The sequence below is a fragment of the Corapipo altera genome, unplaced genomic scaffold, assembly GCF_003945725.1.
Source record: "Corapipo altera isolate COAL_440 unplaced genomic scaffold, ASM394572v1 44, whole genome shotgun sequence".
In the NCBI taxonomy this organism is placed as follows: domain Eukaryota; kingdom Metazoa; phylum Chordata; class Aves; order Passeriformes; family Pipridae; genus Corapipo; species Corapipo altera.
The window spans coordinates 3,946,905-4,018,993 of record NW_020884880.1 but is presented as its reverse complement, the minus strand read 5'-3'; the positions used below and the strand labels follow the sequence as shown (position 1 = coordinate 4,018,993).

General features: G+C 39.6%; 1 protein-coding gene and 1 long non-coding RNA gene across 6 annotated transcripts; both read right to left on the bottom strand.

The window, feature by feature from the left end:
- Positions 1 to 11,644: 11,644 nt before the first annotated feature.
- LOC113945233 lies at positions 11,645 to 35,133 on the bottom strand. The gene is made up of 3 exons (XR_003527006.1): positions 34,279 to 35,133; positions 24,756 to 24,762; positions 11,645 to 11,654 (listed from the first exon to the last, which is right to left on the bottom strand). It is a non-coding gene; the product is annotated as an uncharacterized LOC113945233 (long non-coding RNA).
- A 246-nt stretch (positions 35,134 to 35,379) lies between these two features.
- SDHAF3 (succinate dehydrogenase complex assembly factor 3) lies at positions 35,380 to 67,811 on the bottom strand. 5 transcript variants are annotated; one of them, XR_003527002.1, is made up of 4 exons: positions 58,785 to 58,851; positions 56,840 to 57,055; positions 47,485 to 47,612; positions 36,053 to 36,163 (listed from the first exon to the last, which is right to left on the bottom strand). XR_003527002.1 is itself a non-coding variant. In XM_027639203.1 (2 exons), exons 1-2 carry the CDS (start codon positions 67,790 to 67,792, stop codon positions 35,960 to 35,962), a joined length of 372 nt encoding a protein of 123 aa, XP_027495004.1. In that variant the 5' UTR covers positions 67,793 to 67,811; the 3' UTR covers positions 35,380 to 35,959. The 5 variants fall into 5 exon arrangements, 1 of the variants encoding a protein (XP_027495004.1); XR_003527004.1 differs by lacking the exons at positions 56,840 to 57,055; positions 58,785 to 58,851 and adding an exon at positions 67,385 to 67,522; XR_003527003.1 differs by lacking the exon at positions 56,840 to 57,055 and having other exon boundaries at positions 58,785 to 58,850.
- Between the last annotated feature and the right edge of the window lie 4,278 nt (positions 67,812 to 72,089).

Here is a 72,089-nt window from a genome sequence, read left to right as displayed (position 1 = left end):
TCACCACAGAAGGTGGTTTTTAAAGTAAAGTTCTTATAGCCTTATTTATTAGAGGATTATTCTTCTTTTTCTAAACCCATGGCATATTTTACAAAATAAAACATTCCTATACACAGTGTGGAATATAAATACCCTATGTGAGTTTAAATTTGGTAATTCAAGCTCTCTCTTTTTCCCTTGGAAGTTATGTGGCTGTGAAAGCTCTAGAATATATACCATGGATAGAAATGTAAATATTCTTCTGCAGAAAATATCTTCTCCTTCATTCCAGTGTTCGATAGCCAAAATTACAGACCTAAAGATGCCTAGGAATACTTTTTCTATAAGCCAAAGTGAAATTTATATTATTAAATTACTTAAAACACAAAGCATTAGAAAGCTGGATGTACATATGTAAGAAGTTCAGCAGATGAACTACCTTGCTTGAGAAGCTTGAAAATATGAAGAATTGCAGTTTTATAGTCTGATGATACTTCAGAATGACTGCCTTCCCAGAAACAGAAAACAGATTTATACTTGTAAAGACTGTGGAATCATCTCATTAACAACTTACTCCCCAAGACACTATCTCAAAGCAACAGTAAATATACAGAAATACTGTTTTCTTTCATCACTGGCTGTGGCCAGCTGTGTAGGATTTCTGGACAGAATTGCTACCACACTAGACTTGATGACAAAAATGTGTCAACAAAATAAAACTTCCTGGCAGTAAAAGCTCAACAATAAAAAAAGTAAAAGTAACAATAAAAATCATTATCTCAACAAGTGATATCCTTATAAAAAAAGAGAAAAGGTACACTGATAACTTCAAGGACAATATGGAAGATACTATAGAACTGGTGTGCTGGCATATCCAAGTGATTATATACCTGGTTCACATATTTTTGTTGTGTATTCCTTGTATGTTACAAGAATACTGGTTGACTAAATTGTCTAGCAAAGAGAACAAAGCACTAATAGTATCCACAGAGACAGTGGTCATTTCCCTCTGTTTGGGGTCTATGCCCTCAGCTTGTTTCCTCCTCTGGATCCTTCTGAAAGCCATGGTAAAACTATCCTGCGTTGTCATGCTTGCAGAATTGCAATTGAATTTCCACACTGACATTCAAAAATACAGCCATGAGCCACAGCTTCATGCTGTATGTGGCAAGTATGAAGGAGTAGAATTTGGACGCAGAAGTGTAAAACCTACAGGCATTCACACTATGTTATACATATGTTATACAAAGAAGCACAGTGCACAAACAATAGCAGAGTTTCATATTTGAAATAAAGACAAAGGACTCACACTCCTGGGCAAACTGAAGTAACATGGAAAGCAGTTGTTCAGGATCATAATCCCTCTTCTAGTCAAGGATTGCCTGGCTCTTCTGACACACAAACAGTGGGCTACATACCGTTCCACAGGCACTCACCTCATGTCTCTCAATGTGATAACAGCAGAAGTCACTTGAGACCAGACATTCTGCTGTGACAGGGACATTCTGCTGTGACATGATGTACAGTCCCCAGCTTGACTTAAAAAGAGCTTTGTCACTGTGCCCTGTATGGTCCAACCCTCTCTGGTGGGCAAAGACTTTCTCTAAACCTCTGTGAGAGTTTTTGTCATGAAAAATATTGTCCCCCCCCCAAAGCATTCAGTTTAGACATGAAATCGGATCTTCAGATCAGACAAGTGCAATTGGATTATTCCGTCTTCTTTCTCCTCCTTTTTAATTTTTTTTGTTTTGGATGTTTTGTTTTTTTAAACACCAACAGGTATATTTGAGGATTTATTTAAAGATATTATTCTCTCTGGAGAAATCTTTCTATTGCTGCCACCAAGAACTGAGCCAACTGCTGTCCTCTAATTCAAAGCTGACATCCATTTACTGAGCAGTGTATGAGATGAGGAAGTTGAGAGATAAATGAGAATGTTTGCTAACTTATGTTATTAAGGAGATTCCATTAGAATGTAGTAGATTCCATCTAGACTTTGCATCTTTTCCTTCAGGGACATCAATTAAATTCTTCTGAAATCCAAAGAATCATACTTCAAGTCAGGAGACGTTTAAATGTGAAAAATATTTCCTGCCAAGAGAAACCACAGGCAATGAACAATACAAATTGTCACAGCACATCACAAATAAATCCTTTGGAAAATTCCTCTGTGTTGCTTTCGCCTGGATCAAAACTACATACTAGGTATAGAAATTATTGAGGAATTTTCGCTTTTTAATAAAATACTACAGCATTTGGTAAAAAACCAGATATACCTATCAGACTTCTGATAATGTGAAGGTAGTTGAAATGCACAGGTAATGCATGTTGGCAAAAGTGAGCAAAACCAGCAATACATATTTGGATGTTAGGGAGGTAAAGTGAAAGAGGACACAATGATGTTCTTTAGATTAATAAGAACGACCCGGTTTTGCCCTTTGGGAAAGTAATTCAGCATCTAGTCTAGCATCTAGATTTGTCTGGCTTTGCTTCCCAGTTCTGTTCAGGAATTGCTGTGACAAGCTGTGCAACCAGAGCACCAGTGCAACCAGAGCAAACTCACAGTGGAAACCTGAATGGAACTGGGAGCAACATCCAGACTGGTCAGCTCAAACCTGGCAGTTCAGTGAAATTAATTTAGTCCTCATTCTCCGAGAGTGCATTTACATTGATGAAGTGTGGGGGGTTTGTTGTTTTTTTTTTTTTTAATCAAGGGTTAGAATTTTTACATTCTATGCATTTTTTGCCCTGATACTGTATAGTACAATAGTCTCTATGGTTCACAATTTTTTCAGGGTATGCCTACTACATTCAAATTGAAGCAAGCTGTTTCACTAGTAAACTGCACTGGTAATGAGATTAGCTTCTTTCAGAATTCTTATCATTGTTCCCATTCTAAATGCCAAATTTTAATTTAGACAGCCAAAATTAATCAATTTGTATTTAACAATGTTCATTTTTCCATATTTAACTATGTTCTTTTTTCCTACCAAATTTTCAAAATGCTTTATCCCATGGAGTTTTTTGGATATTTCCTTTTTCACTGGGGACTAATGATGCCAAATAAACTGCGGTATTTCAAGCAGGTCCCATGGTTTCAGTATCTTGTGATCCTGTGTAGTTAAGAACACCACAAATTTTCAAAGACGGAAGAAGAGAACAAAAAATTTTTCAATATGATTTTTTTTAGCCTTTAAAAATAAATATTTCCTTGAATTGCTACCTTCATGTATTTATTTGAAAAACTGACATATATGAGTCACAGATGAGTACATGGCCCTATACCTAAGCTTGGCAGGAAGCCACAGAGCATGAGTTGCATGCTTAACCACACCTTCTTCTCTGAGAAGAAAGCCAGAAGGGACTTTTGGGAGTCACCTTGTTATTATTATTCTACATCAGAAAGTTCAGTGTTCTGACCCATCTGGGTAATTCCCACACCTGAACAGCCATCAGCTCCCAAAAGGCATCAGAATAATCACACTGAGGGATGCAATAAGCTGCAGTAACTTTGACGTGAGCACATGCTGTTGTTGTAGCATCCTCATGGATGAGGTCAGTCAGGATCTGCTTCCCCTTCCCCCCCCCAAGTGCTCACAATAAGGCTGTGGTGCTCCCACAGATGGGGAAATGAATTGCAGCAAACCAGCATTCAGCACAGGTTTCTTTGTGCCTGGCATTTTCCTGGCTGAACTTTGTTACAGGCTATTAAGGGATGGCACTGACCTGCAAAGATGAGATTTCACTGTGCTGTGAAACTCCTACCATAGACTGGTAATTGAAATTGCAGGCTTCTATGAAGGACTATTCATTGAGATTCATAGTTCCATTTAGAGGAGTGCCTTGCAAGAGAGAACTGTTGTCAAAAAATTACCCTTCCTCCCTTTCAGCTGCACCAATTTAGGGAATTCAGTGCCCTGGAAAGTTCTGAAGACGTGTAGCAGATAATAGGTACTTGAGTGGGTCCTGCTCAGACAAGAAGTCTGAAGGATCTCAGAAAGGAAGGACAGGAGTTACATATCAAACAATTAACTCTAAGAAAGTTTATTGTTCTCTTGTTGATTTGTGAAACATTTGCGAAAGTGAAAAACCAGGGGGTCCCATAGGCAGGCTGTGGGTGTCACCCATCTCATGGAAGTCATCCATCCATGACGACCCCTTTTCTTTGAGGAGATGAGAACTATTTGTTAGAGCAGCAGGTAAAACCCCAAAAGACCTTTGCAGCTCTCTGTAGCCCAGTGTTTACACCTATAAATCAGTCTCTACAACCAGTAATCCTCTGCTAGCCCAGAGTGAGATTGGACCACCCTGAGTGAAGAGCAAAATACACCAAGGCCAGAATTCAATATCCTTTCTCTGGGCCCCACCCAGCCAGCCACAGGAAACCAGTACAGAAACCAAAATCACTTCAAGACTCCTTCTCCCCTTTTTTCTCTGAGCTGGAATTTTTACACCTCCTTGTAGTCAGTTGACCCTGGCCAGATACCAGGTACCCACTAAAGCTGCTCTCTCACTCTCCCTCTGCAACTGGACACAGGAGAGAGAAAAAAAACAGCTAAGAATTCATGAGTAGAGATAAGAGCTGGGAGAGGTCACTTACTGATTACCTTCACGGGCAAAACAAGACTCAAAGTGGGGATAGTACTTAAATTTATTACTAACAGGATAAGAGCCAAAGAGTGAGAAATAAAACAGTCTTAAAAAAACATCTTCCTCTCCCCCCTCCTTCCTTCCATGTTCTCCCTTCTCCCCACCAGTGGTGCAGGGGGACAGGGAATGGGGGTTACAGTCAGTTGTTTCTGCTGCTGCTCAGGGAGAGGAGTCCTTGCCCTGCTCTCATGGGGTCCCTCCCACAGGAGACAGCCCTTCATGGACCTTTCCGGTGTGAGTCCTTCCCTCGGACAGCAGTTCTTCCCAAAGTGCTGTCCCATGGGTCACTTCTCCATGGGGTGCAGTCCTTCATAAATGAGCTGTACTGATGTGGGTCCCCCACAGGGGCCACAAGTCCTACCCGGGAAAAACCTCCTCCAGCATGGGTTTCCCTCTCCATGGGCTGCAGGTCTCTGGAAGGACCCTGCTCCGTCTTGGGCCTCCCAAGGGGTCACAGACTCCTTCATGCATCCCCCTGCTCCAGCATGGGCTCCTCCATGGGCTGCAGGTGGGTCTCTGCACCCCGATGGTCCTCCATGGGCTGCAGGGGCACAGCTGCTCCACCATGGGCTGCACCACAGGCTGCAGGGGTCTCAGCTCCAGCGTCTGGAGCACCTCCTGCCCCTCCTTCTGCACTGACCTTGGTGTCTACCTTGTTTTTCCCATGTTCTCACTCTGTTCTTCCCTGGCTGGAATTTCTTCTGTGCAACAATCTTCTTTTCTTAAATATGTTACCACAGAGACATTACTATCACTCCTGATTGGCTCAGCCTTGGCCAGTGGCAGGAAGCCCATCCTGGAGCCGGCTGGCATTGGCTCCACCAGGGGAAGCTTCTAGCAGCTTCTAACAGAAGCCACCTCTGTAGCCGCCCCCCCCCCCAGCCACAGAAACCCACTACACTCCAGCTACAGCCTGCTTGCATGGAGGTACTATGGCCTAGTGACCAAAGTTTGTCACTGAAGTAACAATTCTGGTCAGAAAAACAGGGAGCAGAAATAAATAATTGGAATGCTTCTATGTGTTTATTCCTTAAAAATGAAAGCACTCTACCATAACAACATCATTCCTTCCAAAATTCTTGTGGATTATAAGAGGAGACACAAACTTGCCCTGTAGCTCAGAGGGGTTTTCCCATTAGGCAAGCCTCATATATTTCCATAAATCTATATTACAGTAACTTCAGTAGTTTCAAGCCACAAGCAATGGTAGAAAAACTATGAGCATCTCTACTGTCATCAGCAACTTTACTGTTCTCTGCAGCTTCATTTCCCTTGGAGCTTCATTAAAAGGGGAATTTCCACTTTGAAGGCATTTTGTGAAAGTTTAGTGTACCTTTATGCTTTTTTTGTGGAAGAGAAACCTTAGAGCTTCAGCAGAATGTTTATAAACCTATCTATAACAGAAGGGAAAACATTTAAAGTGCAAAATTAAGGATCAAATAAAAAAGACAGTGAAAACTGAGCTAAACCCTGGTCCCACCAGAGTCCACAGCAGACCTGACTGGTTCTTTTCAGTCCAGTCATGCTCATCAGAACACCACATCAGAAATGTCAAACCTGATTATGTAATAAACACCTTATACAGTTTTGCGTTACCTTTTAAAACAGCGTGTGAATCTCTTTATGATTCCTTTAGCTCTTTTTCATTTCCTTTCTCCCTCATTGTTAATAATAAACTTTGATGCCGGGAATGTATGAAGTTATTTCCATAAGGCTACAAATGTCTCTAGTTCATAACCTTCATGATTCTCCGTTGCAAAACAGCAGCCTGTAGCCTGTGTTTTGCTTCTGCCTTCATGCTTTTCACAAACTGCTCCTCTTCTCTGCTCTCGTGAGACCTCGCCTGAAGTACTGCATCCAGGTCTGGGGCTGCCCAGACAAGAAAGATGTGGACCTGTTTGAACAAGTCCAGAGGAGGGTCACTAAGTTGATCACAGGGCTGGAGCACCTTGCCTAGAAAGGAGACTGAGGGAGCTGGGTTCAGCCTGGAGAAGCAAAGCCCTGGGGAGACTTTAGAGCAGCCATCCAGTACTTAAAGAGGGCTTATAAGAAAGCTGGAGAGAGACTTTTGACAAGGGCACATAGTGGCAGGACAGGAGGGAATGACCTTAAGCTGAAGGAGGGTAGATTTAGGTATTAGGAAGAAATTCTTTACTGCAAGGCTGATGAGGCACTGCAACAGGTTGCTCAGAGAGATTAGGAACTCCCCATCACTAGAGATGCTTAAGACCAGGCTGGATGGAGATCTGAGTAACCTGGTCTAGAGGAAGGTATTCCCAACCCGGCAAGGGAGTTAGAGCTAGATGATCTTTAAGGTCCCTTCCAACCCAAACCATTCTATGATTCTATGATTCCATAATTCTAAGATTCTATCAATATACTTCAGTGGTGTTTAAAGGTAATCAAACTACATTAAGTGGGAGTTTATCTGTTAGTTGATATCTTCATATAATTTTAGTGTATGGTAGGAAAACTGAAATCAATTTACCCACACACAATACAAGTATGCTTATTAGCTGTAATCACAGCTACTTATGAACACAAACTACATTAATGAATACTTATGGGAAATATCAAAGCCAAGCAATTTGCAGTTATGGAAACATCCTATTTTACAGTCAGGCTGTAGCAATTCATAGAACACTTTTCCATGCTGCATAGTAGAAGACAGAAGTTTATTAAATTGACATGCAATCACAAATTAACAATTTGGGGTTTCTGTCAGTCTATGTTCCTGTTGTCTACTCCAACAGTACTAATTTATCTCCCAACATCTTATGAGCCCATATCCCAGAAAACATTGATTTCTAGAGAGACTTACAGTCACAAATCTCAGCCTCTCATCCTTGGGGGGGGGACCATCAGAAGGTGCCTGTCCCTTCTCAAAGACCATGCTCAGAGCAGAGAAAACTGATTTGTATTAGATGCCCTACTTAGATGACAAAGTCAAGCAACAGGAATTCCACTCTGACATTTCCTCAGCCACTTTGTACCCACATTTTCCCTTCTTCACTCTCTAGATAATCATAACAAGCAATGTTGTGAATGAGGTACGGTTGTTTAAGTGACTAATTGAAGTATTTTTTACCAATTTCTTTGAATTGCAATCAAAAGTTAAAGCAAAAAAATCCTTTCTTCCACTAGGAATGAAAGTAACAACCCTTTAAAAAGTCTCACAAAATCTGTCTTAAACAATTTCCTTTACAGTTCACACTCTGAGGATCCCACCCTGTGTGCATTTATATATGGGGAAAGCTACATGCCTGACGAAAAAACACAAAGATTCTGGAAAAGATTGATTGTAGTTTGGAACGGATATCGTGATCAGACTGGGCATTGTATTGGACCCTCTTTTCTATCTCTGTTTTCTTGCTCTTTGTTCTCAGCATTTATTTTTTAATCAACTCATACAAATATGTATTTAGTGTCACTTTGTTGGGGCAGTTGTCTGAAAATAGAAACCTGGTCATGAATTTTGCTGAAAGCTGATCTACTTAAGCAAAGTATTTATCCCACACAATTTTCTTAAGCTTTTGTGAAAAAACAATACAAGTGAATTACAAAATCTATGCACTCTGAAGGCTTCCTAGCACTAATTTATAAGGAGCACACAACAGGTCTGTAGAGCATAAAAAATTCTTGAAGTTTTTGTTGTCACCAAACATTTTCTTAAAGGTCACACCCATGAGCAGTTTCAGCTCTGCATTTTGTTACGGGAGTTAGGTTCCTAGTGTAGCTGAAGATGCATCTTTTTTGCATTTAGCAGAGTACTCCAGTTCTGTCCTCTGCCTGCAGGGTTGTAGGTGTGCATCTTCTCCCAGGGTGCCCCTGCATGGCTGCAGGAGAAATGAGGAGATCCCAGATCCTCCTCTTAGTGTTTGTATAAATATCTCAGTGGTGAAAGAGACAATACATGGAATCAATTTCCATACATGATGCCCATTCTGGAGAACCTTTCCCCTGTCCTGACTCAAAACAACATTGTCTCAGGCCATTCTCTGGCCTTTCAGTGAGGCCTTTCACTGCAGCACTGGGCAATCAGGTGTATTCTGCTCAACCCAGGCAAGGACCAGGACTGACTGCTTTTCAGCCACTGTTTTATATGAAGGAAGGCTTTCCTGATGAGCCTTTCCTGAGCTTGGCCTGAAGTATTTCTTATTTTATCCTGTACTACTGGAATGCCAGTTGCATCAGTGCTATATGTCTTACCCTCAAGTTTTAGGCTGTTGCTCTCACTGAACTCATTCATACAAAGACTAAACTTATCACCTGCTGTCATGCTATTAGTGTTACTATTTTACTTTTTCTCTCTACTGCTCTATTACCTTGCAAGGTAATAATTATAGATACTTGTCCTTCTGTGAGTCCTGATCTAGAAGGGCTTTCTTACTGAAGACAGTCCCATTTTCATGGAGCTTCTTGTGCTTCACCAGAATAAAAGCTTTCTGTCCCAGATGGGAAAGAAAAGCGAAGTGCTTGAAGATCTGCTATAGAATTTGTTCAGACCTCAAAGTTTGCAATGCAAATCCCACAGATGGTAAATTAGGCCTTTCAATATAAGTGTTTCTTTTGTTAATTTTGAATGCAGTTGAATTTGCTGCTTTGAAAACTTTTAAAATAAATCTTCTGAAAAACCCAAGTTGATGCTTGGTCAGTGTCTAATGATCTGGAAAACTGCTGGTTCAGAACCAATTGCTTTATGCCAACTGGTGAAACAGGTGCTCAGCCATGCTGGTGAAAGAGATGTTAGTTTATAGCAGAGAGAAAGGATCTCCAAATGCATCTTTTACTTCTTTGAAATACATGAAATGTGAAATGTATATGTGAAGTACATTTGACTGTCACACTTCCCAGGATATGTACAAATGAGCTCACAGATCTCCCAGACTACTCCTTTCTGCTGATATTCAACCGATATAACACATTGGGATTGCTTTTTACTTTTAATTCTTAAATTGTACAAAGATGATGAGTTTTTTCACCTCACTTAAGTGGTTTTATCTAATTTTACTTTCACTGGATTTGCTCACATAGACCTGACATCTCAGGAAAGGGTGGGTGGGAAAGATCTGAATCTGTGGCAACGATAGTAGAGAAATCTGCACCTGATTTGAAGTAAGCAAGGGGGAGATGAATAAGGCATAAGCAGGTTCATACAGAACACTGAGATTCAGGATGGGCTGATTTTGCTCTATTTAACCACAAAATTCATATCTGACTCAAAGTACTTTTCCTCATCATCTTTATCCCTATTTATGCGTTATATTAATTCTAGTAATCATTCCATATGAGAAGGAGCAACAAAAAGACCATTTCAGAAACTGGAGTAATGAATACCAAGAATTCACTTGCTGTTAGAATAAATGTAAATTAGGGTATCAGAGTTGGGAGAACTGCTTCCAGCAAGAAACAAAATCACACATGAGTACCACAGTCACACTCAAGGAAGGTACCCAAGGATGGGTTGCAAACCATCCCTATTCAGATGTAAATGCATGTTTTACATGAAGCATGTATTTTAATCACATTTAATTAGGTGGGTCTTTATCTGAATGAGATCTTGCAGTTAGAAAATGCTAGTTGCAAACAACTAATATCCGTTATTGATGGATATCTTAGTGGATGCAACCTTATTGATATCAGATTAATTATATGCAATTAAAGATCTTCATATATAGCAGTGCCCTGTCCTTGTCTGTAAATCTTGCTTGGAGTTACTTAAAAGTTATCTCTCTGTAAAAGACTAAGATAATTATGGCATAAACCACCATTTCCATGGAAAATCTAAGTGGAAGAGGCTGGGTGCAGAAACATCAACAAAATATTTTATAACTAATACCTTTTTAAGTTATTTCTACTGTTTGACAGTAGAAAACATAACACTTGAAAAGTATCAAAAAGCATTATGTTAAAAGGATGCGTTCCATTTTCAGTAGCTACAGTTGTTCAGAAAATGGATAAAGAAATCATTTTAATATCTCTCCTTTACTCAAGAGTAACCTTTCATAAAAGGTTTATTATTTATTCCTTCAGACTTTATTAAATATACAGCATGGCTTGCATCCTGCAGGTTACTTACTACATCTCATGATTAGCGAGAAATGCAATTATCTTTCAAAAAAAATTGATAGAGACATACCATTTTTGGAGGATATAACCATTGTCATTGTGCTGGAAAACAAAATTAACCTCAGGTTCCTCAAAACAGAATTGCCCAGAGATAATCACCTTAAAAGCTGACTTGACCTCGCTTACCAACTTCAAACAAGTAGACAAATGTAGCTAAAACTGCCTAAGTACAGCTTGGGGCAGTGGGCATGAGTGGCTTCAGTATTTTTGGACTCTTATGCTACTAGAAAAAAAAATAATTAAAAAACCAGCAAAAACTGAGTAAGGTTGTCTAGATATTGCTTAAGGGATTGATATTTAAGACTGTAGGTAACTGACGAATCTCTCTAGAACACAGCAAGGCAGTTCTCGAGCCTCGGTATTCTGGTATTGGATGCCTGGCTCTGCACACCAGTTTTTCAAGGATCATTACATGCCTGCAACTGCTACAAGTAGTTTACTTACTAAGGATAAGCTTTTCATTCTTACATCAGTTATAAATTTCCTGAAATAACTGTTCTGTAAAACTTCAATTTAGTGAAGTCATTTATCAGTGGCAGACACGGTCCCTTGATATCACACTTTGCTATAAGCACATTCTACTGTGTACCTTTGTCTTGCAGCTTTATTTCATGCTATTGATTTTAGAGTAACCATGCCCCTTCTCTCCAGACCAAGATACACCGCAGTACCTGTCACTTACCTGTCTCTGCACCAGCCTGAATGCTCACTAGACTTCCCCCTTTTGCTCATTTATATACACAACTATAAAATCCAGTGTGGCAAGCCCAGAGCCTTGGTGTGTGAGGTCAAGGAGAGGAAGAGAAGCACAACAGCAGTGTCACAAGGACTCCGCAGACATCATATGTGAATCAGTCTGATCCTGCTTTCTGCCTAACCAGGAAGGAGACCTGTGCCTGCAACCTGAATTGCACACCCCTCTCAGGACCTCTGTAGTCACTTGTTATGACAATAACACATCCACACAAGTTGCTTGAGCCTGTTCCTGGCATAAAACAACCCCAAACTAGAGAGGTGAAAGTAACCTCTTCTCCATCCACTGGCATCCCAAAGGCTGGAATTTTGCCTGGAGTGTGTTTTTCTCCCAGGTTCTTTTACTGCCCTGTACTAAAGTACCTTCAACCAAAGCAGACTCAATAGTACATTTTACTCCTTCATTCCAGCGAACAGAAGCTGTCCTGAGCTGAGAATATGTCAAGCTTCTCAGTCCAGAACTCATCTTTCACCCACACAGTTGCATCACATGACAGAAGGCAGATCTATTACAAGGTATTCTCCAAAACAGACAGCAGGTCATCTTTGCAGGATGGTGCAGTCCCTTGCAGGCATGAAGGATCAGAGTGCACTCAGTGCTGCCTCACTGGGAGAGGTCCTGCCCTTGAACCCTACTGCTATCACCAGATCTATACCCCTTGGCTTTTTCATGTCTTGGCCTTCATGCCCTCCAGAGCTGCAAGAATTATTTTTCTTGAGATAACATTTCAATCTTTACCCCTCTTTTTCAAAAAAATCTCCAGGTTAGACGCGCTGCAAGCACTACAGTTTCTGTTTCTTAATGCTGTCTACACTACCCCTTATCCTCCACTTATTTCCCATCTTCTGGTGCAGACAGAGGCTGGGGATTTGTTTGAGAAATTCAGTGAGAGACGCAGAATTGTTTGCTGATCCCAAGCATCTGGTTCCCTGTGTACTTGAGCTTTTACCTGCTCCCAGTTTTGTGCACATAGTTTTGTCTCTTGTCCTCTTTGCTTGTGTTGAGCAAGGTCTTCATTGCCTCTGCTGTTCCATGCTTCTGTTGCCCCCTGGAGATACTTTCATCTATGAACCTTCACAGCATGTCACACCCAAAAAGCACAAATTCTTTCGAAATTTAGGCTTCAGATCCCTCAGCACCTAACTCTTCTGCAACACAGCTGAAAAAACCACAGTTGCAAGCTCCAGGAAGGGCCTCAACACCTCAGCGCATTTCCAAGTGGCACTGGGAGCCAGCTGGACAGGCGTTCTGCTCTCTGCAGCCCCAGCCGTCGCACACCCCAGCTGCACCAGTGCCAGCCCAGGCTGCTCCTTCACTTCCCAGTGCTTGTCGTAGATTGACAAGTCACTGCTGTCAAGATCAGTGACAATAAGAAAAGCAAAAATGACAGACTTTCAGACCTTAACATTACATGCTTGACTTTTGCATCCAAATCTTGACCTATTTTTCAGTGGCTGGACTGAGATTACAGTCAGTCCCTTGCTCTTTTCTTAGCCCTACTGTCTATCACATGCGTATATAATCACTTGATTACAGGCTATCTATAATAAGAACAAACTTCTGTGTTATAAACAAGAAAAGGAATGAAACGATATAATTTCTAGTATCTAAGGAATATTTGATTATTTATATAAGTGAAACTTGTAACCTTCCCCACCAGAAAAACCTGTCATACGATGCTTTTATGCAGCTGTGGGATAACAGTGTTGCTTATAAGATGTACTTACACATAACACATCTAGCATAAATGTTTGCTACCCTAAGATAACCTGTTAACAATTAGAGCATCAGATAGTGGCAGATGTACTAAAATTATCCAAACAGTATTTGCATTAAGAAAAGCTTGATAATACTTCTTTTGATCCTCCTGGTTTGCTGTCACCTCACCTTCCGCAGGTGGAATCCCTCTCTCGCCCCTCAAAGTTAGAATGAGTCTGGATTGGGCCTACTGCTCTCCTGTTATTTTCCTGATATCTTTCTTCTCCATCTTAGAGGTTTGCAACAAATGGTAATCCTCTCTCCCATCCTTAAAAGCACATTGAGCTAAGCTGACAACAAGATATTTTCAATTTGGATACAAAAAATGTCCACACATGAAGTTTTCCAGCAATAGCCGTGTGTAACTACACATTCGGAAGACTTCATCATAACTGCCACAGGAATACCTGGGATTAAGCTATTGGATTCTCATCTATTCTGATTCCATCTGACATGAAACACCATCCAATACATAAAAAGTGCAAAATTCCCACATACTGGGAAGAAGTCAGAAACAAGAAACAGCTTTGCACACTATTTAATGTCTTGTTCATAAAGGTATTCTAGACTTCCACACCAAGATGAAACAAAGTAAGTAAAAATATATTTATATATGAGACAATAGCTAAGCATTTGAATGCCATATTTTTTGTTATCTGATGGTGTAAGAAAAGTGCCCCATTTTTCAAATAGAATCATCAAATCATAGAATCACTGAGGTTGGAAAAGACCTTTAAGATCATCGAGTCCACCATTAAACCACATTCCTAAGTGCCACATCTATACATCTTTTAAGTATCCCCAGGGATGGTGACTCCACCACTTCCCTGGGCAGCCTGTTCCCGTGCTTGAAAACCCTTTCCATGAAGAAATTTTTCCTAGTATCCAATCTAAACCTCCCCTGGCACAGCATGAGGCCATTTCCTCTTATCTCTTGTTATTTGTGAGAAGAGATCAACCCCCACCACACTATAATCTCCTTTCAGATAGAGAACAATAAGGTCTCCCCTGAGCCTCCTTTTCTCCAGGCTGAAGAACCCCAGCTCCCTCAGCTGGTCCTCATAAGCCCTTTCACCAGATTTGTTGTCCTTTGGACACACGGTTACGGTATCTGGTCAAAAGTGATTCGTTTAGTTTAATTAGCCATGTAATCTATTAGCTAGAACCTGTAGTTTTATTTCTAGATTTATTTCTATTTGTACTTTTTGACATTTATATCTGGGATGCTGCTGTCCCTATGTAGTGCTAAACTACCTGTGAAATATTATTTCATGGATTGGTTAATTTGAAATTAAGTTCTATGTTTGTTTTTATGAACTGATAACACAATCCATCTCACTTGAAATGCTGTACTCAGCATGGAGGACACACTACTTGCTGCATGAGCACAGCTACTAGGAGTCAACCACCTGATTTTGTATAATTATCCGAATTGCAATTGCCTTGTGTCCCTTGGATAAGTTAAAACAGACTTGCCATAAAATATAATAATTAAAATCAGACATTAGAGATGTAGTCTGCAAGCATTTATGTCATCTGTCATTACCAGAAACAGTCAGGATTGGTAAAGCTTGTTAAACAACTCCAATATGTCCTGTACAATTTTTTAGAACACTGTCTGAAATGGAAAAAACACAAGTGAACAAGTTTTTGGTAATCTGATATCCAGCTATTTTGTTTGACCCTAAAATGAAATGGTTTGTTTAATACTCAAGAAGGACTACCTTAAATATAAGTCAATTAAATTATGGAATGAAAGACTGAATATGTTTTATTTATCTGAGAAATCACCAAAATTAATTAGACAAAGCAAGCTTTATATAATTGTTCCTTTAAAGGAGCTGCTGTGCAAGCAAATCATCAGAAAAGTAGATGGAGTCTTTTTTCTATAGGAAATTCAAATAGCACTGGGCAGTACTTTTTCCTTTCCACGCACCTTTATTTTCTTATGTGGGTGTTCAAAACACAGACATCAGTTCAAAACGAAAATCAGTCTATAGACCACAGCTAAATACAAGTCATAAACTGCTGCATTGCATCAGGGAACGTCTGTGCTGCAATGGGAAAATAAATGACTTTGAGCAGTAAAAGCTCCAGTGTGCAAGGGCTCCCCATGTCCCCTCCCAGGCACCATGCAGAGGAGCCGGATGAGCCACAGAAGCAGTGATGTGGTGACCTTGGAAATGGGGCTTCTTCCATCTCTCCAAGGTTCCCTCCCAGCTCTGGGCATCCACACTGGCGCTCCCAGCAGCTTTGCCGGCACACCTTTTGTCCTGGAACATGGACCCACAGCACTTCTCCATATGAGCTGAACTTCAAGGGTGAGGTTACACTGAGTAATCAAATGACGAAAGATAGATAAGGGAATGACAGGACAGGTATTTTGGCTTTTTCTTCCAAGGCCTTTGTGGGATTTACAGCTTGTTAAGAGAGGACATATGTTGATCGATATTGAAGAGCTACAGCTACTTAACTAGCAAATTTCCAGAGTTTCTGAAGCACAGGTTGAAAATCAAAGTGTTATGAGAGCAAGCATCCTTCAGAGCTGCTCTTCGACCAAGCATGAGTCAACACAGTGGTTTCAGTCATGAAAAAATATAACATTTATAAGAAACTGATTAACAAAACACACCATGTGCATTCATCTCTCTGAATAAACTCATCTGAAATCTAGGGAGGAAAGTAATAATTCCACATTTTTATACATCTTAGTATCCAACTGACACCAGGTTCCCTGTGGAGCAATCCAGCCCACCCAACCTGACAGATACTGGTACACAGTGGTTTAGAGCAGCAGTGAGAGTACTTCCCAAAAGAAATGAAATTGCAATGAATCACAATGATGAATAGCCTGGGGCAACAGCTCATCCTGTGAAGGACCATTCTAAAAAATGTTTTTCATTTCTGTCAATAAAATATTGTCCCGTCAGAAAGCACTGATGAATGAGTTATTGTGGATATGACCCATCTCTGCAGAAAGATGAATCTGCCTTTTCCCAGGGAACACAGCATGAGGCTTAGCAAGCCCATCCATGAACCCGAGCATTTCTGAAGCACTTTAATCCAGACAGGCATGCAGAGCAGCCTCTGGCTGGCACAGTTTTAGAAGAGCTGAGTCACCAGATCCCTGTGCAGTGTGCTCCCAGAGCCATCGGAACCATGAGGTGCAACAAAAATTTGCTCATATATGAAAAAACAATGGGAGCTTTGGGCTATAAAACAAAGCAAAGGGCTATAAACCTGTTTCTAAATGAGCTAATCAATACAAAATCAGGATCATAATTTCTAAGAGCATGACAAGGTTTCACAATGGAAATTAGGTCAGATCCATGTTCCTCATCTTAAGCAGAGGTTACCAAGAATCTATTTAGAACATATATGCCATTGTCATACATTTAATGAGTAAAGCAGATTCGTAAAATTAGACTGAAACAGGGAAAACATGATGCTTTTAAAGACTGGGCAATGTTTCATACAGCTCATGTGCCACTGAAATCATAGCAAAAAACCAGGATGAAACACAACCTGCTCATGGCTGCACTTATGGAGAACATTCTCTAACTAATTTGAGGCAGACTAGATCCTTTGAATCTATAATAGGTTGGGGCAGTCATTCTCATCTCTCTGGTAAACTCAGGTTTAGACAGAAATCAGTGGAGATTACCAAAAATGGAAAAGGATCGGCCTGATTCTGTCTCAGGACAGGAATGTTGGACAAGTTGTTGCCTTTAACACCTGCACCCCATCTAACTCTGTAATTAACAGTCAGTCACTACTGTCTTTGGGTACAATTTCACAGCACAAGGTCTTTTGTACCTTAACAAAATGTTAGCACTTCATTAATGTTAACTGCATTTCCCAGCAAACTTCTAATATTCATCCACTTCTCATGACAGCCCATACTCTTTTGTTTCTGGGTGTCCTGGCCAAGATCCTTGAGCTAAGAAGTAATTAGTGTTTTCCATGTCTGGAAAGATGGAATTTTGGAGAACTTAGCATCCTTCACACTTCAGCTTTGGCAGAGGAGAAGGAGGTAAGATCACCTGCCCACCCTTCAAGCATCTATCCCAGCACCGGCTTCTCTCCCGCACATCCTAACAGCACAGAAGCATCCCAGTGGCATCCCTAAAATTCACTGGATGGGGCCTGTCTTTTCTAGTGATGCAGCAGAATTTTTAGATCCATTTGAAAACTGTTTTCTTTCTTTCCAAAGACCAGAAAGACTCATGTTTACAGTGGTAGCTAATTGTGCTTTCATAATAATCTCATTAAAAATTTATTTTACAGTTCAGTTACTAACAAAGGGATTTGTACGTAAATTTGAACTCTTAAAGTTTTGGGATTACTAAGGATATATAAAAGGTACTATGCGGGTGAGCTGCTTTTGCAGCAGTACCTACCAGCTGATATCAAATGTAATTACAAATATTTTCGAATTTTGCTGCTAAAAAGAGCCTTCCTCATATGTTTTTACCAATAGATGATGACAAAGTTTCTTCCCTAAGAAGATAGGCTTGGAACCCCAAGCCTCCTGCAGCGAAGGAGTTCACCTGGACGCGTGAGTGCTCCAGCCTGGCTGCCTCACGCTGTTGGGGAAGCTGTGCCAACAACAAGGGAGCTGTGAAAACGGCTGTTGGCAAGGGCAGAGACACTTGCAACATCCATGTGATTAATGCAAGCCACGCTTGCAAAAACAGATGGCAAACCCTGACCTGCATTAATCACATTAAGAAGGGGAATTATTTTGCCTGTCACTGTGATTAGGCTGTGTCAGAAGGAAACCTTTTCTATGTTGGCAGTTGTTAATATTTACCAAAACACTTTAAAGCACTATTTAACTGAACTTCATTTCACTGTGAATAAGGCCATCTCTCTTGCTCTTGTCACCCAATTGCCCGCATCATCCTGATACGGCGGCTTTTGTTCCCCAGTTGCTTGAGGGCTTGGGTGGTTTTTTTTTTTTTGCTAGTTATGGAATTTTTAATTATTTTTTTTTTATTAAACACAGTATTGAGCCTTTCTAGTCTCTGAATTGTTTTCTTGTGCTGTAGAAACAGGAGGTAACAATGGCATACAAGGAATCCTTCACAGTGTCTGTGTTTTCCCCTGCCTACTTAGGGGGACCACATGGCTCTCAAGAAAACAAGAATTCTCTTTCACACAGACAAAAAAAACCCAAAACAAAACAAAAAAAAACCCCAACCAACCAAACAAAAAAAACACCAACCAAAAAAACCCACTTGAGGTCTGGTTCCATGCAGAAATGATAAAGAGATTTTTCTGGAAAGAAAAAAAAAAAAGAGAATATAAAGAAAAAAAAAAGACACATTAGGGAGTCCTTAGACAAACCAGTGGTCAGTGAAGCAGCATCAGTAGGAGTTTGAATCTGAATCTGCTGCATTTCAGTCCTCAGACCCCTCCCTCCCTCTCTCTGACCTCACCACAATTAAAGCAAAAGATTTTATCTCAAGGGATGTCCTTCTGTAGGGATCTTCATCTTTAGCCAATCTACATTTTGTGATGGAAAAATGTTTCATGTATCAAACCTTCAGTTAAATGTAATATTTCCAGGAAAAAAAGGTTTTTTTAAATCCAAAACTATTCTGAATCAACCTGGAGACTTTGCATCCATTCAAGATTTTAATTTTTGGGTTTTTTTTTCATTTCAGCATTCATCCATTAACTTATCAGGGATAATGGAGAGCATGTTGCTTCTTGTGTTACAGTGCTAATGTATTGCATTTATCAGATTTGGTAATTTTCTGTTTACAGGAAGCCAACATTTACCCATCATTAGTCTTTATCCTTTTCATCCTTTTGCAGTAAGGAGTGATCTGTATTTTCTCCAGTGGAGCCACTGAGAATTGTAAGCCATACAGCCTTGAATCTGATATTATTCACAATGGGAACACTCTCTCAAATTAACTTATTGGAGAGAAATGTAAATCAATTATGTTTACAGCTCTCAACAAACAGAATTAAAATGTTCCACCAGTCTGCTTCGAATTCCTAATCATTTGTGTGATTAACCCGGTGTCTGGGATTTGCAAGAGAGTATGAGATGAATTGGTTTCTCTTCATTATCCAAGATAGTTCAGTTATTCCTGAGGTGTCCTAACAAAACAGGCAGCCAAGTAAATCCCCCCTTAAAATAATTATCCATCAAGAAATGGATAACACCCACTCCACAGGACCACTGTGCAGCATATATGCAAGTCACAAGGTCATGCTCTTGAGACAGGAAATGTAGCAAAATCAATCCCAGGCCAAGAATAAACACATGACCAGCATGGCTCAAGCCTACTCATAAAGGACTGTGAGTGAAAGCAAGAGAACTGGGTGTATGACATACAGAAATTCAATTTTTGAAAATAATGAGAAACATCCAAAAATATGAAGCGCAAAGTGCCACTCATCTCCCCACTACAACATTTTAATACTGTTCTCTGCAGCAGCCATCTGCCATTGACTCCATTTCATTCAGACCAGTACAATAAGGAGGTTTTCATGATCCCTGGGGTCTATCTGCTTTTGAGATTACATTAAAAGACAATCCCTAACCCATATATGTGATTGATTCCTGGCTCTGAAGAGCCTTTTGAGGCCGGAGGGGTCTGCCTTACACCACAGGTCCTGCGTCTGAGTTGACAGCCATGGGAATTACTCCAGCCTCCCCACCCCTCTCCTGTGCAGAGCAGGGATGTCCTTGGGGACACTTTGCCACTCTCTACAATTACTTGAAAGGAGGTTGTAGTGAGGTGGAGGTCAGTCTCTTCTCCCAAGTAACAACTGACAGGATGAGACAAAATTGGCTTAGATTGCACCAGAGGAGGTTTAAATCAGATATTACGAAAAATTTATTCACAGAAAGGGTTGTTAACCACTGAAACAGGCTGCCCAGGGAACTGGTAGAGTCACCATTCCTGGAGGTATTTAAAAGATGCGCAGATGTAGCACTTAGAGAGATGGTTTAGTGGTGTGCTAGTTGGCAGTGCTGAGTTAACAGTTGGACACAATGATCTTAAAGGTCTTTTCCAACCTAAACTATTCTATGATTCTGTGATTCCATGTCTGAAGGAGACACCGTGTGTTTTTCAGACATGGCCAAAAAAATACCAGGCCTGGAGCATTTTACCTTTTGTACAGTGAGATATCACCATTTTTGACATTATTAGCACTTTCCTCTTCCCAGCATTCATGTGGAGTGGAAGCTGCCCCATCAAACAGATGGGAGACTCTGGCAGAGGCCAAATTCTAAGCACATGAAGGCTCCCTAGGGAACTCTCTTCCACAGAAACACATTATTTCAGGAGATTCCAGCGTGCTCACGCTGACCAAGAGCCCAGACAACTTTTCTGACAGGCAATGGCTGGGTCAGCTCTGCCTGAGACATCAGCCCGATGCCACGTAGACTGTGCTTGCTCCACTGCATGAAGAATTTGATCAGCTGGGAGGGAAAGGACCAGCCTTCACCCAGAGAAGAGATGGGCCTCCAGAGCTGCAGGACCCCAGCACCTCCTGCTCTCCAGATGTGCAGGCTCCCATGGGACAAGCACTGCAGGCCCCTGCACCACAGCAGTTGCACAGAGCAGGAGCACTGTTCTTAGAAACAGCAGGCTGTGCTCAGCAGGCTTCATATCCACCTCTGAATTTCAACAGCCCAGATCCTTCACATCCTTATGTAAATCTCTGCTCAGTCTAGACTGACAAAATACGTACCTTAGGCACAGCCTGCACTGATATCCACAAACCCGGCATTTAGTGGCTTGACACACCAATAAAGTATCACAATTTTTATTCCAACCTTATAATCAGAAAGTCAGAATTACAGTCAATGGAATCTTTTCTATCCTCTGTTTTAAAAGGTCTAATTATTTTATTATTCAATGTATGTACATGCAGATAAGTAATAATTATTCTGAGTATTATCCTGCATAATAGAGCCTGTTAATGCTCAGAGATAATAGCGCAGAGACAGCTCATTATGCCAATTTGTACAAAAATAACAGAATTATTTTTTTCTTCTGAACAAACTTGTTCTGGTTTGATAAGAGGAAGTTTCAATCACTTCTTTATTTGCTGAAAGATTAAACTATAAGCAGCCAGTAAGATGATTATTATTTTAATGATGAATCACCACATGCAATGAGGAATTAGCCATCCAAAGGATTTGAAGGCGAATTCATGTAAGGCTATACATCCTTAAAATAAGGATGATCCTAAAATTATTGCACATCTGTTTCTAAACAGCCTTCTTACCGGAAATGTCACTTAGGACTTTGTCCTGCTAACAGCTGAGAAAACTCAGATGAGCATGGAGAGGAGGAAATGGTGATATTTTCCAGTATCTCAGTTTGAGATGCAGAAAACCAGTTCAGCCATTGAAAGTGTTTGGTTTCACCAAGGCCGAACTTGTACCCTGAAGCAGGACAACTGCAACACAGGAGGTGGCTTTCCTGGAAAAAGAAGACAGCTTTACGCTCTGATAACCAGCTGCCTGGAGTATCATGGTCTCTGGTGGATCTAGCAGCCTGCTGCCCTCAAAGCGGGCATGGAAGGGAAGACCTCTGACAAAGCATGTGTTTTGTTTTTCCGCTCCTTGTTTTTTCATCACCATTGATCCAAGCCCTCATCATTCAGCTTCTCCTTATCTACTCCCTTTCTCCAGTTTTGCCCTGAGATAAAAAACTCTGTGAAAAAAGCAGAAAATATAAACCAAATTAAACCAATGCTTGCCACTCTTGTCTCTCTTACTCCAGTTTGGTTTTTCCTGCCTAGAGGCCATTGGCATGACATGGCCCATGGCCACGGGCAGGGCCACTGTGAGACCAAAGATTCAGTCCAGGGGACTTGAAGGATCAGCCAGCGTCATGATGCACAAGTCACAATGCCGGGGAGACCCCGCAGGTTGAGATAAAAATCCTGTTTCTGATTAGTATCCTAGTCTGTCTGTCTGTCTGTCTGCTCAAAAATGTGACATTTCTGTCTCACATTTTGCTACTACTTTCTCCCCATTAATGGTGTTTAGGAGTGGCTTTGAACCCTTCCCACTGCCTGCCCTTGCTCTGTCACCTCCCTAGACTGGCAGGGGCCCTTGCAGCACTTAAGCAAGGAAGGACTCAGGGAGCCCTCCTGGGAGGATTCAGGACCTGTAGCCCCTCAGTGATACCCACAGGTCATGTGGTGCATGGCCTGCAGCAGAAGAGCAGCCTGGTTAACATTAACAACAGGAAACCACCTCCATCCCACACCATGTGCTGCCTTACTAGTACACAGAGCTTCCCACCAAAGGCCCCAAACTCAATCTCGTCTGCCAACCCCTTGCCTAAAATCCCCACTGAGAGATCTCTAGGGACAGACCTGGGCTCACCCACGCCCTCCAGTTGATGGTTGTTTTCTAATCTGTATAATTATATCAGAGACTGACTAAACCTGGGGTTTGAGTGATTGTACAAGTACTAGATTTATCTTCAGTTTGCATACAAATATTTAAAAAACTCTTTACACCCAGCAAATCTCCAAAGATCTTGTTCTGCTTCTGATCAAGTACTGAGGAAGAAGCACTAACATACTCTGCTCCCAGGGGTAGTTTTCACTGGAGGATCACCAACCACAGCATCCCCACAAGGTCCCCCAGGATGTCACATCAGAAGGGAGGCAGTGCACTCCCCACCTCACAGAACGACATGGGGATGGCTGGCTCTGCAGCTGGTATCTCCCCCAAAGTCTGATCTGCCCCAGAATTGTGGCCTGGGAGCAGGGCGTGGCAGGGCTGAGCAGCAAGAAGGAGACTGACCCACCACCACCTCCTTTTCTTGTGGAATGGGGCTGCCAGGGGAGGGCCAGAGGCTTTGGAGAGACAACTTACTTTCAATAAAGGAAAATAAGGCAGAGAGGAAGAACTAAAATAGAATCTTCATGGAAAAGGAAGACTTTAATTTCAAGCTTTTTTGTCTTGCATCCCTTGGAGTCTGTCCTGCAGTGAAAAGAGAAAATCACCACTATATTAAACACAATTTCATAACTCATTTCTGCTTTTGATGAAAATTCATTCATGGCATTTTTTTCCTGCACCAGCATTTATGCATGTGCTCTGGGATTGGGAAGGTTCCCTTTAACCAAGTGAAATATTGTTCTTGCCTCTAGACAGACATTACAGATCATTGCAATTTCTGTCTTCCAGCGGAGGAGCCTGAGACTGTGAATTTGTCTGCAGCTCTGGTTTTTTTCTACACGAGCTGTGTGAGGGTGAGCAATGAGCGATGCTGCTCCTCGGCCATGACCTGTCCTGCTTTCACTGGAAGCCCAGGTCGGTTCTCAGACCAAGGTGCTGACACCTCTCCTTCACTAACATAAGCAGCAGAGGCCTGGCTCTGTGGGTGCAGGTGAACTTTGCCACCTTCTCCCCTGTATGTGGGGTTTAATGGAGGAATGACGTTTGCCCTTGTCCTTGGTTCCAGTTAGTGGATGACGATGCCAGTAGCAAATCTTATTTCTACAGTGCTGATGGGTTTATTTTCCATGGATTAGAAAGGGCATTTTTATCATCTGAATTGCATGAGCCAGCAGTACAATTCACTGGAATTTAGTACCTCTATAAATATTTCATAGAAAGATGCCAAGTACTATAAATTGTTTCATACAGCAGCTCCCAACACCACAGAAGCATGATGTACATCAAAGGCATTGGAAGGCCTGTGGTCCAAAGCCTAGGAAGAGCTGCTTGTCCCATCTATTGGCAAGGGGAAGAAAATACATTAAAAAGCTTGTTCAGACAAGGTATTCACCAGCATGCCAAGGCTCCATGACAGCTCTCAATTTTCATGCCATGCAACCTGGGCAAAATGTCATGGAAAGAGTAGCAAAAACCTTTATTATCTATGGCAGAGACTGAGTCTAGCGACAAGCCCCATTCCTGGGAACCCCAGACATGCTGTCTGCCTGCATCCAGTCCTAGGCATGTAGCTTGGCTGGGCCTGAAAAGGGATGCTAAAAGGGTTTTAATTTTCCCTTTCTGTGTGCTGTAGAGAGGCAGTAAGCAGCTGCAGGCCAATTCAGCTGATCAAAGTCCCTGTTTCCTACTCACAGAGGGATTCCCTCTTAAGATGTTCCCTCTGCTACTCGAGCACATATTAACAATGTCATGCTGTTATTGGTGAAGTCACCTTTGATTATGATCCAATAAGTTAAAAGAACTTTGCAAAGCTGAAGAACATTTCCTGTCAATCAAACACCCAGTTAGAACTGATTTGAGAACTTCATTCTATTTAATTTTAGAATGTGAGCACATACCACTGGGTGGTGGGAAAATGGACCTGTCCTAAGTATCTTAAAATGACAGTTTCTTAGCGTCTTTGTCCAAATCTTACCAAAATCTTTCTACTGGAAAACTTGAGCTCAAAATGGTATTATACATTGCTCCCAGGATGTACAGTAAAAAGGAAAACTCATTTGGGGCTTTTCATTACAAATGATGAAACGCAACTCTTCTGCTTTGGCTTTTCCTCTGAGTTAAATTACCACATTCTTGTCCAGTTCAGCTATTCCAAATTGATGTTGTTAATTGGAAGATCATCTTGGAAAAGAAATTAAATGCATTTTTATGTGCACTGAGGTACAATAAGGTTTGTTCAGATTCATCTGTATTTCAGCTTGCTTTTCTTGTCCTTCTCGTCATAGAAACATAGAAATCCTTAGTTGGAAGGGACCCACAAGAATCATTGAGTCCAACTCCTGGCCCTGCACAGGACCATCCCTAAGAGTCACACCATGTGTCCAAAAATATCATCCAAACACTTCTTGAACTCTGGCAGGCTTGGTGCTGTGACCACTTCCCTGGGGAGCCTGTTCAGTGCCCAGACACCCTCTGGGTGAAGAAACACTCCCTAATATCCAACCTAAACCTCCTCCAAACGACACAGTTCCAGCCATTCCCTCGGGTCCTGTCACTGGCCACCAGAGAGACTGACCAGCAGAGCACCAGTTATGCTGTTAGCTGCAGAATTTGTATGGGGGGACTTTTCCCAGATAGTGAGAGAGAGGGAATCAACACCTTCACTACAAATGGGTGTAATGCTGTGTGACTGACACATGTTGCTGCATCGCGGGCAGGAACATGGCACACACAACTGAACATCTGCAGCCCCTGCCTGCTGCTCACTGGCAACCCCTGCCCAAGAGACTGGCAGGCAGGGAAAAAAAGATCTAGGAAGATCTGACTTTACAGAAAACCAGAGAGGTCTTCCAAGCATCTCTTGGTACTTTCAGGTACTTTCATCTGAAAAGGCCTCTGCCAAGTGCTGATCCATCACACAGAGCACCAAAGCCACAGCAGAGGTCTTGGTGCCAGACACTGGCTCGAACTGTGGGGTCCAGCTTTCCTCAGGCTCAAGATTTCTCAGTCTGTCCTGGGAAATTCGATTTGTCTACCTCAGGAGGCAGCGGTCATTGATGGATCTGAGCTCCCCTGTGCTCAGGAGTGCAGCACTGCCTGTGTGCAGTGTGCACTCTGCATACCTGTGGCAGGTTCATGGCAGTAACGTGGGACAATTGCTTTGATTTTGGCACAAATACAGCAACACAGCCCCATATTTTCAGGGGACTTAGTACAGTGTTGCCTTCCTGATCCCACAGTGGTGGGATGGTCAGTCTAAGGAAGACTGGCACTGTATAGTGTTAAGTCCTACAGAGGTAAATGTGCTATTTCCTACCTGCTGTTCCCAAGCCTGTGTCTCACCTCCCAAAGCTCAGGAAAGTTTTTTGGGTCTCATTTGGCCCATGCTACTTACTCCAGTAGCCTGCTTTTAAAACTGCAATGAGCAAGTAAGTTATGAGATGTTTTAACCTCTTGCCGTTCACGCAAGCCTCGGGTGAGACTATAGGATTGGAATTGTAAAACTGAGTAAGGGAAACATTTATCATTGTTGCTATGGAGACTGGAGTTTATGTAGCAATGACTTGTTCTGTTTTTTATCTCCTGGATCTTAGGCCAAAAAAAAAAAAAAGAAAAAGAAAAGCCCGCAAAAGAATCATGGACAAAACCTCTGGGACATGAGAATACAATTTGAATGATCTCTCAGCAGTATTGCAAAAAAAACCAAAGATGACAGGAATAGGGAGAAAAAAGTCTTTGTGTGTCAGGACAGTATCTTTCTGCAGAAAAGGAACTAGGAAGAGGCTAGAAAATGAACTAGGGTCACAGTGGACACAAGAGCAACCATCAGTTGCAGATTCTTTGGGTCATCCAGTGTCCTCTGTCCAGAGCCACTGCTCCAGCCGCACAGCTCATGCACTCTGGTCATGGTCAGATGCTCAGAGAACAGCATAACATTTTTTAACAATAAGGCCTACCCACATTTTATCTGTATTATGCGTCATTGGACAACAGGGATATGGAAACTGGGATTTTACCTTCTCCTAGATGGCTGTGTATGATATCTTCCCTTGCTAGCCCATTACCTGAAGGAAAATCTGCTGCAGGAACTGTATGGCAGTGTAGTAAGGAAAAAACATGTACCTGTTCCTTGTGGGCACATGATCAGCACGGGTATGATGACAGTATATGAAATCTGTACCAGGCTCTACTGCAGACCAAAGCATGAAGCGTGTCTGATCACATTGCTACAGTAAATAGATTATTTGCAGTATTTGAAAGCAGCTCTGAAGTTTCAAAAAATGACACATCTTAAGCGTAATAGATTGCCCTTAAAAAAACCCCTACATATGCATATCAGAAAGTGAGGTTCTGTCAGACTAAAGTTATTTTGATGTCACAGAATTTAAGCCTTGGAGTGGAAGGACAGGGTATCCCTAAGACAGTGGTCAGACAGGTTTCAGAGCATTGTGGAAAAATATGCCTTTTGGTTTATGATCATTAAAGTTCTGTGCTGAAGATGCAAAGAAGGTGGCCGTGTTACCCCATCCTTGGCCATTCAGATCCATTAGCATCCTCTTCTGGTTGTCATGAATCAGGACATAACTGAATCCCTGTCCTTTTCCACAGCAATGCATATATAAGAAAGATATTAAGCTATTGGAGAGTGTCCAAAGGAGGGCGGTGAAGATGGTGAAGGGCCTTGAGGGGAAGCCGTATGAGGAGCAGCTGAGGGCACTTGGTCTGTTCAGCCTGGAGAAGAAGAGACTGAGAGGAGACCTCATTGCAGTTACAACTTCCTCGTGAGGAGAAAAGGAGGGGCAGGCACTGATCTCTTCTCTGTGGTAACCAGTGACAGGACCTGAGGGAATAGCCTCAAATCATGTCAGGGGAGGTTTAGGTTGGATATTAGAAAAAGATTCTTCACTCAGAGGGTGTTTGGGCACTAGAACAGGCTCCCCAGGGAAGTGGTCACAGCACCAAGCCTGCCAGAGTTCAAGAAGTGTTTGGATGATATTTTTGGACACATGGTGTGACTCTTAGGGATGGTCCTGTGCAGGGCCAGGAGTTGGACTCAATGATTCTTGTGGGTCCCTTCCAACTCAGTACATTCTGTGATTCTGTGTGCTAGTCCAGAAACAGCAGCCCACCAAGCAGAGATTCTCCAGGACAAGTAAATCAGATGGAATTTGCTCCTCTGTTTTCTTTTTCACTGTTCACATGGGCTCTACAAAGCTGCACCTGGCTCCCAAAACAAGAGGCACTCTAATGCTGTTTCTTTAACATCTACATAGCCTTTTTTAAGAGCAGCCACGTTGAGGGCATATGGACTTGTGTGCTAACTGACATTTAAGAGTGGCTAATGGCTTTGAGAGCAAAAAAAAAAGAAAACAAAACCAAGAAATGAGATGACAGGGGACATGTTACAGGAATTTACTAGTTTGATCCATAATGTTGAACTGTTGTAGGAATTTTACTCCATATCACAACAGAAGCTCACTAAAAGTGAGACAAAACAAGCAAGGAATATCAACCTGGAGAGCCAAGGGGGTACTCAGAGGCAATTCTGTAAAAGCTATTTAGATGTTATTGACATCCCACAATGTGTATAGCTATTTTGAAACCAATTTTCAGCAAGTTTATAGGCCAAAATATAATTCCGCCCATCTCAAAAATAGGATGAACTCTAAAAGTCCATGTAAAAATCAGTCTCAAAAGGAGACTAAAGGAGCGTCTGAGACAAACTCTAGAGAACTGGAAGGGGAATCTGGAATATCATTTAAATCCCAGAGTGTCTTCAAATGCTAAGTGCAAATTAAGAAACTGATGCTGGCTCAAAGTCAGTTCTTGCCTGTCACTGGGAAGCACGGTGCTTTTCCTCTGTCGTGCAGACCAGGCAGAGCAGGTCACGCACAGGCTGGAACTGCTGTCTCTTCTGCTCTTCCTGCAACAAGTCTTTGTATCTCATGGGTGATCAGGGACTCAGATGTCTTCTGAGAGAAGATCCCAAACTTTGCAGGATGAAATCTGCTTTGCTAAATTTATTTGAACAGTGATAGTTAAGCTGTGGCATGAATTTGGAGGTAAGTAACTTCATCTTGACCCAGCTTGTATTCTTGGTTATTTCTATCAGGTTGGGGTAGTGCTTTTGTTTAATTCTACAAAGTTGATATTATCTCCTGGTATGGAGTACAGGTGATCAGCTTTGCTGTTCTTCATAGATTAGACTGGATATTAGGAAAAATTTCTTCACTGAAGGGGTGGTCAGGCATTGGAAGAGGCTGCCCAGGGAAGTGGTGGAATCACTGTTCCTGCAAGTGTTCAAAAAACATGTAGATGTGGTGCTTAGGGACATGATTAGTGGTGTTAGGTTAATAATTGGACTCGATGATCTTGGAGATCTTTTCCAACCGTAAGTAGTTCTGTGATTTGTTCTGCCTTTCACTCTGCTTAATTCATCTCTTTATTACCATAAGAACTACTTGATGAGCTAAAAATACTAGCTATTTCTTTTCAAGTTCAGGTGATGGTGAGGGTTCTTTAGACCACTACAAAAAAGTTCCTATAAGCAACTAAGACTTAGAAATTTGAAAATGCCTGGCCTATATGCCACAAAAATCAACAAACAAAAAGGCTCAAGAAAATTAATAGTTATTTATTACTCCAGAACATAATATATTTAGTGAGATACCTGTGCAGCTCTTTGCATCACATGAACCTTATGTATGATTTATAATCACTTCTGGGTCTCATTATTACCACATAACCCTTCTATTAAAAAAACCTGATAACTATGTAATTAGTGATGGTACCGTCATTTGTAAGAGCAAAATTTTGTTCCCTGCCTAGAGGGAGCTGGAGAGAGCTATAAACATGAAATATCGATGCTACCTGTGGGATTAAATTGCTATTTTCCAATAGCTGTGATGCTTAACAGAATATTGCTGTAGCATGGATGTTTCGGGAATACGAGGCATGATGCATAGCTGTGATTAAGCTAAACCACACTTTCTGTCTTTAATTTGGCTTCCCTCTAAATCAGGTATCACTGGGTATTCCACTCTTGCAGCATCCTCTGGGGTCCAAAGGAGTACATGTGCTGGTGGGAGCCAGGGAATGTCCTCCTATGGAAAGGGGGTACCTGTCCCCAGGGCCCTTCCCCATGGTCCCCACTCCTGGCTCCTCCCCAGGCAGTGTGACCAGCTTCAGGGGGCTCAGGGCAGCCATCTCCATCCTCTGCATGGTGAGGAAGGGCAATTCTGGCATTGCACAGCAAGCCAGAGGGAAATCCTGATGTTTCCACACCCGTTGTCCTCAGCAGGCTGAGGTTTGGACTGCAAAGGATTCATTTCTTCCACATGTAACACACCAGCAAAGCATCTCCTGAGTGCAGGGGTGTGCCCACAGCTAGACTTTTCCTTTCCCTTGGGTGGAAACAAAATGGAAGAAACCGAAAATTGCATCAAATGAAATCTGTTCCCAAATGTGTTTGTTCTGACTGGTTTTTCCAGTCCCAAGGTGGCATTTCTTTACCAGAACTGTTTGCTTTTCAGCTGAGAAAATGGAACTGGCTTGGAAAAAAGACAGTCCTTAGCTCTTCCCCTTCGCAGATAAGAAACCTGCTTACAGTTTGCAAACCTGGTTAAGATTATTAAAATTGATGCTATTCTACTGCAATGTCAGAAGCTTTGGGAAGCTCAGGACCCACTGCACTGGCCTCTGCACTAAAGGTCTCCTCTTTGCAAATGAGCAGAGGCTTCTGTCATCGCTCTGAGGGATCTGTGTGGCTTTTCTGAATTATTTTTAACATACCACAGAGAGGATTAGGAGGGAACCTTTGTACCATCTGTCCTGGACTGCAAGTGAGCCTTTCCGGAAATTACTCAGATTCTTTGGTGTGAATAGGCTGCTTAGATGTTGTGTTTTTCAGCCTCTGGGCACTGCACAGTGCCTGTAACACCAATATTTTAAAGAGCATGGCCTTAAAATGCCACATCTTTAAATAAAAAATGAACTTTGTAATGAACATTGGCAACAAGCCCCAAACATTTTTTTTTTTAATGATTCTCACTCCCTGTGCCAACAAGTACCAAGTATGCAGCAACATCTGCTGCATAAAAAGCACATCTGCTCAGCAGGTGGAGAGGAGGCAGGAACAGGGATCGCCTTTGGAGGGCATAGTCAGGGGTGGGGATAAACAGATATAAGAGGCTGCAGAGGGTGTGAAGAAGCTTTTGGTACAACTGCTCTCTGAGCATCCTGCTGCACGTGCCTCTGTCCTGCCTTGTGCCATCCCTGGTCAGCCTCTTTCACCGGAGGAGAAGGCTTTCCCAGATGGCCACATGCAGTTTAAACCCCAGTCTGGTTGGCAAAGCCTGTTGGAACATTGGCCTGTCATCCCCTTGGGCTATTTACCAATTCCTGACATCACCATGCTATTTTTATGTGGGTCCCTTGTACAAAGGAAGAGCACAGCCAGTTTCCATTGCTCTGGCAGACTTTCTGTGCTAAAGATTCTGTACAATATTCCACTACAGCAAAGCTAAGTGAAATCCTGCCTTTGTTACAACCCCAACTGTGTATTGCCAGCTTACAGTCCTCTACATGTTTTATTGCTTTTGCTGTTAATCTCTGAGGATAAACACATATCACTACTTTAGATTCTGTAGTAGTTGTTTCTCCAGTCACAATTAGAAATAGGAACCTTTTGGGGAAAATGTTAAATATGTTAGCTCAATTAACACATGATTGAAATTTCACTTCAGCCCTCAAGGAACGTAACTGGCATAAAACAGAAGGCTCATCTGTGCTGGAAATGGTGTTGCAAATGGTGGTATTTCCACAAACTACTTCTTAGGGTTTTACAGTGGTAATACACAGTTGTCTCTATGTTCCTCAGCATTTATAACAAGTTGACAAATATTCGGTAACTAAAGCTCATTTTATTAAATGAAGATACTTGTTTTATAGTCTCAAGTTCTAGATTTGAAATTGTTAGAGAGCAGATTAAACACTGAACTCCCCAGACACGCGTATCGATTGTGCAGGATCATAGACCACGTAAATAAGCTAGTTGAAACACCTGACATTTACTCATAACACACTGCTACAAGTGGAAAAACCATTCAGTTCTTAGTCATTTATACAATGAGTTTATACGCTGACTTATCGCTCTCAATTTCAATGAACAAAGAATACTTTGTATTTTACTTATGTAATGGCTGCATCCAAATGAAATTAAATTCTGTGATCTTCATGTGCTGTAATTGGTAGACAGAAACCACTGGAAAAGCTGGAATGACTCAGGACTGTCAAGGCTGTTCCCAGAGTAGAGCTGCGGACACTGAAACTGCTGAAAATGTTCCTACCAAAGGCAGTGGTTTTGCATCAGATACGTAACCTCCGTGAACAAGAGCAGACCATTTACAGCTGCAAATGTTATCACTTCTAACACCAACCATTTGATTTGTGCCAATCTTTGCAGCAAACTTCCTGATGCAGTTCAGTGGGGAAGACCTCTCTGCACCACCATTGCTCAGTGTAAGTCTCTCAAATACTGGCACACCAAGCCCGGTCCCACAGCAGGACATGGTGCAGCAGGAGGTGGTTCAGGCAGTTTTGTTCACCAAACAAGCCCTGCAAAACCTCTGCTGGTGCATCTATACCCTCCAGCAGGAAGCATTTACCTTGAAACCCTTTCCAAGAGGTGTGAAAATCAACAGTTAAGCTGGACAGCATTAGAGACATCTTCTGCCCTAGAATGTGAGCTGGTTTTTAAAGTGATTCAGCTTTCACCCTACATCAAAGGTACGTCGATCCTCCGCGGTTGCACTTGGAGTCAATCAGTCTGCTGAGAAATTCAACCTTCCCTCTTAGTTCAGTTATAAAAAGTAAAAATTAAAATAAATTATAACATGCAGGGAAAGGCAGGTTTCCTTCATTAATTGTTCAATATTTTTACCTAAAAGCCAGTTAAAATTTGGCCACTGACTCAGTGAATAGCCAGCATCTCATAAATACGTATCCGAGAAGAAGAAATAGAATGTTCGCTAATAAATCAAAAAGATTAAAGTTCAAATAGCTGAGAAATTTCTTCATAAATCCTACTTTCAATATGTTACATTATTAATTTATTTTTACGGAAGAAGTATGTCCCAATAGCTCTTGCTGGATGGACAGTTAAAAAAAGCGTAATAAAACACTGGAAGAATGACATTTTTAGTTATTTTTTTTAAGATGTATAACTTTGTATTTGCATATCAGGTAATTTTTTAATAAGACAGATTTCTGAAAATTCTTTACATGTTGCTAAGACTTCAGCTCGTGTCTTTTCCAGCTACCTAAAACTTCTCCTCCATCCAACTCCTAACAGCTGCCAGGCGATTATATAAAATGTTACCACAGATAAGGTTCAGCCAAATCAAGCAGTGAATTTTATCACTCTCTTTTAGTTCTGTAAGAGCCAAATGGATTTAAGATCAACAAAATATAAAGAATCTTTCTTAATGGATAAACTGAATGGAGAGAAGGCTTTTTAGGGTGGTAGGAGCTTTTCAGTGGTGAGCTGTATAACAGCAATCCATCCAACACCCAGAGAACACAAAAACTCTATACTCATTTCTGAAGTGATCAGAGCCATTTTTCATTTTAAGGTGAGTAGCATCTTTTTTTTTCTAAACAACTCTTTTGCTATTTGAAATAGCATGCTGCTTGTAGTTTTGAAGTATTTTTGATGGATGCTTTCCTTTGCTCATTGTCCTTCAATCCCAAGGTAAAATTCTCCACAGAAAGTATCCTATAACTCAAAAGTAAAGAAACAGAATCTGTGTCATTTTATCTTTCTGTGGCCAAGATGAGAAGCCCATTGTCTTCTTCACCTTCTTTAACTTGTCATTAACCACTCTTGTAAATTAAAGAATTTCACTAAGCACAGCAGTGTTGGCATCACAAAGCTTCTTTGGGGCCATTTGTGCCCACCACTTGCATAAGCCCTACTCAGATCAGAGCATGCCTTACTACTAGCACTGGCTGTCTTAAAACCAACAATCTTTAAAGATGCTTCATTCCTATTATGAAATTTTGGCTTTTATAAGAGTTGTTTTAAACAAGGCACAAAAATTGTACAAAATACAAGCCACCATGGGGAATGAAAGAAAAAAGCTGTTGGATTTACTAGAAAAGGGACTGCGGATGTTAAGATGTCTACCCTCACCTCCAACTCTAAGTCTCATTATATGCTTAAGTTTTTCATACCAAATAGCAATTTTCTGTTATTAATTTAGGCTCTAAAAATGTGCATTACAGAAATCAGTAACTGCATCACTAAATCTATTCAGTTTTCATACCAAAAATGATGTTTGGGTGTTGACAACAGAGTTTGTTTCCCTCCTTGACTGCTAGTACACGTTCCCGCTTTCCAGTCAATAACCAAGTTGCTCCAAATTTACTTCAAATGCTGCAATTTAAAGCACAGTTACTTTTATCAACACATATGATGAAACTTGTTAGTTCAATGAAACTAGAGTGCTTGTTTTGCATGTCTACTCATGTTGCATCATCTTGCCTTCCTAAATCTTCGTTCGCGAAGCCTAGCCATGATGAACAGATTTAGTGATGCAATTACTGATTACTGTACATCTGATGGAAGTGTAACAGAATACATCCTTATGTCCTCAACTCCAGAGTTGGATTAGATTTGTACAGACTTTGAACTTTGAAAAGAAAAAAGTGTAAGCAATGTGTAAATGGCAGTATCAGAGACTGATACTGCTTCAAGCTTCCTGGATGCATGTCCTATCTGCTTCCCACTTGGATGCTGTGGCAGGACCTAGGTACAGAGCAGACCAGAAAGGAGCTGCCATTCTCTCCAACCGTGCCCCTGAAGCACCAAGAATCAGGACTCATGAACCTCAGCCTCGCAGTCTGGGTGTCATCTCTGTCCTTCAATCCTATTTGGATTAGGTGCTTGAGGCTAAGGGATGTTCCTGCAGCTCAAGCAACAAAGGCTGGGGTACCAGAGGAAGATGCAGGAAAGCAAGCGTAAGTGTTTCTCACACAGGAGTCTTGCAATTGAACTTTTAATAGAAATGAGCAACCTGCAACCTACAATCTCATAAAAGAATTGGGAAGAGAGATAAGGGAGAAAGAAAAAGGCTGCTCCCTAGATTGCTCCTCCACCCCCTTAGGATCCAGGGGCACAGCTTTGGCGAACAGCATGTTGTTACAAACCGAGACAGATGGAAATGTGGTTACTTGTCAAAGCTGTTATCCCTCAAGAGCAAAGAAATTATGTTGTCCTGAAAACGCTGTGGGTAACAGACAGGGAAAGGTCCAGAAATAGAACAAAACTAATAATATAAAACTAGATTTGGAAGAAGAAATGAAAGCTGTCTTTTGCAGAGAAAAGGATGTGTTTTTTCTTAACAGATAAAAATCTTTCTTTAGTCCCAATAGTATATCTTACAATAGATAAGCATTGTCCTACTGAAGACTTAACCTATTAGAAATAAAATACTAATGTTTGTCATGCAGTATTATCAACAGGATAATTTCTGTGATTGAAACTGAAGGCATTTACAAATTCTGGTCTATAACAAATACTGGATAATATGGGATACCGAGCTTCTAGAAAACTTTTAAACTCTAACTACAGCACAACCCACTCATAAAAGGTTTTTAAAAATTTTAGGTATTAACAATGATCTGAGTCTACCTTTGAAAAAAATGCAGAATTTTCTTCCTAAGACAGTGATTCCTTCAAGATTAATTTAATAGTGAGCTACATCTTTGACTTTTAAGCACATTTCACAATAAAGCTCAAGAAGAAAACCAATTTCCCCAGCAGTATGTTTTCCTAATACTGCTCATTTCTTTCCATCAAAACAAACTGGCTCTAGTACCATACCTTTGTCTACTGAATCCAAGCCAGAAAATAAATGATACTGTATCTTTTCCATTAAGGAAGAGGATGGTACAGAAAGAGGAAGATGTTTTGTCCTACAGGTGCCAAAATTAAAAAAACAAAACAAAACAAAACTAACAACTTTATATTTTAAAAATGTCACTTTACTTTTACCGAAATCTTTCAGTCTTCACCTTCCATTAGGAGAAAAAAATAAAGGAGAAAAAATACTGCAATTAAAATAGCAGCGTTGTGATTACTCCATTTTATATTTATTCTTGCACAAAAAGCCAAATAACCAGAGAAGTTATGGCATCAGCAGTGCCCATTACTTCACAGAAACCACATTCAACTCCAAGGGGAAAAGGAAGTTTCAAAATGCTTCCTTATGTAATAAAACAATATTCAAAATCTTTTAGTTTTTGTATTTTGAGTCTTCAGAAATGGTGATTTTTTTATTAGGTTTGGTAGCCTCGTCCATCAGTTCCTTCAGCTGCCCAATCTGTTCATCACGGAAGTCATTAAGTTTTTCTTCTGTGAGCTGGAATCCATATACAGTCTTTTCTCTCAAGTTTTGTTTGTCCTCATTGATTTGTTGCTGTATCAGTGCTGCATAGTTCTAATGAGGAAGGAATACGAAGGTTACAAAACTGACAAATGCAGGATTCATGTCAACTTTTTTCAAAAGCATTTTACTGTAATAACATACTCTTACACTATCTCCTACAACAGTCTATTAATCAACACCAAATGACAAAAAATTACACTTTTTATAAGAAAGAAGTTATCAAAATATTTCTACATTAAAACATCTACCACCAATTTTATATAACTAGTTTTAAATGCATATTATATATGTACAGATTAATTTCATTATGTCCTATCGTATACTACTTCTGAAAACAAAACATAATTTAATTATAGATCAAATATAACTACTAAAATAGCATTTTCTATCTAGCAGGATATCAATAGGATTCACTTTGTAAACTGATACATCTGGAAAAGTATTATTCTTGAAATGTATTAGAAAAAGCAATCTATAATTAGACAAATGTCCTGAAGCCTTTTTGCCTAACTACACTCTGCTTTTCTCAGAACTGATAAGGTCACTTACATCCAGCCCTGGACTGCTCCAAAGGCAGTAGGAATTCAGTAACTATAAGACTTCTGTCATTCTGCCAGTTTTTAGAAGAAATTAATTTAAAAAATCAAAAGTCAGGTGAGAATAAGAAGGAGCTTAAAGATACCTCTGTATTTCATACTCACTCCCCAAAGGAAAAAAGAAAACGACAACCCCCCTTTCTGCAGTGTTTTGAATATATGTAAGTTTGTTCAGACTTACAATCCTGCTGTAACAGAAAGCATTTGGACCATGTTTACTTAGATAACAGCATTTATGTCAGTGGACAGGCAACACGGTCAGTGTGTGTTACATCAATACCAGGCTGAGGACCATTAAAAAAATCAAAACTTTCTCAAGAGCAGAACCAGAAGTGGCCAAGGGATCACATCAGTAATGTGGATATAGTTGGAAAATTGCTTTCTCACCACTTCAGAGCAATCTTTGCCCATTATGATTTTTCTAAATTACAACACTCGAGGTTCTGCAAGGACAGCAGTTCTGCAAATTTAATTCAGCTGGTGGTGCTCCCACTGACACGGCTGTGTCCAAGGCCCATCAGCATGGATGCTGTGAGCTTCCCAGCTCCCTCTGCCCAGCACCAGCCCCGCTGCAGCAGCTCTCAAAGAAGTTGTAGTGAGTGAATTCGTCAAAAGCCTCATGGTGTGTGTACTTACAGAAGTCAGTGAACCTACTCAGATGTTTAAAAGTTAAATACACATTTAACCACTGGGTTGGAAGGGAGCCTAAACATCCATTTTTCTTAAGAAGAACTTAAAAACAAGATCAAAAATTAAGAAATTAATTTCAAAAGTTAATTTTTAATTGGAAAAAATACAGGTTTCTATCCTAATTCAGTAAGGTATCCTTTAAAGTACCTTTAAAGTTTTAAGCACAACTCTGAATAAAGTATAAGAAGATGAACTAAAAAAAACATTTTCTGAATACTAAGAATAAGGACTGTTACATGGCAACACCTTTTTTTAAAGAAAGGATTAAATATCAGGAGTATTCAAAAGCACAGTATTATAGCAATGAGATATAAGCATTATTTGAATTCCCAATCTTCAGCTAAGAGAAAACTCATTACTGCATACTGAATTGTTAATCCAATTACCAGCAGAGTAATTGAAGCCACTACTTCAACTGTCTGTCTAATAATTCCAGAGAAGTGGGTGAGAAGGAAGAATGATATTTGTGAGCATGTGATAAATTTCAAAATTACACCATTTACTAACATAAATACACTACACTGTTAGTGAACCATGTCAAGCTTCACTCAAGTCAGCAGGATCTTATCACTCCTGCTGCAAAATATAATTAATGGTTATTTAAAGAAAATAGACAGCTAAAACAAACCAGGGCAAACAAAAGTACATTTTTATTAATTGGGACTCTGAACTAATGTGATTCTTTGAGGTTCTTCCCAACATCACCTCTCCTGCTTTTACATTAAATATGCATTCAGGAACAGTAACACTGCAGTTAATCCCCACAGTAAACCTACACTTCAGAGGTATTACCTCATGGTAGAGTTGGTGTAGGGTTTAGAAGGAACTAAATAGGTTTTTTTCCAGATGATTGAACAATAAAGTAGTAACAACAAGATAAAAAATTATAATGGGTTAAGTCTTCAACTTCGTGATTTACAGAATTTTTTATCAAGGCAGAGGGACAAATGTGATCTGTGAAGCTATCTGCAGACCAGAAACACACCACTGGTGACACATCAACTATTCCAGCTCATTCTGCCTTCACATTTCTGCACAGAACAATCCAGTCAGTACTGACTCTGGACTCCAAAAAAAAAGAAAAGAAAAAACAAACCACACTCTCATTATACCAAACAACAACATTCACAGCATATAATAAGCTATAATGAAAGCAAGCAATGTGAAGCTCTTCACATCTCATCAACAGATCTGACTAAACGTAGAAACCCTGAGAACCCCTCCATGTGATGTCCTGTGCAGGTTCCACGGCAAGAGAAAAGTCCTTCCCACTGCTAATGAACAACACTCAGGAGCAGCCTGGGGCTACTGCTACAGGCATGGGCTATAGAAACCAGAAATAACTGAAGTCCATTTAAAGAGTGGTTATAATTTTACAGACTTTGTTGACAAGATCATCTTTTACAAAAATATCAAACTAATTAATGGCAAAGAGTCTGTAATTTATTTTTTTTTCATCTAACATCAAAGCATCACACCTCACAGAGCACCAGTGTTAAAGAATCCAGATCCTGAAAGTGGTAGTCCTCAACAAAGCTGCAAGGCCCACTCTCACAGATGCTCTGCATCCAGATACAGAGCAATGGACTATACCTCCCCCATTCCCTGATGCCAGGTGTTCCACCTCTCAGCACTCCAATGTGCTCCTATCCAACTGTCACCGCTGGCTCTTTTCCCCTACTCGTTTTCTAGCTGAACAAATGTTTTGTATGTGCCAGAAAATCTCAATAGTTGCAGTTTCACATCAATTCGCAATGTGAACAGAAATTTAAAACTGGACCCTGGAAACATGCTGGGTTTTGGTTGGCTCATGACAGAAAATGGAACTTTCTCACCTCACTTTACCAAAAGTCAGTAGCACCAAAGAAAATATCTTTCAGCCTTTACGAAAGTGCTGAAAAAAAGATCAGCTATATGGCATATCTCATTTTCTCTGAGGAACAAACAAAGCCTGGAATATTTAACTCTTTAACACTTTACTGCTACCTCAGAAATTCATATTGTAATTATGTGATCAGTGATTTGTGGAAAGCTACTACATGATTTGATGATACACGGTAATTTAAGATTTGGGATCTATAAAGAAAATGTGCCACTTTGCTAACCGCATGTGAGCTTTAATATGCTGAACTCCAAAGTTCTGTAATAGGTTTAAAAGCATAATGAAAAAAAAGTGGGGGAAAGCTAACATTTTTACTTCCAGTAATATAACTGGTCACAAAATACGATGACCACAGTCCCTCTCAGGTAATGAGGAGCAGTATGTTCATGTATGGTCTAGTTTTCACTGGAAATTAATAGTTAGAGAACTTAAGTATTTTCCAGTGTCATCTTCCCTACCAGCAGAACTGCAACAAACACTTGCTTAGCTTTTCCAAACAAGGAAAATTATTTCCCTTCTGTCTTTCACTTTATGTTACATATAACTGCATCTTCCAAATGTAACACCTTTGTCAATCACAACACAAATCCTGGGTAGATTTTTCAAGGGCATCTTATTCCCATTATGGTTCACACTGTGCTCACAAAACCAGAGACAGGAGACACAAAATGGAACACAAGTAAACCTGCACTCTCACAGAGCCAGGCTCAGCACACACAAGGATGGCAGAGGGACACAGGTGTTCTCCTCCTTTGCACAGAGGGTCAAATACGGTACGTCAGTCAGGGACAACTTCTGCATCTTAGGGGTTTTTAGGTTGCTTGGTTGTCTCTTTGAAAGTAGCTCTCACTGCAGTGATCCTCTGCATGCACCAGGTGTAGACTTTCTGAGCACCCACATGAAAAAAACCCAAACAACAAAGCCCCTACCATCTGAATGGTAAAAGTCTTTGCCCCTCGTATATGACTGCCACCAGAAACCCAGAAGATCAGAATCAAGTTCAAGTTAAGACAACCTCTCCTGACCATTTACCATCAAAAGATGGCTGATTTATCCAGTACTAAATCCCAGCATGCTGGCCATCCATGTCACAGACACACTCTCCATCTTAAAGGAGGTCCAAGGTAACAGTGTGAGGTGTAGACTGGCCATGTCCCTGCACTGCCATCAGTATGTGTAAACACAGACATACCCCAAAATTCTCCGTATCACCAATGCAGAGAGGTAGATCCCTCACCTGGATGGTCTCCTTAGAGATGCTGGTTCTGCCACAGACCACAGTGGCATTTACAGCATGCAAGCTGAATCCAACCATTAGGCTCTCTTAAAATCCTATGACGTGACAAAATACTTGAACCTCTAAGTGATTTATAAAAAAAAAAAATAAGGTAAGTATTTGTTGTAATCAACAACCACAGGGGTTTTTGTTTAAATTCACTAACTGAAGTGAATACACACTGTCTCTCCTGTCTGCTTCATAAGCACTCATGGAATGCACAAATTCATTAAAAGGACAAGAGGATGAGCGACATCTGAGGTTTTAAAATACCTTACATTACAGAAAGGGCATCAACCTTGTTGTTTTCAAAGTTTTCAAAGGATTAAATACAAAAATATAAGCAAAAATCACACAACCAAAAGTCCCACTCCCTGACTGCCAGATATACAGACTCTTACCTAGGCCAGTCCACATTGACAGATGTTTATCTCATACGCAAATAAAAAATGCAGATAGACACTTATGATTGAATCATAAGATTAAATGAGTTAAGAGCCCATTTTGGCCATTTTCACTGGAAAGAACAGTAATCATAATTTCTTTGCATCCCAATCAACATGTACAATTCTACATTTTAGAAAACCACTCCAAAAATCTCTGTAAGAATTGATTTAGATAGAAAAAGTCAGAACAGATATGTCTGTTCAAAGCAACTACCCGTACAACTCACTTTCTTGTCAGATTTTCTCTTAAAAAAAGGTCTAAAATTTTTATCTCCCTTGAGCATCTGAAGTATAAAGCTGAAGAATTCACACATTCCAGAATAACTATATCCACTTGCAGCCATAGCACTGATAAACAACAGTACTGGGGCCAGATGAGAAAACGCTGCTCTGAGACATGTCAGACAATCAGGGCAAAGTCAGGCACTAGAAAAATGCTATCAGATTATTTGAAATTTATTTTTCTCGGGGTGACATAAAAAAAAAAATTAGCATGGTCTGACAGGCCACCCTCATTGCTCCCTGGAGGTTAACTTCCCATTGCAGTATTTCAAATTCTTCTGTTGCTACTCAGAGCAAAATCAAACACACACTGCCAGGATGGCAGCATGAAGAAACAGCTGTAAATGAACAGCACAGCAAGCTGCAACCTGTGCAGAGATATTTTGAATTAATTATTTTATATTTATTCAGACAGAATTCTGCAAGCTATTTATTATATGTTTTACTGAAAAACTGTTTTGATGTTAAACTAATTGATCATCAGCAAAAGATAAAATATTACAGAAGTGATTTTTAAATGGGAGCTATGCCCCATGAAATTCCAGACCTCCTTTTATCTGAAGCTGTAAGTATAGTTAGAAATTCAATAAAAAAAACCAGGAAAATTCTACCACACAAGCTGAGCTTAATACACCACTACAGTGAATATTTTCATACACTCAAGTACCTATTAAGCCATAGCAACCTACATTTCATGCTATAAGACCACTTAAAATAGCCCATAAACATTTTAAAAATTGCATAAAATACAAATCCTGCCAAATAAATTAACTGGTGTGAATAAACAGCTATGTATCCTCTAACAGGAACAATGTACTATCAATTTCAAAATTGAAATTTCAACCCACTTTTAGTTTTGTAAAGAACACAGCATGGTCACTTAAAAAAAAGTGAATGTACTATAAAGAATGCTGAGTAAGCCTTCCCCTGCTTTTGAAGATATCCATCAAATGGTATCTGAATGATACCAGGTAGTGACATATGGTGGCATTATCACAGTTTCTTTTTTGGAAAATTAAAATAGCAATTGCTGGGAAAAGGGCAATAAAAGGAAGATAGGAATTTCATTCTGAGGTATCCAGCACAGCAGAGGATCTGTGGGGAATAAAGATGTCCAGCTCCTACTGCACATCTTGACAGAAGGTGAAAAAACAGCTTTCTCTTCTGGCACTTAAATGACCTCAGAATCCATCATATGTGTAACAGTAGACCAGGCAAATACAAGGAAAAATAGGGACAAGTTTGTTTATTATAGAAACCAATGTTTTTCCTCATGTTTTGTTCTAGCATCTCCTTCATCAACAATATCACCACACATATTCCATCAACAACATCTTGAACATCTATTAAGAGTGGCAGAGCTGTGCAAAGTAACACAAAGCGTTCTAGTTTCAAAACCAAAAAGGTCTTCCCAGCACAGATATGTTAAAGAAAGTCATGGAACATCCCTTCAGCAGGGTAGTTTGGGTAAGGTAGCCATGGCTGGCAAATTAGAGACCTGAGATGGTGCTGCAGCCCACAAAGGCTGCAACAACAGAGGTAAGTGAGCAAATGCTCTTCATATCCTGTGTTCACCACTGCTTATCCTGAGGTATTGCTTAGTTTCAGTCCTCCTGAGATCCACACACAAACCTTTGTTGTTCAAATTAAACATACTGTAAACACAAGCTCTTTGGCCTGAGTGAAGCACCGGGGTGGCTAATGGACAGATACCAGTGGCTACGCTATAGGCTACAGACGTAATTAGCTGTCCTGCTGAATGATTTACCTACATCTCATGAGAGCAATCTGGTTTTAGATGCTGCTGTTCTGAGATTTGTTTACCACCTTCTGACAGCTCTTAGATGTAAAGAATAAGGTGCCTTAAACAAGCTATAAAATCTGTCATTTCTGTTACATTTCAAACTTCAGCCACCCTTGATACTGTCCATTAATAACAGAAGGGTTCTGTTAAGCAGAAGTTAGGATACAACATATTAAATGTCTGTTTTATTCGTATACATTTTATTCACAAGCCAAAACACTTAAAAACCAGACTGAGTAGCTCTTAAGTCATAAGAGCAGTCATAAGAAGTCTAAGAAGACACTTAAAACACCTATAAATAAGAATCAGAAAGGGTATCAGAAAGATATGCTGAAACATTACTCATGCTTACTTAAAAAAAGCACTCTTCTCAGAAATTAAAGGAAAGCACATTTTCATATAAAATTTTGGGAATTTCAGACTATATGAAAAATATTTTTTTTTAATATTTCTTTCCTAATCTAGCAATAGTGAAAATTGCATACCTGCCAATATGACTTTCCTGTGCACTACTACTTTTTGAACAGGGCAGTTGAGGAATCTCCAAAGGGAAAAAAAATCCCAAAATAGCACTAAATCAGAGTTGGTAACTCACAGCCATTGTCCCTGCCCCTCTGCTGAGGCAGCCACTATGGTGGTACTCTAGAAAAGGAAGGAAATACAGGGACAGCAGAGCAGCACATAGAGTTAATTTAAGCAAATGCAGAGCAAGAAGGTACAAAAATGACACTGTTTGCCAGCTGCCAAATTGGGTCCTCAAGAATCCTTTAAGATTATTAGTATGGAGAATCCATTTCACTACAGGATACATCTCCAAACTGCAACGAAAAACAATGTAGGTGAAATAAATCCCTCTCTTTTCTAAAAAATATACCAAACTGTAATTAATAAAGAGCTCTAAAAATGTTGTGTGAAGAGCAGCTTGGATAAGCTCTTTTGTATTTCAGCCCATTATTAGATGGAAAGGTCATCTTTGCAGAGGCCACTTCAAGCCATGGGTATAGTTTTGCACTTGCAATCGGATTGCCTATGTCTAAATGTCATGTGTCTAAGTGCAGCTAGAGATGTAGGATGCCTTTGTGCTGAGCACTGGAGAGAGAACTTTGGTCTTAAACATGATGTGATGACTGGATACACTGTTCTCCAGAGCTTTGCATCTCATCACTACAAAAGCAACTACGTGTCTCTCTCTGTGTCCCTGGCTGTAGATGACTGTCTTCAATAACTTCCTTCCTTATGGTAAAAGGAAGGTGTTCATTAGTTATTTTGTTTTGTGCTTTTTTAATTACACAAGGCAACAAAAAAACCATTTCTCCTTGAGCGAATCTACAATCTCTCCCCTGGAGTTTTATCTTTTCCTAACGCTGCTGAAATCAGACTCAGCAACATCCTGAAGTTAAACACATGATGAAAACAAAAATTGTAGTTTTCCTCTTTATCCTTAGAAATAAGTATGCATTACGTATATTTTAATTTCTGGGGATGAGAGACCATGTCACCATTTCTAACAATGCACAGAAGTAAAACAGATTTATCCAAATAACGTCATTGGATCATAAAGAATGGGAACAACCAGAAGACTTCAGTTTACTAAAAGTTAATCTGAAAGGAAAACAGGAGAACTTTAACAATATCATGTTTTCCCAGGATATTCAGGAAGGATGCTAGAGTATGTGATTATCAACCAAATTTCAGGGAACAGATCACACTAACACAATGATGCACACAGTGTAGCTATACAGAACTGTTACCATAAGGGGTTTGGGGTTTTTTTTGGTTGCTTGCTCGTTCGCAGTTTGGGAGGAGAGAATGAAAAATTGTTAAGCTAAAACGGAGCCAGGGAATATAATTATGTAATACTTAGTAATCAGCATGGAGAATTATTATTTGATCAGGAAGGTATAAAATGGACTGCTTTTTTTTGAACACAGTTAACTAATATTGTTAAACTGGAAGAAATGACATTTATTTAGAGGAATGTGAAAAAAGCTCAAGAACTAACTCAGCTTTGTTTATAGCTTAAATAACATGGTATTTTAATGTTCTTTTTTAATGTAAGGCTTATGAGATCATAATTTGAGGTGGAAGTGGGAAGTTTATGGCCTGACCATCAAGGTAAGCATATATAAATGTTATTAAGTCCAAAATGGAACACAACACCATTAGAGTACATCAGAGGCTACTGTCATTTGTTGAAAAACAAGCTGTGATTATTTCTTTCTTTCTGGATGCACAATACTTACACCAGTATTGTACATCAGGGCCAAAATATAGGTCACTAAAAGCTTTTTGCTTCATCTGGTAACAGCCACAGTCTTTAAGATTCTTTCCACTTAGGTTAATAAGCTTCATCTCAGGCCTTAAATAAAAAGCTCGAGCTTATTCTAGGGCATAATAAAGGAAAAAAATTGCAACATACTTGAGAGAAAAACAACATTTAAACAAAAATAAAATGGTCAATTAAGTTCTGAAAAGAGAGATCAATGTGAAATGTAGGTGCAGCACAAGAAAGGAGGACGATATGGGAGGCAGAATGAAAGAAATGGCCACCCAAGGGAGTTCCAATGGCTCAACAAGATCTCGTCATGGTTCTCTATCCTTGGACAGGTTGTATCATTCAAAGTGTGAGCTCCACTGAAATAGAAAGACTTATTTTATGAAAGAATAAAAAAAATATTCTTCTCCGAAGTACATATCAGTTAAATTGCTATTGAAGACAAAAGGACTTGGAAGAGAAGTATATTAAAAACCCCATTAGACTATACCTAAGAACAAAAGGTGGAAAATTATTCAGACTGGACCTTCATCTGTAAAAATTATGATAAAATTACACTGTTGCTAATACCAAAGTGTAAGACTGCTGTGACTGAACAAATAACCTACAGACCAGAAAAGTTAAATTTCAAGAAGATTGTTTCGTATTTTCATACAAATCCTAACGATCCTGAGCAATTTGAAAGATGGTAATTTCTTGACTCAGTTTCTATTTTGCTTTGACATTTTATGCTGTGCGTGGCAGTTCTTTGGCTAATAAAAAAAGTTATTCTGTGCACTTTTGTCTACAGCTGATGTTTTGTCTGGCAAATATTATGCTACAATCTCACAAAATATTCAAGGATTTACCACATACTGCTAATTTAAAGCAAGGCAAAGGCAAAGACTGGAAGTGATAGTATCAGTTTGTTTTTAGGAACTTAACTTCCACAATGCATCAGTTATACTGCAATATGTCTATTTAAATATTAAGCTAGGAAATCTTGGCAAAGTGTTTCACTGCAGATAATTCCCAGACAAATATCAACGCTAAGTACAGGCATTTTACCTTAAAAAACCCTAAAGACTGTTTTAGCAACATAATCAGACAATTATAATTAAAGCTCACAATGTAAACATCTCTTACAGACTCCTGTATCAATTCTTTAAATAGAGAACAAGCATCTTAAATATGCAGTTATTTCTTTCAGAATTATTACTTCCAGATTGTCAAGGAAGACGATGATTTCATATCTAGATATTCACAAAAGGAAAATAAAGCCTGTTTCCAAGACAACCACATTAGTTTCCAGACCGCTAGATACTAAGAACATTCAAATGATTATATATCCCAGATGATGACACTTGAAAGACTTCCACGCATGTTCTTCTACTCAATTTATACCTAATGAAGCATTTCAAGTGTACATATATACCCAAGAGAGACTCAGTATTCTTATTTTTCCATTACTCATATTTCTAGATGCTCAATAGAGACAAAACCTTAAACTAATAAAGTAACAAAGAAAAACTCAAGTATAAACAAAAAATTAATCCACTAATAGGCATCTTGTATTGATTTCCATGACACCACAAATAACCTTTCTGCTGAGGGTGCATGGAATTTTTTACTTTAATGAGCCTGTAGAAGAAATATGTGCTTGAATGAATTAAGTAAAAAGTCATGTGCAATATTTAATAAATGCACCAAAAGGTCATTAGTGTAAAAGTCAGATCCATCTCTTAGGATAAACAGACAAAAGCTTCTCCATTTTTAAATGAACAAACTCTACATTACCTGTTCCAATACAATACATGGAATTTGGCAAGAGAAAACACTGAGTCAAAGGCTCATTTTCTTGGCCAGTATTACCATGATCCTTCCAGTAATAGGGGAGAGATAAAGCCCTACATGAGTGCTTGCAGAGGCATTTAAAAGAGACAAACAAGGAGTCATTGAAGTTTATCTACCTGCTTTTTCAACAAGGCACAAACATTTTGAGGTGAGCTCTTTATAGAGCACTATGTAGGAGACTGGCCATCAATAAAAGAAAGCCTACACACTGGTGGACTCGTGATTAAAAAGTAAAAAAATATTGCCACTGAGAAACACAGATGAGTTCTTACAAAGGGTGTTATTTACCTGAGCATGACATTCAGTCCGGAACTTTTGAAAACACTACTCTGTAGAAATAACTCAGTGTATTTGGTCACAATCGTTTGATTACCATTCAGTCCTTCTTGCTTTTAAATAGCAGTAATAGGACATCCCTATGAAAAGAAATGCATACTGATATTACTGACATTTTCCTTAAGACAACTAACGACATACTGGTTTATATTTGTAAACTCACTTTATGGAAAGAGGGCTTGTTACTGCAGTTAACATCTACTTCACAGTACTTAATAAAAGGCAAAAAAAGATTAACTCACTAGTCTCTGTGCTAGACCCAGTGCAAATCTTTAAAGGTCTTGTTGCTACAGCAAAATATGTTACATGACGTTCAAGTTTTAGACCACACATATGCTTCGTATACACATAAAAGTACCTCTGTCAAATGAAATCAGTGACATACAAAGTTTAAAAAGTCTTCCATGTCCTCCAAGCAATAGAATAAGTTAGAATATTTCCTTCATCTTTAGTTTTATTGCTCTCAAAATTACAACAGAAAGTTCCTTACTCTGGTTTATTTTCCTAAAATATTGTGATATAACCTATGGAGCCACAAAGTCCTTTGAACTGCAGAGGACTGCAGAGTAACTGCAGACAAAAAAGGTCAGAGAAATTAAAAGTTCCCATTCCAAACATAATTCTAAAATTGTGCTTATTTTTTTAGCACTTTCTTAAGTGCCTAAGTGTCTTAGGCACTTTCTTAAGTGCCTAAAGTTGATGAATCTACATATCTTACCAAGGGTTTTTAACTGCAGATTTTTATACAATCTCTGAACTACTTCAGAAATAGCCACAGAAGTTAACTGAAGAAAACAAATGTGTAATTAGTATTCCAAAAGCTGCTAAAAAGGAGCATCCATTTTTACTGACATCAGAGCCACCAAATCTGAAACCCCCCAAAACTTCTGTAATCATCTGCAAGTCACTATTTATTCCTTTATCCAATGGTTCTGACATTTAAGAGGATTTTTATAGCATCTGTCACAATACAGCAAGTGAGAGCTGGGCTGTCACAGAAGACTGGAGGGATTAAGCACAAAAGGAAAATGAAAAATTCAGTCACCTGCTGAATAACTTTCAAAATTCAATGAAGTACTGTAGAGACAGCTAATCTGAAAGCACTTTTAAAAAATTCCATTAAATATTCTGTACTGTTCTTGGGGAGATCATATACGTATCAAATTCAAGTCTGAACGCATTCTACTGTAATCTCTATACAACAGATACTACAAAATTAACTCACCTAAATCTTGCTCTATTCCTTCTTTTTTGTTTCTGGTATTGTTGGAGGTTTTCCAGTTATTAAAGGGGGCTTGCTTTTAATTAGTAAATGGTGGGGAAAACAGGGTAGGGGAGAAATACAGGGATGGAAATCAAATAAGTCGAAGAGCTTAGAGCTTTATGTACCTCACTTTGAAATGAATACTCAGAAAACAAAACTGTAAGATTTCACAGCAAAAATCCAGATTGTCTACTTATTCCTAAAAATTCTCACCCACCTAGAACCTCTCCTTTTTCCCTGTGCAAACATAGGTTTTTCTGGTCTCAAGCAAAAAAATACATGTTGAACTGGGATAGAAGTTCATTTACCTCAATACTTTAAAGGAAAAGAATGCAAAAAGACCAGAGCCAGGAAAATACCAGGGCAACCTTCCAGAAATGCAGATGCACCATGTTCAGATTGGTCAAGCCAATTTAGCTCTGTGGTCTGGCTGCCAGCCTTGCAGGTGCTTCCACAGCCAAGTGCCGTGGTCTTCGCTTAGAGCTAAACCATTAACATTTGTAGTAGAAGCACCCTGCCTGTAGAGGAGGTATCGTGAATGGGAAGTGTCACATACTAGTTCTACTTGTGTGTTAAAAACTCCCAAGATAAACTACCTCTACTCTAAGTGGTATAATTTAATCATTTTGGTATGGTACATCCACATCTGCTCAGCTGCTCTCTCCACACTAATATAACGATACTTTTATCATTAGCATCAATGTCAAACCACTGCACTGTCTGTTTATATTGCACTAAGAAACAAGTTCTTTTTCTACTGTATATGAGAAGAGTTTTCAAACTGACTATATAATAAGTTCTAGAAAAATCTCTGCTTGCCATCTACTGACAATGTGAATAAATAAGGTTTCTACCAGTCAAGAGAATACTAAAACTATTCAGGAGGTTTCATTTGTGTTTCAGAATTTTGTAACACTAAAGAATTATCTCAACTTACATTTGCACGGCTTTAAAATTACTCTGGACTTACTTAAAGCAATGCAATACTATATGAACAATAAAGACTTGAATTATTTTTGAGTTGTTTATATATCTTAATGGATTTTGCTTGCTAGCCAATTAAAATATGGAAAACAAAGTCTTGTGTAAATCTGCCCACAAGTAGGGCAGAACCTCATGAATCACACTGATTGGTAAATTATGAGGTCTTTGTGACCAGGGGTTTATTTTCGTCTTGAAGGGGGGATGAATGTGAGAAAGCTTTGCTGTTCTGCACAATGTTTCACATGCCTTTGGAAAGAAGTAATTTGTGAAGTCACCAGTCCAGAGGAGAGCTTAGGCCAGCCCAACTAAATCTGTTCAGTGATGTAGCGGAAACTTCTCCCGCTCACCTGTCTCATGAAGGTGCAGCACGTGAGCACAGCATGCAGATGCTGCAGGTCATTGCTCTGAGCACTGGCCCTGCATAGGAAGGCAACAGATTGTGAGGGTTCCTCTACCATCTCAGTATGTGCATCATTTCTATCACAGAAAAGACGAGAAGACTAGAGTAAACAGTTCTTTACACCAAAACCCACTTGTGGGCTGCTTGCTGAACTGTCCCTATGGGTTGGACATTGAAAGCATCTGCACAGGTTGGCCCCAGGGCCATGGCCGGGCACTACTTTGGTGCCCCGAGCATGCTGGGCTTCCCAGAGGATCTCTGATCTGCGGGCACATGCACTACAGTAAATTCAACCAAAATGTCCACTGGCTGCTATAGCACAGGACTAGTCTTTACTACTGACTAGAAAACCAGAACAAAATGTAACTTACCTTCTTATGACAAAACATAACAATTTAACATGAATTTTTAATTTCTTGAAAGATGAAAACAAGACCATACATCAGTGGTGAGAACTGATGGGATCATTTGTATTCCACTGTATTTATTTATGAGAAAAATACAACAGATTTCCTCATCTTCACTGAACTCTGCTATATTCACTATAGCAGTGATTTTACAAATAACAGTTTTGCAAAACACCTTCCTTTGCAGAACCCAGCTTGGTAATGCTTTATTACATGAGGTGGGTGGAGAATTTCCTTGGGAAAGTTCTGCCACGACTTCTGTCAAAATTATCATACCTATTTGAAATATTTTTTGGAACCTATCTTCCTTCAACAATGCTGCCTACAATCTATCTTATCACAAAGGAAAACAAACAAAAAAAAGTCCCACTAGTCAGGAAAAAGGAAACCTTTGGCAAGTAACTTGTCGAGATGTCAGTGACAGACGCATTACTGTAGCAAAAGCTTTAATCAACAAATGGGATATGCTAGATAGTACAAGGGGTCATGAGAACTTCATCTGACACAACAGAATTGAACATCTGAAAGTGAAAAAAAAAAAAGACTAAGTCAAATAAAACAAATTCAAAGTGTTCCTTCACACCGCAGTTAAATCTACTACACACTGCTGCATGCTTTCTGCTAGACTACTAAATAAATTCAAGTGAAACTGTTAGAAATCAATCTAGCTATTACATCCTAAAATTTTAATGCCATGAAAGACTGGAACTAAGTCTTTTGGATACCATGGAACTGATTTCGAAAGAAAAATCCACACAAACTCAAATGTTTCATTTATTCCCACTTGTTTCTGTGCATTAAAAGTGTGTATTTGTGCAAATAAGTACACAAATGATCCATTAAAAACAATACAATAAAAACTAATAATGATGTCGACAGCATTCACATCACACCGGTTTCCAAGCTCTTGCTAATTGCTGTAAAAGTTTTTCCATCCCAGTTGCGCTCCACACTGTCTAGAACATTAATCCTCATTTCAACCACATATGCAATTTATACGGCTGACTTGTGCCTCACCATAAAAACAGATAAAACAAGCTAAAGTGAACATATTGTTGAAACATAAACACACCACCAACATCATACCTACACAGTTAGATTATATATAAACTTAACAAATTAATAGGCAAAACCCAATACCGTATGGGTTTCAATTTTTTGAGACACAGTACTCTTGGATTGAAAACAAGTGATTAGATGTACTGCCTTAAGACACCAACCTGTGTCAGTGATGATGTACTTTCAGAGTGCTGAGGCAGCACTTGTACTTCAGTACCACTTAGCTGTGAATGATGATTTAGGTTACAACTGACTTTCAGAATGTAATTAGTTTTGCTTGAACATGAGAAACTTTGGGAATCTTCTCAGCTAATGTGAAAATTTTACTTTAAGTCAAATCTTTTCTCCACATTCTCTAACACAAAACAGCAAAAATCAAAAGGGTTTGTGACCAGATGAGGCCACGAACAACTGATCTGTAATCGTCCTGCTCTGAGTAGGGGACTTGAGAGGCCCCTTCCAGTCACGGTCTTCCAGGCCATCTCTGCTTTATTACTTTACTCATTAAAAAGCAAAGATTAGTCCACACTACATTTTAATGACTACTCCCAAGCTAAAAACATTTAAAATACAAATATCAGGTTATTGATAAGACTTGACATTATGTTTTGAGGATTACCAGATTTAAATTTTTCAAATGTTCCACTACTGAATATATCGTATTATATTAAAGAGTTTTCCCTCCAAAGTAATTGTTTAAAAATAACTAAACCAACTACAAAGTTCACTAAGACAGACAAGTTCACATCCTTCTGAGGTTAGTAGTAGAATATTGTCACCATTCAACAATCAGCTGATTTATTTATATTGTATTGGAACCCGAGCTTTTACAGAACACATGATGAGCTGGTTTCTGTGCTATTCTTTCGCAACAAACACAAAACTTCATTGGCAGCTATTTCTCAGAAAAGAAGGAGACTGTATTTATAATTTCCCTCACTAAATCAAAGACATTGAATCTCTACTCATACCATATGCAAGTGAAAAGAAGAACAAAACCTCCTTTCCACTTGAAACACAACACACATTATGCAACAGTACCCCAAAAAATATCTGATCAAAACTGACAAGCAATACATCTTAATGGTTCACCAAATTAGGCTCATCAACAACAAAGCATAAATTAGAAATACTCTTAATACACAAACTGGTATTAAGCCACAGAAAAACAAAGTATATTTTCTGTCTGCTTGTCCTTGAGGTATTGTGTAAGATGATAGTAGCTCTAGTTTTTCCAGGGAACTCAGGAGTTCCTCTACATCCATCATCATCCGAGCAAGTTTAACCAGGCTTCTTCATGCTTTTCTTCACCCACACAACACCCTCTCAGAGACACCACACACAACAAATTTCCTAATGTCAGTCTCATCTGCTGTGGCCCACGAGAGTTTAAACCTGGCCCATGGCATTTCAGAAGTGGGTCAGTAAAAGGGGATGAGAAAGTGTGCTTATCTTATCAATGAAAAGCATGAGTATGATCAACAGCTGAACTATGTTTTTAAGAGGACACTGAAAGGGCTAATAGCAGTAAATGTTCTCTTTGAATTGAATCAGAAATGTTAGTATTCAAATTTCCAGACCTATGATACAGAGTAACAAGACACATCTGACAATCCCTCCTGTTTAGAAAGACAGCAAGGGTGGGGTTTTTCATTTTATTTTCCTTCCAGGAATGTGTTTTCCACCTGCTCAGAGCAGAACATTCACAGTTGCTGCTGTACAGACATGGTACCCATCTCTAACATGCAATTTCATTAAGGCCTAGAGAGTCTTCCCTTATTTTACCAGACACAACCAACAGAGCAGCACTAGAGAGCTTGTTTCTTAGAAGAGCTCAATCTCCACACAGGTTCCAGAGATGATGACTCTCAATTTGGAGAAAGTTCAACAAATCTAACGGTTGATGGGAATCTGATAACACATGTGAGAAAGAAGCCAGAACAAAAGCAGCACTTGCACTTGACAGCAGAGGAGTCAGAGCTCTGTCTGCAGTAACGACTTAAAGCAGTGTCAGGGAATGTTTTGAGAAGGTACCACATCTCAGTCAACCACCCTGGGAACTTGGTGCCATGGTCCCTGGCACAGGCTTTGATCAAGGATAACCATCTTTCTGCGAAACAACTTGCAGGTTCTGCCCGTGAGGTTCTGGCACAGATCAGGGACTGCTCCCAGCAGGCAGTCTGGATGTGGCCATAATGCTTTGGAGCATAAGAATGTAACAATATGGAAATGGGTTGTTCCACTGCCAGTTGCAAAGGAGCCCCAGGCACATCCGATTCAGCATGCTCTGCAAGAGGTGTATTCCCAAGCCAAATCCTCATTTCATACACTGCTTGCTTTTGGCTTAGGATCTCCTCTGTGATGTGTAGCTTTTGTATTGGGATAATTTTTTCCAAAACCTTATCACACAGTCTATGAAGGCTCCAGGTGGCACAGTACACCATTTGAAAGGGCTGGGATGTTTCAATATGTTGTCAAGCAGAATTAATACAAAGGTTTGCTTCAATGCAAACAGATAAATGGTTAAGTTCTTCAACTGCAAAATTCAGACTCCTTTCTCTTAACCAAATACTCTTGACACATGAATGACTTTACCTTCACACTTCAGTAAAAAAGCTGAAAGCAACTTGGACTTCACCTACAGCTGCTGACCCTAAGAACGCTGTCCAGCACACTTGCAATTTCAGAAGAACCCACTGAAATCATTTTACCATGCTTTGCTGCAGGGTCATTAAACACTCAGTGAAGTAGATGGTGCCAAACCCCTGAAATACACCATACATGTATGCTGCACACCTATAGATACATGAATACAGAAAAAAACAATTTCAGTGGGTTGGAAGTAGTTAACATCTAGAAAATTAAGTTTGTGAAACACCTGTTAACACTGGATAGTCAATACTAATCAATGCTACAGAAAATGTCCTTAAGAGAAGCTAGTTTGTTGTAATGCCAAATGATGACAGAAACACTTCTTCCTGAAAATGATGCAAATAAACCAAAATTTAGAATACAAAATTTCCTAGGAAGAGATGATGAAATCCAAACTACAGAACCCAAACACAATTTAAAGAAGGACTCTCCCAGGAAACATGCAGGGATGCACAGACACTGGCACAGATGGCTTTTTTCACAGTTAATCCTCCAGGGCTTAAATGGCATCCCCAGATTTTCACAGGTTTCCCACCAGCCACAAGAAACTAGTCTGCATTATTTTTAAAGTTGAGGAGGTGGAATATGTATGTTTGTGTGTGTGTGTATAGATAGATAGATGGACATATCTATACACATACAGATATATATATATATAACAGATCTTCTATCACCAGGACCATAAAATTAAACCTTTAAGAACAACACACACAAGTGGTTGTGTGTGAAAAATTGACAACTCATTAGTCATATCAGCAATATTACTGGCACACTGGATTCATACAGATGAAAGGTGTCGGGGCTGAAAAGGTGACATCCATCACCTCAGTCCAGGGTCTCATGGTCTAACCATTTACCAATTATCAAAATAGTCTTCTACTGCAGATGTATGCAGAGGCCAAGACAGGCCAAGACACGACACCAGATGCTAAAAAGATGCCCGTTTAAAGTTTGGAGATAGCCCCAGGACATCTAACCACTGGATAATGTGTTTTCAAAATTTAGAAAAAACAAACAACAGAATATCCTTACCAGGATTCCCTTGTCTATTCTCACTGCACAGTTTCTTAGTTCCTTCTAGCACTTACAACTAGGCCATCTGTTTTTCACTATGTGTAAAAGTTTTATAAGGACGTGACCTATTGCCAGTCATTGAGACTTCAGCTTCTCAGTCTTTCTCATTACACCTTTTCAGCAATTCCAATATAGACACCTTTCCAGCTTCCACTGAGAAGCTCCCTCAGTCCTAAAAGATTTCTGGGTCATGCTCTATTCAACTGAAATACTGCTCTACACAAAACTTTGAAGAACAAAGGCACTTTACCTTACATACTAGCATTTTTGCAGCCCTGAGGTTTAATGCATCAGCAGGAAACAAACCTTTAAACAGCTCCAAAATGTAAATATTTAATAGTTTATAGCATAGGTTGTTCTTGTTGAGGAAAACAAAGACAATCCCAGGCAAACTGCCATCAATGTTTCTAAAAACAAAGGTGTACCACAACTATTTTCCTCTATCTGGTCAAGTTTGGGAAACTAGTCTGCTACCGAGGAGTGGCATCTGCTGGCAGACAGGCATTTCACAAAGATCAGATTCATGGATACAATTAAAAAGGAAAAAAAAAAGCCAAATCAGAGTTCACATTATTCACTGAACAACTTTCCATCCTGACTGATAGGATGATGTTTTTCTCAACAATGTAACTCTTTTCAATTATGGTACTGAATTGCCCATGAACCAGAATGACATCCCGAGTGCTGTCTATAAGATTTCTTTTCGCTAGTCAATCAGCAACAGAAGTGAAGGACAAAATACATGTTTGTTATTTAATTAAAATCATTCACATCATGGACCTCTTAAATAAATCCTTACTATGACTCACTGTAATGGGTGCTAAATAGCTCGCTAGGGTACTTCACTGCAAACAATCAACTGAGTTTAAAAATTCAAGAGGCCCAGAAAAAAACTGAATATCATGACTTGCTGTATGCCTTAAAATTAATTCTAAGCATTAAATGAAATTTAAACTACTGTAAATGAAGTAAATACACAGAACACGTCACTGAACATGAACCAAAATATCCTTAATTTTAGAGCAACCTGCTTGTACTACAGCCTAAAGCTGACCTACACTTTCCATTAGGTGTTATTCCTGGAACTGAGGCAATCTATAACTTTTTGGCTTAAAATATCATAGTGGATGACTAACACATGCCATTCTGAAAGGGGCAGAAAAAACCAGAGACTCAGTTTAAATGTTTTACCCATGACCAAGAACAAGACCAGGAATAAATAATATTTTATACTATATTTTCACTTACAAAGAAAACTTCCTACTCTACCATGCTATATCAAGATATTTTGCAACAGCATCTAAAATGTGGCATTACTAACAATATAGTTTTTCATTTAGTGAAAAAAAAAAAAGGCATATTGGGCTATTACTATACACTTCCAAAAATATAATCACTTTAAAACTCAATAGATCCATTATGAAAAAAAAATACAATTTTAAAAAAGAGAGGTTTGTATTTACATACCAAGGCTCCATCTGCTCTGGGTGTACTCTCCTGGGGGCAATTGTGGCTGATGAGAATTTTGTAATGACTCCCCTCAGCTGTCAGGTTAGTCAGATGAAATCAGAGCAGAAAGCTACTGTGGTAATGATTTCCCTTCTTGATACCACAGTAGCAACCAAAGGTGTGCTTTAATGTCATATATGTCATAATATATGACATTTGACATCAGATCTGCACCTAAAGGGAACATTTGGTTATCCAACCACCATTATCCAATATTGATTGAAACACCAACAATCATTCAATTGCTAGATTTTCAGAAATTAAAAGAGTCTGCTGTTAGTAAACACAAGTCATGCTCATCACTCCACTGAGGACCTGGTCACAGCACTTCCCAAGTCCCTCTCAGCCCCACAACATTAGAAGCCTACAGGTGGAAACCAAGGAGCTGCAGTACGTGCAGTGTGGAGTCCAAGCCATAGCCTAGGCACAAAGGGTATTTCCTTGGGCCAAGAACACTTCCTGGAAAATTTACATCACTGCTATGGAGTAAAATAAAGAACAAAATACTGTAAAGTATGTCAGAACTATATATCTATTAAGAAGTACAGGAAGAAGAAAGTATTTAAAGTGATAATGTGCCAGAAAAAAAAGCCTGAAGAGGAGCAAACGAAGCAAACCTATCATGTTGGACTGTTTAACCACAAGATTATGAGAAAAACACCTCGAAGGACTCCAAAAACTTTCCAACTGCAGGAAAAAGGGAACTTTTACCATGCCAACATCTGTTGAAAAACGCAGATTCACAGAATCACAGAATTGTTAGGGTTGTAAGGGACCTCTAGAGTTCAGCTCATCCATCGCCCCTGCCAAGGCAGGGTCAGCTAGAGCAGGTTACACAGGAATGCGTCCAGGTGGGTTTTGAATGTCTCCTGAAAGGGAGACTCCACAACCTTCACACACCAGCAGTCTATAAAGTTCCTAGAGTGTGATAATGATATTTTTTAATTATTTAAATATGTGAAGGCTACTGCAGGGTATGTATCTTAGGCTGGTTCTCCATTGCAGGTCTGACTCATCTACAAATCTAATTGTGAAAAGCAATTTGAGTAAAAATTATTACGAAACGAGAGATCAGCATTCTAAAAAAGGAAATATGAAAGAGACTATAAAACACCTCTTTGAAGAGAGATCAGATATATTTCTCCAATAGAGAAAAAACAAAATAGGCTTCAGAAAATCAAATTTCAGTACCACTGGGGAACCAGAAGTGCCAGGGCAACCCTCTGAGGAATAACACAGTGTTGTAGGTGTCCTTTTCCTGTGATAGGGTAATTAAAGGGTAGCCGTGCCAAACATTGCTAACTATTGGGGTACCTGCTGCTGTGTTTCATTACTTGGGCAGCAAACTACCCCAATGCAAATCCAAACTACAATGCACATTATGAGAACATTATGACTAAACCAGGTGGAAACCACAGCAAAGTTTTTTAATTGAAAACCACTCTCAAAAGCTGCAGCAGTAAGTTAGCAATTCTCAATATGTATTTCAATAAATAATTTAACAATAACTGAATCTGTGAGAATTATAGTTTATATTAGAAAATTCAATATCCTACTTGTTTCTAGTACAGGAACGAGACTTCTCTATTTAAGTATTTGCTGCCATCATGTGTACACTTCAAAAACTGCAAACGCACGAACAATACTCTTTTATCGAGTCAAAAATCAGCTGTGAGTACACAGAAGGGCATTACAGGCTTCAGTCAGAAGGTGATGAAGTATCAAGGATGGCTAATGTAATTATAACCTCAATCCAATTACAAAGACCACATACTTCCACTATGTAATCAAAAGAAGCAAGAAACTCATTATAAGTAAATGGTATTTGGTGGCCCACAAAAAATAAACCAATTGCTCTGGTTCATTCCATGCAGATATCAAAACTACCAAAACAATTCAATACCTTCAGCCAAGACATGTCCAAAACAGCAGTAGTGATGGGGACTTAAACCCTTCCACCAGGTTTCCTATGGTTCAGGAAGGAAAAAAAAAAGAAAAGAAATAAAAAATAGACCGTTGCAGTGACCTAATGCTCATTTCCTATAAATTAGGAAATAGAATAGTTCAGCAAGAAGAAAAAAAATACTATGAAATCACATAAAATTAGTTTACCAATTTTACATCATTCAGTAATTCCCACAGAGCAAGGGAAGATGCATCTACATTTTAAGGGTCTGTTGTTAGCCAGTCTTGAAATACGTGTGCAAGATCAATTTAGAACATATTCTACCAGCGTAGCTAGTTACTGCAGTGAGGAAAAAAGTGCATCATGCGCTCTTCCACCTCAGACTCTCTCTCACTACTATCCCTGAAACAACAAAAAGCAGCATATTAACAGGACTCAAACTCCCCACATATCAGTAAGCCTAAAATTCTACACTCAGTAACTCTGCCTCTAGTATCACTTCTAACTTGAAGTGATATAACTTGAATGAGAATACCTCATTACTTAACATTACTTCTGGAACTGACCTTCAAAAGCTATAAATTCAAACATTGTAGCAGATACTATGATTAAATATGTTTTCCAAATTATATCCTTCAAAAATGTAGTTTGAAATTGAGACACAGAAACAAAAAAATACTTCAGGAGAAATTTTCTGCTCAATGGATTGCCAGGAGTGAGCTGTATAAACAGCAGGATATCACTTGGAAGATCTATGTGGTAAAAACAGTCAGCTTCAGCCTTAAAACAGCCAAAGCTCTTGGTATTACAAAAGACAGATAAAACAACATGAAGATTGATAAAGATGCTGCTAAATACAAGATTATGAAGCCAAAATGTGAGACTCAACTTTTTGCAAAAAAACTATCTCAGATTAAACGACTGAATATTGAACTAAATAAAAACCCCTTCACCCCTCAATGTGTACACATCAGTATGCCCTAAGTATAGCAGTAGATATACAAATCTGGGCCTTTAAAAATCCTCCAATATGCATAACTCTACTTGTTCAGACACCTCACATTATGCTGAAAAAAAAAAAAAAAAAAACAGTTTCCAAACAATTATTCAGATGTGCTCCAGGTGCCATTTTAACTTTCAGAAAATATCAATTTTGTGTTTACACAGGACAGAAAGGTACATCTATACAGTACGTGCAATTACAGCACTCATAATATTATTGCAGTAATTACAAAATGTGGTACTTGACAGCACTTGTAGAAAGTTGGCAGTGTTTATAGTGTTGATACTGGAAATGCACTGACAACATAGTAAAACCTACCACGCTTACAAAACACTACATGCTGACAATATTGACACAAGTAGCAAACAAATGCTAGAAGGAAGGTGTCAATAAAATACAAACAAGCAGAAATCCTTATAAATTTGCAATTTCAATTTGTATTCAGTTTGTCTGTTTGACCCACTACATTGTCTTTAAATGCAACAACATTCAAACCTTGATATCTTCATCTGAAAACCTAGCCTGATAAGGTTCTCTCAATTCTACTGTATTGTACTTCAAATACTAAAAATAGACTGTGCTGTAACACTGCGGGCAAAACAATCAGAATACCCATCTTCTCCTCTCTCTTTTTTTTTTTTTATTTACATGTAAGAAGAAGCAACAAATCTAACAGGGATTTGAATGCACAAAATAATAGATTTCTGATCACTGCAGCTCTAACTTGAAAAAATCCAGAGGCCCTGAGAATTATGTGCCATTACGTATATAATTTATACATAATAAAAGCTTTTGATTCCCTAAGTTTCAAACACATACACAAGTACAACAGAATGTTACCCAGTGTGGTTATGCACATGTTGTCTCATATGGCTTGGACAGAATTTTATACCACCACTAGATGGAAACCTGAATTACCTTTTAAACTGACAATTCTGTAAATGCTCCGTTACTGGCTCTCCTTCTACTGTGTCTGGCTATTTTCTCATTTAGAGAGCTAATCACACGCTGTCTGTCACTGACCTGTACTCATTAGGAAGGTATCCATGGAGCAGAAATACACAAAACTTCTACAGTATCTTCAACTCTGAGAGCATTAACAGAAATATGCCCTGCTCAGTTCCCAGGCCAGTGCACTCAACGTAAGGAATAACCTGTTGCACACATTATTTACCCCACTTCTACAGCAATTTAAACTTCTCAATCTAGAGTTACAACTAATAAGAACTGCTGCAGTCTGACAAGAAATTTCAGTAGGGATTCACTTAATAACACATCATATTAATAACATCAAAGGCACGTTACCAAATCATCTGAAATTTATAAACCTATTTGCACATCACGTATTTATACAAAGTTTCATCACTTCGATGGAGTTTACTGTGCAATGTAACTGAGGTGACTGGCACATACAAGTGACTGGCATTACTGCCTGATGTGACTCCTATGACTCAGATATTATTTCCTGCTGTGTCCAAACAATTGCAAATAAAGACTTCAACTGGCAGACAAGCACGGTTAATAAGACAGCCATCTGACCAGCTACATGCAATCACAGATACGATAACACAGAGATAATTGGCATAGTAACATAACAGAAGCACTGAGAGTACTGATGCCACATCATATAAGATTTTGAATTTGGAAAATACAGTAAAGGTCTAAACCCAGTATGTACACAGAAAAAAAAACAACCCACCAAGAAATCACTGAGCTTAGCAGTAGGGAGTTGAACCTGAAAGAGAATGACACTGTTTTCCAGGTGAGAAGTACCAAATGCCCCTTCCTGTGACAGGAGTGCACCACGCACAAGCCAGAGGGTATCCACCAGGCTACCCCAAGTCTCTCCACATGAGAAAGCTCCCAGACTGCCTGGATTCTCCATGGAAGAGAAGCAAACACCAGCTCCTGCTTCTAAATCCAAATCTGAAAGAGCACTGAAAGGATGGAAGTAATGCCATAATATGAAAAAGATCTTATTACTGTGAAACTTTGCAATAGGGATCCACGTGTTCAACCTTTGCTTTTATTTCTTTGCTCAAAAGGACAATTGTACATGAACACTGGTTCAGGAAACTCTCCAAATCACGGGTCACCGTGACAAAATTGCATCTTACACAAAGGCAGACTTCAAATCTTACAGCAAAGCAGGCCACCAGGAACGCCAGGTCAGAGCAGCAGGCTGCTTTCTTGTGGCCAGTCATACCCAAATTCTACATGCTCTTCAATTTATCAGCCACAACTCCATGGCTCTCAGAAAAGCGTGAAATTCTTTCCTGCCTTTTGATAAATATCAAAGAAAATAGAAGGAACTGTCTCTAATTTATTTCTTACAAATCAATAACCAGTGAAGACCATAAGTGGGGACTAAATACATAAGGCTCAGTAGGAATTCACTTTTAATAAGAAGGTTTTGGTTCAGATAGCCATAAAAATCACTAAAAGCAAATTCTGGTATCCAGGAATGTTAAAATGAAATACTACTCTTAAATCCCATTTCACAACTTTTACTATAGTCATAAAATGGCAAAAAACTTAAAGACATATTATACTTTAAAAAAAATGTATTCCCTTGTCAGGTAAAGAAAACATCACTTATATAATCTACTTCACTGAAATTGAGAGCATAATACACACAGTCAGCAGCAGTTTTAGACTTTTGCAACCCATATTATTTGGCAAAAGACAGCACAAAAAGCAACCCACACATCCCATTCCCATCTCAGTGTGACTTCAGTACTGGCCACAGCTGCTTCTTCCATGTTCTTTGACTATTTGCTCTTCAAACTCTCCTGTCAACATTTTGACATATTTTTCAGCGTCAGAAGCTTAAAAATAAAGTGGAGGGAAGATCATACTAGCCCAAAGAATTGAGAGGCAAAGAGTTCTGTAAGTGTATCCACACACAAGCAGAAAAAGATACATCAGAACACTATGTCCTGAGAAATATCACAGCAGCATCCCACAATCATCCCAGCAAACTAAGTATTGCAAGGGACCTGGCTAACTGAAAACAAATTTGATGAAAGACTATTACTTGTATCGCATCAAATATTATACTAACTCCAAAAAATCAGTCACTCTTGAGAGGCTATGTGACCAGGTTCCCCAGACAGAGACATACTGTTCTATCTTAATTTTACCAATATAATGCCTAGATTTGTTATGAAGAATGAAATGTCATCTTTCTTCGGAGTATACAACAGCGGATGCCAGCTCCCAAATCAGTCTCAGTTCATTTGAAAGCTTATAAAAAGGCTTTCAGAGTCAAGAGTGGCCAAAGCATTTCAAAGGCAATTTATTCAATCTGTTAGATGTGAGAAGATGCCACGTAACTCTGAAGAATGATTCTGTTCATCTTCAAATAGTCCAGGCCTTCTCATCTACAGGTCAGGCTTTATAAAAAAGCCAAGTATGAAATGGGTATTCTCAAAATTAAAAGATAAATTAGCTTAAATGTGAAACAAATGGTTATTGAAATTACTTAGCTGAATGTTCTACTTATTGTAACCTGGAATGAAGTGATCAATACTATCTTATATTACCTGTCTTAAGTAAGCAGTCTCATCAGCTACCACATGATTTAGAAGACTGTTGGACTAATTGACTTATCATACCTGGCAACATTAATTCAATAGCATTCCAAAGTAATAATCACTATCAATCTAATTATATCAGCAGTCTCCTGTAAATGAGTACCAATTATTTTAATTAAAATATTAAATATTTAGAAAATAGATAGGAACATATATTAATAATTTATATACTTAATTTTAATCTATCTGAACAAGCATAATTCCTGAACAACAAAGCTTACTTTCTTTGTATCCCACTTTAATATTTTCCATCAGGTTTCAAGACATCAATCTAATACCAGTGAAAAAAGCCCTATTTATATTGTTCTACTTTTATATAAGTGTATATGGGCTTGCAGACTATTATTAGTCATATTCACTTAAGAACTCTTCCAAGAATATTCAAGTGATAGTTTCCCTATTTTGTAAATGCAAACAGGTCAGTTTGGGTTTCCTATAAAACTACATTAACCGTCTATGTGGTCGGGTTCTAACACTAAACCCTCAATTCCTGTGTATTCTAAACAAGTGAATCCCTTCTCATCTCCTTTACAGGAAAATTACATGAATCACTCACATACTAAGGCAGTATCATTTGGGAGATTTTTACCTTTTTTTCCCCCCTTTCTTTTTAAAGCTAATCTAGAAATCTCCCTCCAGATTCTTCACCATGTTTCACAGGAAATAAAGGAAACTTGCTCAGCTTATGAGAAACAATCTCAGAATCATTTGAATTGGAAAAGACCTCCAAAATCATCAAATCCAACCTTTGACCAAACAACACCTTATCAACTAGATAAGTGCTAGGCCCAGTAATTTCTTGGACACTTCCAGGGACAGTGAGTCCACCACCTTCATGGGAAGTCCATTCCAATATTTAACAATCCTTTCTGTGACAAAATTCTTCCTGATGTCCAATCTGAACATCCCTTGGTACAGCTTAAGGCTACATTCTCTCGTCCTGTCACTAGTTGCCCGGTGGAAGAGACCAACCCCCACCTTGCTACAACCTCAAATCAACGTGCTCAGTTCTCTTGAATCAGCATGATTTAAGTACCAAGGGAGCAAAAAAATAATTTGAGGCAACCATAATGTGATTAGAATACCAGGCCTGCTTTCTAAACAACTAGCAAATATGAATCAAATTGGAGGACAAGAAAGCACACCACAGGCTATGAACTAGTATATTCAAGCACATCCAGAAGGTCTGACTACCCAAAAAAATCCTGAAAGGTTTTAACAATAGTCAAGTAGTTTCATGTTAAAATAAGCCATCCTTGAAAATTGTCATTCAAAAAGCATTTGGGATGGTTTATTAAGATTACATTTCATATTGAAGTCCTCATTCAAAGTCAACAAACATCGATGCAATCATCATATCCATAATCTTTATCCTCTGATGAATATACATTAAGATATACTATTTTAATATAAAATTATGAGTACTAATTTTCTGTAACATGAGACATCAAGCTACTCTGTACCAGATGCCCTGCATGCAATAGAAGACACAAGGAAAGAACATTTCCAGATGCAAGTTGAATACTGATAACACCAAAGTGCATACAGCAAGGTATATGCTCAGCCTTATGAACAAGCAAATTGGGAAGAAAAGCGCCTGACATGCAACACATAAAAATACTGTTAACAGAGCTGTAACTTCACTTCGTTTTTTTCTTAAATAAACTTAACAGGAAATTCAAAAAATCATTTTGTCTTAACGTTGTAGTGATTTGTGTAGCTGGATTTTTTTGTTTGGTTTGTTTTTTGTTTTGTTTAATAAACATAGATAAGGAGGCAAGGAGTACAGTTATGGTTCATATATGTGAAGAACTAGCATATCACCGATTCATTCACCACTAACCGCAACTCTTACGCCCTCCAGGAACTGGATGCTTTGAAGGTACCCTGGCTCTGCAAGAACTGTCCTAGAGCTTCTAGCCTATTTCTAGTCAAAAGTGTGTCCTGCTGCCAAGGAAGGGGGCAAAGAATAAAACTCAACAGAAGCAAGTGATGCACAATACATCTGTTCACCACCCACTGACTGATGCCCAAACCATCCTCAAGCAGGAAATGGCCCCACCCAGCCAACTCCCCCCATTTTATATATTGAACCTGATGTTCTATGGTATGGAATATCCCTCTGGACAGTTCAGGTCAGCTGTCCTGGCTATTCTCCCTCCCAGCTTCCTGTGGACATCCTCACTGGCAGAGCATAGGAATCTGAAAAGTCCTTGATTTACAGCAAGCACTACTGAGGAACAACTAAAACAGTGCATTATCAACATTATTCTCATATTAAATCCAAAACACAGTATATACAAGCTATTGAGAAGATTAACTCTATCCCAGCCAAAACCAGGACAGAGGACTCCAATATGAATTAGAGCCTAATTAGAGTCTACAGTTACCTAATCCAAGTTGTCTACAGTCCACCTTCCTCAATTATCTAGTTCAAGTCTTCAAGGGGCCAGGAACCACAGCATAGCATAAGATGCAAAGAAAGTCTCACAGACCAAAAATGTCAGTCTGATTTAAATTCCACCCTTGAAACAGATTATCATTTGGGGGAGAAAAAAATCGCAGAACAAAACAAAAATTAAAGATGAGAAGAGACATGTTAACTATGTGCTAATACCTCCCAGCATCTTGTTAGAAGACAGGCATATTTGCAAAGTTCTTTATACTCACACACTCAAAACAGTTATTAAATTAGTTTCCTTTCCTTGAACATATCATACCTAATAGCACTAAATGTCAGGTTTCAAAATTCAACTTCTGTTCCTCGTAGTCTAATTTTTGTCACAGTTTTCCCTATAATCTACTTCTGAAATATTTTAAAACTGAGAAATATTTTCACTGTTTACTTCACAGAAACGGTTAAAGGTATTTCAATGTAAACACTTACTTCCTTTTCTAAAACTATTTTAAGGAAGATTTTAGCACTGAAAATAGTAACCTGTAACTTGTCTTCTTAGCTCATGTTAAAACTGGAAGCAACGATGCAGAAACATTTCAGCAATATCAAGTAAACGGCAATTGAGAACTACAATAGCATCAGGCATTTGAGAGGTGGATACAAATTTCCCTGATTTGAGGATCTATCAGCTGGCAAGAGGCAATTAAAATACACTTATTTCTCTTCTATGAAGAGAATACCAGGCAGCATTCTCCCTGCTGGTTCCTGATGCCCTGGCCCAAGTTCCTTTACTCCACAAGATTTCAGCTACAGTACACAGAAGGGATGGGCCAGTTCTCCCCTCACTACCCTTCAGCTGGTAAACTGGGAGGCAATGAATGCTATCTATGGTAACCAGCTTCTACGGCAAAGCAGAATATAATTTTTTTCACAGAAAGGAAAACAGTTTTGAGATTCAAAAATACTCTCAAACCAGTAGTTCAATGAGCATGAAAATTAATGGGAAGCTTGTCTACAGATCCATCTCTTGCAGTTGAGTTCTTGTTTTAATCGAAGTTTCTCCTCTGTGAAGTGTCTACACATTTGTCTCCCATGTGGGTTTTTAGGTGTCTATTAATACTCTAGCATCTGCTGGAGTTCAGGCATGTGGGGAAAGCACCTTATGGGTCTCCCTCCTCTGCTGCTTGTGAAACTTGTTACAACCTCATCACTTCAAAGTGATCTGCTTTTCCATCCTTGGTGAAACCAGGCACTAAGTTCAGGGGAAGGGGCGTTCAGCAGAGAAGCAATGTTCACATAAAACTTGTTTTGTTAGGAAACACAGAAAAAATGGCGCTCAGAAATAAAATACAAGATCATGGGGAAGCTATTTACGCCTATGTATTTAGCTAATTATAACTATACAATTAGCTATGTATGTAGTTATAAATATATATGCATCTATATAATATATTGTTATAAATAATAAAGGCAATTCTGTGTTTATATTTGTATATACAGTTCATTATATAATTGTTGTCATTCTGTTACAGACACCTGTGTGTGCATAGCTATCATCACACACATTTGAGGCAAGGAAATACAAACTGTAAAAGATAACCTGCCCAGAAACGTGGAATTCAAAGAATTCTGTAGCTCTGTAAGGAGTTTGCCCTTCAGGGAAGCGTGCCCGAGGAGACAGAATCAATCAGGCTGGAAAAGACCTCTGCGATCATCGAGTCCAACCTCTGAACAGCCCGGTGCCCCTGACCTTGTGGGGCCTTCTCTGCGCCCCGCCGGGCCCCGCCGCTCCCGGCCCGGGGGTGCCCCGTCCTTCCCCCGCGGGGCGGCGGGCACTTGCCTCCCATTCCCGCAGGAAGCGCTGGGCCTCGGCGGGCCCGGCCGCCCTGTGCCTCCGGAACTCCTCCTTGACGTAGCGGTCGCCCAGGTCCCGCAGGGCGGGCGGCAGCGCCCGGTGCAGCTGCAGGATGCGGCGGTAGAGGCGCCGCGCGGCGCCCGGCGCGGCCATGGCGATGGCGGCGAGAGCGCGGCCCGGCCGGGCCAAGGAGCAGCAGCGCCGGGGCGGGGCGAGGGGCCGGGCCGCCTCTGTGAGCGCCCGGCTAAACACAACGCCGTCAGAAAATGCTACCGATACGCTCAGAGCCTGCGTTTTGCAGATAATGTTTAAAACATTACCAAGAAATGCAGTTGCAAATAATACTGTCTTCACCACCATATGAACAAACTATGCCCTTTATACCAGGATAGAACGTGGCACAAGTGAGTTAGTCCACTGAGCACAAGCTTCATATGCTTAAATTTGTTTTATCTGCATTTCCAAGCATAGGTGAGAGACGAGAGAAGACAGAAAGAAACCTTCCTGCCTCTGTGGGCCTGCTCGGAACTTTGTGCCACCGTGTCGTCACTACCAAGCTCCTGCTTTCTCTTACCTCCCTCTTAGAGCCCAAGCTCCAACTCCCCAGCTCTCCATAAGGTTTTTTCAGCAGCTTAACATCACATCCAGCTCACCCACGTGAAAAAAATCTTCATGAAAATCAACAGTCACAGATATTTTGGAAAAAGCAGAGTCAGGCAGTGGCCACAGTGGCAAAATTCCTGCCTCATCACGGGTGCGTGTTAAGCTCCTTCCATCCAGTCAAATCACTGGTGCTTCAAAACAGCAAGGAAATATTTCTATAGGCCCAGGTAGCGTTAAGCTTTCCCTGGATACTAGGAAATGTCATAAAAATGTATTGCCTCGTCAAAAGCCCAAGTCATTAAGTGAGAGGAAGAGAGGAAAGAGCAAAGTACAAACTATTTTGCTGACTACAATTTCTTGATGATTATTTATTCTTTTAAGCGCTGCAGTCATGGAAAACTAAAGTTCCTAGTAACACTAAGTTACTGAAGTAAAACAAAATTGTTATAGTTTCACTTTCTATCACTATCAATTTCCAGTCTTCTTCATGCCTGTGATGCTCTTGGAGTGAGCAGTTGGGCCCTGGCAGAGGAGGCCTGATCTTCAAATTTATTGGTCTTGCTATATTTTCAAACTGTATTTTCTAGACGTTTCTTTGAGGAAGAGTTTCTGGACTTAATGCATTTTGTCTACCCTGTATCCTTCAATATGTTCACAGTTTAAAAAGATTGAGGTTAAAAAACTGATTTGCTTTATCAGTTTTATTTGCAATGATGCAATTCCACTGAGTCATCTCAGTGCATTTATTTACAGAATTTATTTAAATATTTTATTGTATATTGACCACTATACTCATGGTGCACGTTGAGAGCTTTCTCCTTGCTATATCCACCCTGTGTAGCTTTTAAGAGTCCTTTCCTTTAGTGGCCTGCTTAAGCCCTCTGCTGGGCACTCACTTTGAGGCTTAAATATCAACTCAGCCAGATCTGAGACCTTCAATAGTTTCTACACCTTTTCTTTCTGTCCAGAGAGACCAAAAGCCATTTTTGTATTGGGTCTGGCTGAGATGGTGTTCATTTCCCCCACAGTGCTGTGCTTTGCATTGGTAGCTAGAAACGTGGTGATAACATAGCAGTGTTTTGGCTACTGCCGAGCAGTGCTGGCATAGCACCAACACTGTCTCTCCAGCATTCCACCCATCAGTAGCCTGGGGGTGGGCAAGATCCTGGCAGGGGACACAGCTATGCCAGCCAACCCATATTTCACACCATATGACATCAGCTCTGATATAAAAGCTAAGGAAAGGAGGACGAAAGGGGAGGCATTTGTTATTTTCAGTGTTTGCCTTCCAGAGCAACTGCTATGTTTGCTGAAGCCCTGCTTCTAGGGAAGTGGCTGAAGAGCCCTTGCTGATGGGAAGTAGACAGTAAAGCTTTTTTTTCCTCATTGCTTGTGCACACACAAACTTTCACTTTTGCTTTTGTGAATTGCGTTATCTCAACCTACAAGTTGTTTTCCATCTTATTCTCTCTCCCCTGTCTGGCTGGGAAGGGGAATGATAGAGCACCTTAGTGGCCACCTGACATCCAGCCAAGGTCTATCCACCACACCCGTCCTCTGGGGCAGGTGGTTCCTGCCCAGGAGAAGAGGAGAATTCCTTCAGCATCTGTGCACCTCCAGGCTGCTTCAGCTGCAGCTCTTGAGCTTCCTCCTTGCACCTTCCCTAGACGCTGCTGGAGAAGTGAGGAATTTGCCAGTAAATTCCCCAAAGTCCTTGAAGATCTCTGCACTATCAGGGAATTTGGAGAGGCAGCAGATGCAGTTGAATGTCATATCCCTTGTGTATGGGCACAAAAGGACTCACCATCAGAACTCGTTAAGATATAACATGATATTAGAGGTATTATTTCCATATAATGACCTCTCAATCATCAGTACACAAAATATCTGTGCCACAGCTTGACTCCAGATACAGTTTTAGCTAACATTCATGAATATAACTCCTTAGCTTGTTACTTGCAGCTGCCTGCCTCTGCTTCCAGGCAGCACTGCTTCTGTGCAGGGCACTGTGGCATCCATGCTGCTGTTCCCAGTGTTCGACAGCCTGGGAAAACTTCTTAGCTTGCACCAAAGAAAGCAGCACCTCCGAAGAGGGATTTATCCCACCCCTTTTTGGGCAAGTGGAGGAAATTAATCCCTACTTCCTTTCAGATGTAAATAGAAGGATGTGCTGTGGTATATGTGATTTAGTAGCCCACAAAGGATACTGTATCCAACTCAGCTTTAGCAAGCACCCTGGCTCAGCGTCAGTTGTGCTGAAACTGGTGTGAAAGCTACAAAGATACTTGAGTGTCTCTGTGCCATTGGATCTCCGTAGTGCCTTTGGATCTGGGGAAGCAGTATCTGCTCTGCCATTAGGGCACCATAAAGGCAGGCAGAGTGACTCAGACAATATACTAAATCTTTATTTACATGGCTAGGACTGTGTGAGGTAGCATCTCAGCCTTTTCCCAAGGATATATGAGAAATTTGTGGTAAAGAATGGATGCAAAGTGGTCTAGTTATTTTTCCATCCTTCTGAGCTTTTGACCCTGTGAATCTGCCAGAGTGGCCATGTTGTTTGCTACAGTCCTAATTCCAAATGTAGAAAGACTGGAGGAACACTTCCCTGTTTATTTTTTCCTTTTATCAGTAATGTGTTGACTAAAGAAGATGAAGCTGAAGTATTTATTGAGCTGTAATTGCTGTAATTTTTTTAATTATCAAGAGCATCCTGAGAGAAGTTCTTTTTGTGAATCAAAATAAATGATTAAATATAGAATCCGATGATGTGATATTTCTTTCTAGAACTGTTGGTAGTCCTGATGAAGCTAAATTGTATTGTCATATTTTAAAAAACCAGAATAATCTGCAATCTTCTTCTCTAAACTGTGGGTAAATATTAAAATACAGTCCAATTTCCTGCTATTAAAAAAAAAAAAAGAGCATGTAGCTCTGTCCCATATTATATTTCCTGTTTTTGCATTGTGCAGATCACAACAAAATTGCATCCCTTACTTCAGAATTATGGAGTTTTTAAAAAACTCTTTACGTATTTGAATAGATTCAAGACAGTTTCTTTTTGCATACTATTCCATACCAAGGTAGACTTTTCTGATTCAAAAACCAAGACAAAGATCTGTTATGACAGCACAAATTGCCTACTAAACATTCTGCGGCATCTTCCAGTGTGCCTTGTAAACTAAAAAGACATGGAATTATCCCTGCTTTGTGGGAAACAACTGCAAAATTAATAGTTTCATAAATGACTTAGAAAAAGCCATGGATAATTAGAGATTCAGAGGGTGCTTCTGCCTCTGTCAAAGTAGAGTAGAGCTTTGTCCTTGACTCAACAGAAAACAAAACCAGTCCTAGCATGGGATGGTCTGCTTCAAAACCCCCTGAAAGTTGGACATGCAAACTACTATACGTAGATGCTGTTAAAAAAGAGACCAGCTCTTTCACAGGCTGATGAAGATACCAGTCATGTTTGGTGTTGGCTGCAGAGGCAATTGCCTGTCTATGTCTGGTCCAGGTAAAACCAGCATTCTTCACACAGTTAGCAGGGTAAAATAGTGAGAGCAGGACAGATGGTTTTCTTTCAAAAGCTCAATTTCTGCGAGGAAAAAAAGATACCATAATAAATGCTGTTTAGTGTAACTCATCAGGATGGCTTCAGGTACTCGTGTATGCATCTCATAGTAAGATGAAACCAAATAATAGAATGTATTTCTTATGAAATAAGTATAGCACATGACAATTTTGGAAGGAAGAGACAGACAGCGGTTTCTGGACTTCTGTCAATTGCATGCTTGGTACACTGATAGATTTTGGACATTTAAAGGAAGTTCTGCTTTGGTTCAGTTTC

Excerpts from the sequence above, each read along its gene's own strand:
- SDHAF3 (XM_027639203.1), bottom strand. The coding sequence starts at position 67,792 with ATGGCCGCGCCGGGCGCCGCGCGGCGCCTCTACCGCCGCATCCTGCAG. Across the intron at positions 36,164-67,624 it reads GCTTCCTGCGGGAATGGGAG|AACTATGCAGCACTGATACA; the intron begins GCAAGTGCCCGC and ends CTTCCTCATTAG.